This window comes from Heptranchias perlo, unplaced genomic scaffold, assembly GCF_035084215.1.
Source record: "Heptranchias perlo isolate sHepPer1 unplaced genomic scaffold, sHepPer1.hap1 HAP1_SCAFFOLD_55, whole genome shotgun sequence".
Taxonomy (NCBI): domain Eukaryota; kingdom Metazoa; phylum Chordata; class Chondrichthyes; order Hexanchiformes; family Hexanchidae; genus Heptranchias; species Heptranchias perlo.
Window position 1 is genome coordinate 802,208 of NW_027139570.1, and position 72,089 is coordinate 874,296.

General features: G+C 42.6%; 1 protein-coding gene and 3 non-coding genes across 4 annotated transcripts in view; 2 read left to right on the forward strand and 2 right to left on the reverse strand.

Annotated features, from left to right (window-relative positions):
* Window positions 1-32,473: 32,473 nt before the first annotated feature.
* trnav-cac (transfer RNA valine (anticodon CAC)) lies at window positions 32,474-32,546 on the forward strand. The gene has a single exon. It is a non-coding gene; the product is annotated as a tRNA-Val (tRNA).
* A 5,848-nt stretch (window positions 32,547-38,394) lies between these two features.
* Window positions 38,395-38,467, reverse strand: trnav-uac (transfer RNA valine (anticodon UAC)). Its single transcript has one exon. It is a non-coding gene; the product is annotated as a tRNA-Val (tRNA).
* A 2,934-nt stretch (window positions 38,468-41,401) lies between these two features.
* On the forward strand, window positions 41,402-41,474 carry trnak-cuu (transfer RNA lysine (anticodon CUU)). Its single transcript has one exon. It is a non-coding gene; the product is annotated as a tRNA-Lys (tRNA).
* A 10,642-nt stretch (window positions 41,475-52,116) lies between these two features.
* LOC137315465 (NACHT, LRR and PYD domains-containing protein 3-like) overlaps window positions 52,117-72,089 on the reverse strand; it is a 20,221-nt gene continuing 248 nt past the window's right edge. The window contains exons 2-11 of the mRNA XM_067980155.1: window positions 69,823-69,993; window positions 64,774-64,869; window positions 62,208-62,374; window positions 61,730-61,901; window positions 61,559-61,624; window positions 56,622-58,359; window positions 54,988-55,074; window positions 54,674-54,844; window positions 54,185-54,352; window positions 52,117-54,015 (exon numbers count right to left, since the gene is read on the reverse strand). Of these exons, the coding sequence (XP_067836256.1) occupies window positions 53,928-54,015; window positions 54,185-54,352; window positions 54,674-54,844; window positions 54,988-55,074; window positions 56,622-58,359; window positions 61,559-61,624; window positions 61,730-61,901; window positions 62,208-62,374; window positions 64,774-64,837 (2,721 nt within the window). The 5' untranslated portion in view covers window positions 64,838-64,869; window positions 69,823-69,993 and the 3' untranslated portion in view covers window positions 52,117-53,927. The remainder of the gene's footprint in view (window positions 54,016-54,184; window positions 54,353-54,673; window positions 54,845-54,987; window positions 55,075-56,621; window positions 58,360-61,558; window positions 61,625-61,729; window positions 61,902-62,207; window positions 62,375-64,773; window positions 64,870-69,822; window positions 69,994-72,089) is intronic.

The window sequence follows — 72,089 nt, forward strand, 5'->3', positions numbered from 1 at the left end:
TATTACATCCTGTACAATATAAGGTGTGATATACTCAGTACATATCTTATATTATATTCTGTACAATACAAGGTGGGGTGGACTCAGTCCATATCTTATATTACATTCTGTACAATACAAGGTGGGGTGGACTCAGCACATATCTTATATTACATTCTGTACATTTCAAGGTGGGGTGGACTCAGTACATATCTTAAATTACATTCTGTAAAATACAAGGTGGGGTGGAGTCAGTACATATCTTATCTCACATTCTGAACAATACATGGTGGGGTGGACTCAGTACATATCTTATTTTACATTCTGTACAATACAGGTTGGGTTGGATTCAGTAAATATCTTACGTTACATTCTGTATAATACAAGGTGAGATGGACTCAATACATATTTTATATTACATTCTGTACAATACAAGTTGGGGTGGACTCAGAACATGTCTTATATTACATTCTGTATAATACAAGGTGGGGTGGACTCAGTAAATATCTTATATTACATTCTGAACAATACATGGTGGGGGAGACTCAGGACATATCGTAAATTACATTCTGTACACTACAAGGAGAGGTGGACTCAGTGCATATGTTATATTACATTCTGTATAATGCAAGGTGAGGTGGACTCAGTACATATCTTATATTACATTCAGCACATTACAAAGTGGGGTGTACTCAGTACAGATCTCATGTTACATTCTGTACAATACAAGTGGGGGTGGACTCTGTACATATCTTATATTATATCCTTTACAATACAAGGTAGGGTTGACTCAGTACATATCTTCTCTTACATTCTGTACAATACAAGGTGGGGTGGACTCAGTACATATCTCATGTTAAATTCTGTACAATACAAGGTGGGGTGGACTCAGTACATATCTTGAATTATATTTTGTACAATACAAGGTGAGGTGGACTCAGTCCATAAATTATATTTCATTCTGTACAATACAGGGTGGGTGGACTCATTGCACATCTTAAATTACAGTCTGTACAATAGAAGGTGAGGTGGTCTCAGTACATATCTTACATTACATTCTGTACAATACAAGGTGGAGTGGACTCAGTATGTATCTTATATTATATTCTGTACAATACAAGATGGGTTGGAGTCAGTACATATCTGAAATTACATTCTGTATATTACAAGGTGTGGTGGACTCAGTACATATCTTAAATTACATTAATTACAATGCAAGGTGGGGTGGACTCAGTCCATATCTTATATTACGTTCTGTACAATACAAGGTGGTGTGGACTCAGCCTATATCTTATGTTACATTCTGCACAATACATGGTGGGGTGGACTCAGTACATATCTTACATTACATTCTGTATAATACAAGGTGGGGTGGACTCAGGACATATCTTATATTACATTCTGAATAATACAAGGTGTGGTGGACTCAGTACATATCTTATATTACATTCTGTACAATAAAAAGTGGGGTGGACTCAGTACATATGTTATATTACATTCTGTATAATACAAGGTGAGGTGGACTCAGTACATATCTTATATTACATTCTGCACATTACAAGGTGGGGTGTACTCAGGACATATCTCATATTACATTCTGCACAATACAAGTTAGGGTGAACTCTGCATATATCTTCTCTGATATTCTGTACAATACAAGGTGGGGTGGACTCAGTACATACCTTTTGTTACATTCTGCACAATACCAGGTGGGGTGGACACAGTACATATCTTATGTTACATTCTGCACAATACAAGGTGGGGTGGACTCAGTACATATCTTGAATTAAATTCTGTAGAATACAAGGTGAGGTGGACTCAGTCCACAACTTATATTTCATTCTGTACAATACAAGGTGGGGTGGACTCATTGCACATCTTAAATTACATTCTGTACAATAGAAGGTGAGTTGGACTCAGTACATATCTTACATTACATTCTGTACAATACAAGTTAGAGTGGACTCAGTACGCATCTTATATTACATTCTGTACAATATAAGGTGGGGTGGACTCAGTACATATCTTATGTTACATTCTGTACAATACAAGGTGGGGTGGACCCAGTACATATCTTATATTACATTCTGTACAATACAAGGTGGGGTGGACTCAGTACATATCTGAAATTACATTCTGTATAATACAAGGTGGGGTGGACTCAGGATGCATCTTATATTACATCCTGTATAATACAAGGTGGGGTGCACTCAATACATATCTCAAATTACATTCTGCACATCACAAGTTGAGGTGGACTCAGTACATATCTTATATTACACTCTGTATAATACAAGGTAGGGTGTACTCAGTACATATCTTATATTACATTCTGTACAATACAAGGTGAGGTGGACTCAGTCCATATCTTATATTATTTTCTGTACAATACAAGGTGGGGTGGACTCAGAACATATCTTATATTACATTCTGTGCAATACAAGGTGAGGTGGACTCAGTCCATATCTTATATTATTTTCTGCACAATACAAGGTGGTGTGGACTCAGTATATATCTTGAATTACATTCTGCACAATACAAGGTGAGGTGGACTCAGTCCATAACTTATATTTCATTCTGTACATTACAAGGTGCGGTGTGCTCAGTACACATCTCACGTTACATTCTGTACAATACAAGTTAGGGTGGACTCTGTCCATATCTTACATTACATCCTGTAAAATACAAGGTGGGGTGGACTCAGTCCATATCTTATCTTACATTCTGTACAATACAAGGTGGGGTCGACTCAGTCCATATCTTATTTTACATTCTGTACATGACAAGGTGAGGTCGACTCAGTAAATATCTTATATTACATTCTGTACAATACAAGGTGCGGTGGACTCAGTACATATCTTATTTTACATTCTGTACATGACAAGGTGAGGTGGACTCAGTACAGATCTTATGTTACATTCTGTACTTGACAAGGTGGGTTGTACTCAGTACATATCTCATATTAGATTCTGTACAATGCAAGTTGGTGTGGACTCTGTACATATCTGAGATTATATCCTGTGCAATACAAGGTAGGGTGGACTCAGTAAATATCTTCTCTTACATTCTGTACAATACAAGGTGGGGTGGACACAGTACATATCTTATGTTACATTCTGCACAATACAAGGTGGGGTGGACTCAGTACATATCTTAAATTACACTCTGTACAAAGCAAGGTTAGTTGGACTCAGTACATATCTTATATTACATTCTGTACAATACAAGTTAGGGTGAACTCTGCATATATCTTCTCTGATATTCTGTACAATATAAGGTGAGGTGGACTCAGTCCATAACTTCTATTTCATTCTGTACATTACAAGGTGCGGTGTACTCAGTACACATCTCACGTTACATTCTGTACAATACAAGTTAGGGTGGACTCTGTCCATATCTTACATTACATCCTGTAAAATACAAGGTGGGGTGGACTCAGTCCATATCTTATCTTACATTCTGTACAATACAAGGAGGGGTGGACTCAGTCCATATCTTATTTTACATTCTGTACATGACAAGGTGAGGTCGACTCAGTACATATCTTATATTACATTCTGTACAATACAAGGTGAGGTGGACTCAGTACAGATCTTATGTTACATTCTGTACTTGACAAGGTGGGTTGCACTCAGTACATATATTATGTTACATTCTGCACAATACAAGGTGGGGTGGACTCAGTACATATCTTGAATTAAATTCTGTAGAATACAAGGTGAGGTGGACTCAGTACATATCTCATATTACATTCTGTGCAATACAAGTTAGAGTGGACTCAGTACGCATCTTATATTACATTCTGTACAATATAAGGTGGGGTGGACTCAGTACATATCTTTTGTTACATTCTGTACAATACAAGGTGGGGTGGACTCAGTACATATCTTTTGTTATATTCTGTACAATACAGGGTGGGGTGGACTCAGTACATATCTTATATTACATTCTGTACAATACAAGGTGGGGTGGACCCAGTATATATCTTATATTACATTCTGTACAATACAAGGTAGGGTGTACTCAGTACATATCTTATATTACACTCTGTATAATACAAGGTGGGGTGGACTCAGTACATATCTTATATTACACTCTGTATAATACAAGGTAGGGTGTACTCAGTACATATCTTATATTACATTCTGTACAATACAAGGTAGGGTGTACTCAGTGCATATCTTATATTACACTCTGTATAACACAAGGTGGGGTGGACTCAGTACATATCTTATATTACATTCTGTACAATACAAGGTGGGGTGGACTCAGTACATATCTTATATTACATTCTGTACAATACAAGGTGAGGTGGACTCAGTCCATATCTTATATTATTTTCTGTACAATACAAGGTGGGGTGGACTCAGTACATATCTTATATTACATTCTGTACAATACAAGGTGGGGTGCACTCAGTACATATCTTATTTTACATTCTGTATAATACAAGGTGGGGTGGACTCAGTACAAATCTTATATTACATTCTGTATAATACAATGTGAGGTGGACTCAGTACATATCTTATGTAACATTCTGTACATGACAATGTGGGTTGTACTCAGTACGTATCTCATATTAAATTCTGTACAATACAAGTTGGTGTGGACTCTGTACATATCTTATATTATATCCTGTGCAATACAAGGTAGGGTGGACTCAGTACATATCTTCTCTTACATTCTGTACAATACAAGGTGGGGTGGACACAGTACATATCTTGAATTAAATTCTGTAGAATACAAGGTGAGGTGGACTCAGTCCATAACTTATATTTCATTCTGTACAATACCAGGTGGGGTGGACTCATTGCACATCTTAAATTACATTCTCTACAATAGAAGGTGAGGTGGACTCAGTACATATCTTACATTACATTCTGTACAATACAAGGTGGAGTGGACTCAGTACATATCTCATATTACATTCTGTACAATACAAGTTAGAGTGGACTCAGTACGCATCTTATATTACATTCTGTACAATATAAGGTGGGGTGGACTCAGTACATATCTTTTGTTACATTCTGTACAATACAAGGTGGGGTGGACTCAGTACATACCGTTTGTTACATTCTGTACAATACAGGGTGGGGTGGACTCAGTACCTATCTTATATTACATACTGAACAATACAAGGTGGGGTGGACCCAGTATATATCTTATATTACATTCTGTACAATACAAGGTGGGGTGGACTCAGTACATATCTGAAATTACATTCTGTATAATACAAGGTGGGGTGGACTCAGGATGCATCTTATATTACATCCTGTATAATACAAGGTGGGGTGCACTCAGTACATATCTCAAATTACATTCTGTACAACACAAGTTGAGGTGCACTCAGTACATATCTTATATTACACTCTGTATAATACAAGGTAGGGTGTACTCAGTACATATCTTATATTACATTCTGTACAATACAAGGTAGGGTGTACTCAGTACATATCTTATATTACACTCTGTATAATACAAGGTGGGGTGGACTCAGTACATATCTTATATTACATTCTGTACAATACAAGGTGGGGTGGACTCAGTACATATCTTATATTATTTTCTGTACAATACAAGGTGGGGTGGACTCAGTACATATCTTATATTACATTCTGTACAATACAAGGTGGGGTGGACTCAGTACATATCTTATTTTACATTCTGTATAATACAAGGTGGGGTGGACTCAGTCCATATCTTATGTTACATTCTGTACAATACAAGGTGAGGTGGACTCAGTCCATATCTTATATTATTTTCTGTACAATATAAGGTGGGGTGGACTCAGTACATATCTTATATTACATTCTGTACAATACAAGGTGGGGTGGACTCAGTACATATCTTATTTTACATTCTGTATAATACAGGGTGGGGTGGACTCGGTACAAATCTTATATTACATTCTGTATAATACAAAGTGAGGTGGACTCAGTACATATCTGATGTAACATTCTGTACATGACAATGTGGGTTGTACTCAGTACATATCTCATATTAAATTCTGTACAATACAATTTGGTGTGGACTCTGTACATATCTTATATTATATCCTGTGCAATACAGGGTGGGGTGGACTCAGTACATATCTTCTCTTACATTCTGTACAATACAAGGTGGGGTGGACACACTACATATCTTATGTTACATTCTGCACAATACAAGGTGGGGTGGACTCAGTACATATCTTAAATTACACTCTGTACAAAGCAAGGTTAGTTGGACTCAGTACATATCTTATATTACATTATGTACAATACAAGTTAGGGTGAACTCTGCATATATCTTCTCTGATATTCTGTACAATATTAGGTGAGGTGGACTCAGTCCATAACTTCTATTTCATTCTGTACATTACAAGGTGCGGTGTACTCAGTACACATCTCACGTTACATTCTGTACAATACAAGTTAGGGTGGACTCTGTCCATATCTTACATTACATCCTGTAAAATACAAGGTGGGGTGGACTCAGTCCATATCTTATCTTACATTCTGTACAATACAAGGAGGGGTGGACTCAGTCCATATCTTATTTTACATTCTGTACATGACAAGGTGAGGTCGACTCAGTACATATCTTATATTACATTCTGTACAATACAAGGTGAGGTGGACTCAGTACAGATCTTATGTTACATTCTGTACTTGACAAGGTGGGTTGTACTCAGTACATATCTTATGTTACATTCTGCACAATACAAGGTGGGGTGGACTCAGTACATATCTTGAATTAAATTCTGTAGAATACAAGGTGAGGTGGACTCATTGCACATCTTAAATTACATTCTGTACAATAGAAGGTGAGGTGGACTCAGTACATATCTCATATTACATTCTGTACAATACAAGTTAGAGTGGACTCAGTACGCATCTTATATTACATTCTGTACAATATAAGGTGGGGTGGACTCAGTACATATCTTTTGTTACATTCTGTACAATACAAGGTGGGGTGGACTCAGTACATATCTTTTGTTATATTCTGTACAATACAGGATGGGGTGGACTCAGTACATATCTTATATTACATTCTGTACAATACAAGGTGGGGTGGACCCAGTATATATCTTATATTACATTCTGTACAATACAAGGTAGGGTGTACTCAGTACATATCTTATATTACACTCTGTATAATACAAGGTGGGGTGGACTCAGTACATATCTTATATTACACTCTGTATAATACAAGGTAGGGTGTACTCAGTACATATCTTATATTACATTCTGTACAATACAAGGTAGGGTGTACTCAGTGCATATCTTATATTACACTCTGTATAACACAAGGTGGGGTGGACTCAGTACATATCTTATATTACATTCTGTACAATACAAGGTGGGGTGGACTCAGTACATATCTTATATTACATGCTGTACAATACAAGGTGAGGTGGACTCAGTCCATATCTTATATTATTTTCTGTACAATACAAGGTGGGGTGGACTCAGTACATATCTTATATTACATTCTGTACAATACAAGGTGGGGTGCACTCAGTACATATCTTATTTTACATTCTGTATAATACAAGGTGGGGTGGACTCAGTACAAATCTTATATTACATTCTGTATAATACAATGTGAGGTGGACTCAGTACATATCTTATTTAACATTCTGTACATGACAATGTGGGTTGTACTCAGTACATATCTCATATTAAATTCTGTACAATACAAGTTGGTGTGGACTCTGTACATATCTTATATTATATCCTGTGCAATACAAGGTAGGGTGGACTCAGTACATATCTTCTCTTACATTCTGTACAATACAAGGTGGGGTGGACACAGTACATATCTTGAATTAAATTCTGTAGAATACAAGGTGAGGTGGACTCAGTCCATAACTTATATTTCATTCTGTACAATACCAGGTGGGGTGGACTCATTGCACATCTTAAATTACATTCTCTACAATAGAAGGTGAGGTGGACTCAGTACATATCTTACATTACATTCTGTACAATACAAGGTGGAGTGGACTCAGTACATATCTCATATTACATTCTGTACAATACAAGTTAGAGTGGACTCAGTACGCATCTTATATTACATTCTGTACAATATAAGGTGGGGTGGACTCAGTACATATCTTTTGTTACATTCTGTACAATACAAGGTGGGGTGGACTCAGTACATACCTTTTGTTACATTCTGTACAATACAGGGTGGGGTGGACTCAGTACATATCTTATATTACATACTGTACAATACAAGGTGGGGTGGACCCAGTATATATCTTATATTACATTCTGTACAATACAAGGTGGGGTGGACTCAGTACACATCTGAAATTACATTCTGTATAATACAAGGTGGGGTGGACTCAGGATGCATCTTATATTACATCCTGTATAATACAAGGTGGGTTGCACTCAGTACATATCTCAAATTACATTCTGTACAACACAAGTTGAGGTGCACTCAGTACATATCTTATATTACACTCTGTATAATACAAGGTAGGGTGTACTCAGTACATATCTTATATTACATTCTGTACAATACAAGGTAGGGTGTACTCAGTACATATCTTATATTACACTCTGTATAATACAAGGTGGGGTGGACTCAGTACATATCTTATATTACATTCTGTACAATACAAGGTGGGGTGGACTCAGTACATATCTTATGTTACATTCTGTACAATACAAGGTGAGGTGGACTCAGTCCATATCTTATATTATTTTCTGTACAATACAAGGTGGGGTGGACTCAGTACATATCTTATATTGCATTCTGTACAATACAAGGTGGGGTGGACTCAGTACATATCTTATTTTACATTCTGTATAATACAGGGTGGGGTGGACTCAGTACAAATCTTATATTACATTCTGTATAATACAATGTGAGGTGGACTCAGTACATATCTGATGTAACATTCTGTACATGACAATGTGGGTTGTACTCAGTACATATCTCATATTAAATTCTGTACAATACAAGTTGGTGTGGACTCTGTACATATCTTATATTATATCCTGTGCAATACAGGGTGGGGTGGACTCAGTACATATCTTATATTACATTCTGTACAATACAAGGTGGGGTGGACTCAGTCCATATCTTATTTTACATTCTGTACATGACAAGGTGAGGTGGACTCAGTACAGATCTTATGTTACATTCTGTACTTGACAAGGTGGGTTGTACTCAGTACATATCTCATATTAGATTCTGTACAATACAAGTTGGTGTGGACTCTGTACATATCTTATATTATATCCTGTGCAATACAAGGTAGGGTGGACTCAGTACATATCTTCTCTTACATTCTGTACAATACAAGGTGGGGTGGACACAGTACATATATTATGCTACATTCTGCACAATACAAGGTGGGGTGGACTCAGTACATATCTTGAATTAAATTCTGTAGAATACAAGGTGAGGTGGACTCAGTCCATAACTTATATTTCATTCTGTACAATACAAGGTGGGGTAGACTCATTGCACATCTTAAATTACATTCTGTACAATAGAAGGTGAGGTGGACTCAGTACATATCTCATATTACATTCTGTACAATACAAGTTAGAGTGGACTCAGTATGCATCTTATATTACATTCTGTACAATATAAGGTGGGGTGGACTCAGTACATATCTTTTGTTACATTCTGTACAATACAAGGTGGGGTGGACTCAGTACATATATTTTGTTACATTCTGTACAATACAGGGTGGGGTGGACTCAGTACATATCTTATATTACATTCTGTACAATACAAGGTGAGGTGGACCCAGTATATATCTTATATTACATTCTGTACAATACAAGGTGGGGTGGACTCAGTACATATCTGAAATTACATTCTGTATAATACAAGGTGGGGTGGACTCAGGATGCATCTTATATTACATCCTGTATAATACAAGGTGGGGTGCACTCAGTACATATCTCAAATTACATTCTGTACAACACAAGTTGAGGTGCACTCAGTACATATCTTATATTACACTCTGTATAATACAAGGTAGGGTGTACTCAGTACATATCTTATATTACATTCTGTACAATACAAGGTAGGGTGTACTCAGTACATATCTTATATTACACTCTGTATAATACAAGGTGGGGTGGACTCAGTACATATCTTATATTACACTCTTTATAATACAAGGTAGGGTGTACTCAGTACATATCTTATATTACATTCTGTACAATACAAGGTAGGGTGTACTCAGTGCATATCTTATATTACACTCTGTATAACACAAGGTGGGGTGGACTCAGTACATATCTTATATTACATTCTGTACAATACAAGGTGGGGTGGACTCAGTACATATCTTATATTATTTTCTGTACAATACAAGGTGGGGTGGACTCACTACATATCTTATATTACATTCTGTACAATACAAGGTGGGGTGGACTCAGTACATATCTTATATTACATTCTGTACAATACAAGGTGAGGTGAACTCAGTCCATATCTTATATTATTTTCTGTACAATACAAGGTGGGGTGGACTCAGTACATATCTTATATTACATTCTGTACAATACAAGGTGGGGTGCACTCAGTACATATCTTATTTTACATTCTGTATAATACAAGGTGGGGTGGACTCAGTACAAATCTTATATTACATTCTGTATAATACAATGTGAGGTGGACTCAGTACATATCTTATGTAACATTCTGTACATGACAATGTGGGTTGTACTCAGTACATATCTCATATTAAATTCTGTACAATACTAGTTGGTGTGGACTCTGTACATATCTTATATTATATCCTGTGCAATACAAGGTAGGGTGGACTCAGTACATATCTTCTCTTACATTCTGTACAATACAAGGTGGGGTGGACACAGTACATATCTTATGTTACATTCTGCACAATACAAGGTGGGGTGGACTCAGTACATATCTTGAATTAAATTCTGTAGAATACAAGGTGAGGTGGACTCAGTCCATAACTTATATTTCATTCTGTAGAATACCAGGTGGGGTGGACTCATTGCACATCTTAAATTACATTCTCTACAATAGAAGGTGAGGTGGACTCAGTACATATCTTACATTACATTCTGTACAATACAAGGTGGAGTGGACTCAGTACATATCTCATATTACATTCTGTACAATACAAGTTAGAGTGGACTCAGTACGCATCTTATATTACATTCTGTACAATATAAGGTGGAGTGGACTCAGTACATATCTTTTGTTACATTCTGTACAATACAAGGTGGGGTGGACTCAGTACATATCTTTTGTTACATTCTGTACAATACAGGGTGGGGAGGACTCAGTACATATCTTATATTACATTCTGTACAATACAAGGTGGGGTGGACCCAGTATATATCTTATATTACATTCTGTACAATACAAGGTGGGGTGGACTCAGTACATATCTTATATTACATGCTGTACAATACAAGGTGAGGTGGACTCAGTCCATATCTTATATTATTTTCTGTACAATACAAGGTGGGGTGGACTCAGTACATATCTTATATTACATTCTGTACAATACAAGGTGGGGTGCACTCAGTACATATCTTATTTTACATTCTGTATAATACAAGGTGGGGTGGACTCAGTACAAATCTTATATTACATTCTGTATAATACAATGTGAGGTGGACTCAGTACATATCTTATTTAACATTCTGTACATGACAATGTGGGTTGTACTCAGTACATATCTCATATTAAATTCTGTACAATACAAGTTGGTGTGGACTCTGTACATATCTTATATTATATCCTGTGCAATACAAGGTAGGGTGGACTCAGTACATATCTTCTCTTACATTCTGTACAATACAAGGTGGGGTGGACACAGTACATATCTTGAATTAAATTCTGTAGAATACAAGGTGAGGTGGACTCAGTCCATAACTTATATTTCATTCTGTACAATACCAGGTGGGGTGGACTCATTGCACATCTTAAATTACATTCTCTACAATAGAAGGTGAGGTGGACTCAGTACATATCTTACATTACATTCTGTACAATACAAGGTGGAGTGGACTCAGTACATATCTCATATTACATTCTGTACAATACAAGTTAGAGTGGACTCAGTACGCATCTTATATTACATTCTGTACAATATAAGGTGGGGTGGACTCAGTACATATCTTTTGTTACATTCTGTACAATACAAGGTGGGGTGGACTCAGTACATACCTTTTGTTACATTCTGTACAATACAGGGTGGGGTGGACTCAGTACATATCTTATATTACATACTGTACAATACAAGGTGGGGTGGACCCAGTATATATCTTATATTACATTCTGTACAATACAAGGTGGGGTGGACTCAGTACACATCTGAAATTACATTCTGTATAATACAAGGTGGGGTGGACTCAGGATGCATCTTATATTACATCCTGTATAATACAAGGTGGGTTGCACTCAGTACATATCTCAAATTACATTCTGTACAACACAAGTTGAGGTGCACTCAGTACATATCTTATATTACACTCTGTATAATACAAGGTAGGGTGTACTCAGTACATATCTTATATTACATTCTGTACAATACAAGGTAGGGTGTACTCAGTACATATCTTATATTACACTCTGTATAATACAAGGTGGGGTGGACTCAGTACATATCTTATATTACATTCTGTACAATACAAGGTGGGGTGGACTCAGTACATATCTTATGTTACATTCTGTACAATACAAGGTGAGGTGGACTCAGTCCATATCTTATATTATTTTCTGTACAATACAAGGTGGGGTGGACTCAGTACATATCTTATATTGCATTCTGTACAATACAAGGTGGGGTGGACTCAGTACATATCTTATTTTACATTCTGTATAATACAGGGTGGGGTGGACTCAGTACAAATCTTATATTACATTCTGTATAATACAATGTGAGGTGGACTCAGTACATATCTGATGTAACATTCTGTACATGACAATGTGGGTTGTACTCAGTACATATCTCATATTAAATTCTGTACAATACAAGTTGGTGTGGACTCTGTACATATCTTATATTATATCCTGTGCAATACAGGGTGGGGTGGACTCAGTACATATCTTATATTACATTCTGTACAATACAAGGTGGGGTGGACTCAGTCCATATCTTATTTTACATTCTGTACATGACAAGGTGAGGTGGACTCAGTACAGATCTTATGTTACATTCTGTACTTGACAAGGTGGGTTGTACTCAGTACATATCTCATATTAGATTCTGTACAATACAAGTTGGTGTGGACTCTGTACATATCTTATATTATATCCTGTGCAATACAAGGTAGGGTGGACTCAGTACATATCTTCTCTTACATTCTGTACAATACAAGGTGGGGTGGACACAGTACATATATTATGCTACATTCTGCACAATACAAGGTGGGGTGGACTCAGTACATATCTTGAATTAAATTCTGTAGAATACAAGGTGAGGTGGACTCAGTCCATAACTTATATTTCATTCTGTACAATACAAGGTGGGGTAGACTCATTGCACATCTTAAATTACATTCTGTACAATAGAAGGTGAGGTGGACTCAGTACATATCTCATATTACATTCTGTACAATACAAGTTAGAGTGGACTCAGTATGCATCTTATATTACATTCTGTACAATATAAGGTGGGGTGGACTCAGTACATATCTTTTGTTACATTCTGTACAATACAAGGTGGGGTGGACTCAGTACATATATTTTGTTACATTCTGTACAATACAGGGTGGGGTGGACTCAGTACATATCTTATATTACATTCTGTACAATACAAGGTGAGGTGGACCCAGTATATATCTTATATTACATTCTGTACAATACAAGGTGGGGTGGACTCAGTACATATCTGAAATTACATTCTGTATAATACAAGGTGGGGTGGACTCAGGATGCATCTTATATTACATCCTGTATAATACAAGGTGGGGTGCACTCAGTACATATCTCAAATTACATTCTGTACAACACAAGTTGAGGTGCACTCAGTACATATCTTATATTACACTCTGTATAATACAAGGTAGGGTGTACTCAGTACATATCTTATATTACATTCTGTACAATACAAGGTAGGGTGTACTCAGTACATATCTTATATTACACTCTGTATAATACAAGGTGGGGTGGACTCAGTACATATCTTATATTACACTCTTTATAATACAAGGTAGGGTGTACTCAGTACATATCTTATATTACATTCTGTACAATACAAGGTAGGGTGTACTCAGTGCATATCTTATATTACACTCTGTATAACACAAGGTGGGGTGGACTCAGTACATATCTTATATTACATTCTGTACAATACAAGGTGGGGTGGACTCAGTACATATCTTATATTATTTTCTGTACAATACAAGGTGGGGTGGACTCAGTACATATCTTATATTACATTCTGTACAATACAAGGTGGGGTGGACTCAGTACATATCTTATATTACATTCTGTACAATACAAGGTGAGGTGAACTCAGTCCATATCTTATATTATTTTCTGTACAATACAAGGTGGGGTGGACTCAGTACATATCTTATATTACATTCTGTACAATACAAGGTGGGGTGCACTCAGTACATATCTTATTTTACATTCTGTATAATACAAGGTGGGGTGGACTCAGTACAAATCTTATATTACATTCTGTATAATACAATGTGAGGTGGACTCAGTACATATCTTATGTAACATTCTGTACATGACAATGTGGGTTGTACTCAGTACATATCTCATATTAAATTCTGTACAATACTAGTTGGTGTGGACTCTGTACATATCTTATATTATATCCTGTGCAATACAAGGTAGGGTGGACTCAGTACATATCTTCTCTTACATTCTGTACAATACAAGGTGGGGTGGACACAGTACATATCTTATGTTACATTCTGCACAATACAAGGTGGGGTGGACTCAGTACATATCTTGAATTAAATTCTGTAGAATACAAGGTGAGGTGGACTCAGTCCATAACTTATATTTCATTCTGTAGAATACCAGGTGGGGTGGACTCATTGCACATCTTAAATTACATTCTCTACAATAGAAGGTGAGGTGGACTCAGTACATATCTTACATTACATTCTGTACAATACAAGGTGGAGTGGACTCAGTACATATCTCATATTACATTCTGTACAATACAAGTTAGAGTGGACTCAGTACGCATCTTATATTACATTCTGTACAATATAAGGTGGAGTGGACTCAGTACATATCTTTTGTTACATTCTGTACAATACAAGGTGGGGTGGACTCAGTACATATCTTTTGTTACATTCTGTACAATACAGGGTGGGGAGGACTCAGTACATATCTTATATTACATTCTGTACAATACAAGGTGGGGTGGACCCAGTATATATCTTATATTACATTCTGTACAATACAAGGTGGGGTGGACTCAGTACATATCTGAAATTACATTCTGTATAATACAAGGTGGGGTGGACTCAGGATGCATCTTATATTACATCCTGTATAATACAAGGTGGGGTGCACTCAGTACATATCTCAAATTACATTCTGTACAACACAAGTTGAGGTGCACTCAGTACATATCTTATGTTACACTCTGTATAATACAAGGTAGGGTGTACTCAGTACATATCTTATATTACATTCTGTACAATACAAGGTAGGGTGTACTCAGTACATATCTTATATTACACTCTGTATAATACAAGGTGGGGTGGACTCAGTACATATCTTATATTACATTCTGTACAATACAAGGTGGGGTGGACTCAGTACATATCTTATATTACATTCTCTACAATACAAGGTGAGGTGGACTCAGTCCATATCTTATATTATTTTCTGTACAATACAAGGTGGGGTGGACTCAGTACATATCTTATATTACATTCTGTACAATACAAGGTGGGGTGGACACAGTACATATCTTATGTTACATTCTGCACAATACAAGGTGGAGTGGACTCAGTACATATCATGAATTAAATTCTGTAGAATACAAGGTGAGGTGGACTCAGTCCATAACTTATATTTCATTCTGTACAATACCAGGTGGGGTGGACTCATTGCACATCTTAAATTACATTCTCTACAATAGAAGGTGAGTTGGACTCAGTACATATCTCATATTACATTCTGTACAATACAAGTTCGAGTGGACTCAGTACGCATCTTATATTACATTCTGTACAATATAAGGTGGGGTGGACTCAGTACATATCTTTTGTTACATTCTGTACAATACAAGGTGGGGTGGACTCAGTACATATCTTTTGTTACATTCTGTACAATACAGGGTGGGGTGGACTCAGTACATATCTTATATTACATGCTGTACAATCCAAGGTGGGGTGGACTCAGTACATATCTGAAAATACATTCTGTATAATACAAGGTGGGGTGGACTCAGGATGCATCTTATCTTACATCCTGTATAATACAAGGTGGGGTGCACTCAGTACATATCTCAAATTACATTCTGTACAACACAAGTTGAGGTGGACTCAGTACATATCTTATATTACACTCTGTATAATACAAGGTAGGGTGTACTCAGTACATATCTTATATTACATTCTGTACAATACAAGGTAGGGTGTACTCAGTACATATCTTATATTACACTCTGTACAATACAAGGTGGGGTGGACTCAGTACATATCTTATATTACATTCTGTACAATACAAGGTGAGGTGGACTCAGTACATATCTTATGTTACATTCTGCACAATACAAGGTGGGGTGGACTCAGTCCATATCTTGAATTAAATTCTGTAGAATTCAAGGTGAGGTGGACTCAGTCCATAACTTATATTTCATTCTGTACAATACAACGTGGGGTGGACTCATTGCACATCTTAAATTACATTCTCTACAATAGAAGGTGAGGTGGACTCAGTACATATCTTACATTACATTCTGTACAATACAAGGTGGAGTGGACTCAGTACATATCTCATATTACATTCTGTACAATATAAGGTGGGGTGGACTCAGTACATATCTTTTGTTACATTCTGTACAATACAAGGTGGGGTGGACTCAGTACATATCTTTTGTTACATTCTGTACAATACAGGGTGGGGTGGACTCAGTACATATCTTATATTACATGCTGTACAATCCAAGGTGGGGTGGACTCAGTACATATCTGAAAATACATTCTGTATAATACAAGGTGGGGTGGACTCAGGATGCATCTTATCTTACATCCTGTATAATACAAGGTGGGGTGCACTCAGTACATATCTCAAATTACATTCTGTACAACACAAGTTGAGGTGGACTCAGTACATATCTTATATTACACTCTGTATAATACAAGGTAGGGTGTACTCAGTACATATCTTATATTACATTCTGTACAATACAAGGTAGGGTGTACTCAGTACATATCTTATATTACACTCTGTACAATACAAGGTGGGGTGGACTCAGTACATATCTTATATTACATTCTGTACAATACAAGGTGAGGTGGACTCAGTCCATATCTTATGTTACATTCTGCACAATACAAGGTGGGGTGGACTCAGTCCATATCTTGAATTAAATTCTGTAGAATTCAAGGTGAGGTGGACTCAGTCCATAACTTATATTTCATTCTGTACAATACAACGTGGGGTGGACTCATTGCACATCTTAAATTACATTCTCTACAATAGAAGGTGAGGTGGACTCAGTACATATCTTACATTACATTCTGTACAATACAAGGTGGAGTGGACTCAGTACATATCTCATATTACATTCTGTACAATACAAGTTAGAGTGGACTCAGGACGTATCTTATATTGTATTATTTACAATACAAGATGGGGTGGACTCAGTACGTATCTTAAATTACATTCTGTGCAATACAAGATGGGGTGGACTCAGTACATATCTCATATTTACATTCTGTACAATACAAGTTAGATTGGACTCTGCACATATCTTATATTACATTCTGTACAATATAAGGTGGGGTGGACTCAGTACATATCTTATGTTACATTCTGTACAATATAAGGTGGGGTGGACCCAGTACATATCTTATATTACATTCTGTACAATACAAGGTGGGGTGGACTCAGTAGATATCTTACATTACATTCTGTATAATACAAGGTGGGGTCGACTCAGGATGCATCTTATATTACATCCTGTACAATATAAGGTGTGATATACTCAGTAAATATTTTATATTATATTCTGTACAATACAAGGTGGGGTGGACTCAGTCCATATCTTATATTACATTCTGTACAATACAAGGTGGGGTGGACTCAGTACATATCTTATTTTACATTCTGTACATTTCAAGGTGGGGTGCACTCAGTACATATCTTATATCACATTCTGTACAATACATGGTGGGTTGGACTCAGTACATATCTTATATCACAATCTGTATAATACAGGGTTTGTTGGACTCAGAGAGGTGTAATATTACAAGGAGGGTAATATTGCACGAAGATGGAATATTACACAAAGGGGAATATTACACAGAGAGGGAATATTACAGAGAGGGGGACTATTACACTGAGAGGGGGAGAGATTGAACAGGGAGTTGGAGGGATTGAACAGGGTGGGGCGAACTTCTAATTCAAACAAGAGAAAACAGTTGAGGGAAAAGCTGTTGACCTTTCGCTGACAGCAACTGACAGAACAAAAGTTGCAACAATGTCCAGAGCAGCAGTGTGCGGGGCCCAGGGACAGAAGAGAAAATAAACCCAGGGGAGGGTTGGACCCTGCAGCAAACACTGAGCAGTGCGGCACCGTTGAGGGGCATTCAGAGGAAAGGCAGGGGAGAAACAAGCTGCAGACTTGGATTAGGGAGAGATTCTTTGCAACTGGTGGAGTGTGAGAGAGAGGGGGGAGAGGGGGAGAGAGAGGGAGGGAGAGACAGTGAGAGTGAGAGGGAGCGAGGGAGATAGACGGAGAGTGAGGGTGAGAGAGAGAGGGGAGAGAGGGAGGGATGGAGGGAGAGAGAGAGGGAGAGGGAGGAAGAGAGACAGAGAGAGGGAGAGAGAGACAGAGAGATAGGGGGAGAGGGGGATAGAGAGGGAGAGGAATGGAGAGATAGAGTGAGAGGGAGGGAGAGAGAGAGAGAGAGAGGGGGAGAGAGAGAGTGAGAGGGAGAGGGAGGGAGAGAGAGAGAGCGAGCGAGAGGGAGGGAGAGAGAGAGAGGGAGAGAGAGAGGGGGAGAGGGGGAGAGAGAGAGTGAGAGGGAGAGGGGTGAGGGAGAGAGAGAGGGAGAGGGAGGGAGAGAGAGAGGGAGAGTGAGAGAGGGGGGGAGAGGGAGAGAGAGAGTGAGAGGGAGAGAGATTGAGAGGGAGGGAGAGAGAGAGAGGGGGAGAGAGAGGGAGATGGAGGGAGGGAAAGAGGGAGAGGGAGGGAGAGAGAGAGAGGTAGAGGGAGGGAGAGAGAGAGAGATTGAGAGGGAGGGAGAGAGAGGGACTGAGGGATAGAGAGAGAGGGAGAGGGAGAGATTGTGGGGGAGGGAGAGAGAGGGAGAGAGAGAGGGGGAGAGGGAGGGACGGAAAACGAGAGAGTGAGGGAGGGAAAAAGAGAGAGTGAGAGAGGAAGTGGGAGGGAGGGAGTTCTGGGCTCTTGCTGTGCCTTTTTAATCCCTTGCTTTTCTTCTTAATCAATTCCCTCTCTCTGTCTCTCTCCCCTCAGGAATCTTTTTGATGAAATGCTGCAAGGAGATGATCCAGAAAGAGACATTTTGTGAGGAGGAGGAGGAGTGGGAGAAATCCTGGGCCAAGAATCGTTCTCTCCGCTGGGGACGGACTGACTGAGACCTTCACCACAGCCTGGACGCGATGGGGAGCACGTGAGTAATGTCTGGGTTACTCTGGGGTCACTGGGTTCACACTGGGATCACGGGGACATTCAGGGGACACTGGGGGGGTCACTGGAACATTGTTGTGGTAGCTCTTGTTGTTGTGGTTGTGGTCTGAACATCAAGACCGCCACTCTGGCATCACTCTGGGCTGACTGGCTGCAACCAAGCATCATTCTGGGTTCACTGCGGGATCACTGGGGACACTCTGTTGGCTACTTGCCGCCATCTGACCAAGATGGCAGCGGCGCAGCCGCCTTTTGTCCAAAAGGTTGGCCGCGCTGTGCTCCATTTTGTCCAAAGTGTCCGTCCCCTAATATCACACACAGTCATTTCCAGGCTGCAATCCTCAACCTGCCCTTTAACTGTCCTCGTGTCAGAGAATCACAATTCATATTTTAACTGGGAAACTGCAGGAACAGAGTGAAACGGGTCTGCTTGTGTCCCTGGATTCAGTCCACACTGCGGAGACATCTGTCTAAATTATAAATGAAACACCAGGAGTGAACATGGTCAATATAGTTATATAAAAGCTGTAAATGAAGCCGTTTATTATTGTTGGATCAGTCCTGTATGAGAACAGATTTAAACTTTATTCCTGAGAGAGGTCTGATTTAGTAATAACCTGGACTTTGAGATGTTTGTGTTTTATCCACCACATTATTTACATCGGAGTCAAAGCTGCTGATATAATGTGTTTGTTAAACTGACTGTAACTCATAGCAATGATCAGGAGTATAACCGTGTCAGTGGAGACTTATCCCCTGTATAAATCAGGGCTTGTTGGAATGGATCAGCTCAGAGTGCCTGCCGGAGTTGTGGTTTCCAGGTCAACAGAAGTCAGTGCTTCTCACAGAAATGGAATATCCAGTAATATTTCAGATAATACGCATTTATTATCCTGTTCTTGCATCCATTGGAGTTCCGGGTAAGCCGTTATCTCATCTGTTAAAGGTATAAATCGGTGTTAACTCTGCTGCTGTAATTGGCAAAATTTTTTTTGTCCCGACATATTTTACACAGTCACTGTTCTGTTCTATTGGTTGAATGATGGAACGTGTTTAGTCTCTGCTCTTTCGGTATTGAGGAGCTGCATTCTATCTGTCATGAATTTGTCTATCCATTCCTGGCATTGTTACTGCATTATTCTCTGTACTGAATGTATTGGGCTAAGAGTTGGTATCAGACCATCAGGAGATGATAACAGTTTCTTGTTGTGGAACTAACCTGTCCTGGAATATGTTATCATCAATGTGTTTTCAGTGATTGATAATGAGACAGCTCACGGTCTCAGTGTTACAAGGAGGCAGTGCAGTGTCTTCCCTCCCAAATAACATGCTTCAGTTTAACTGGGATTTCAATTTATTGATTGGTGATCACTGTTATGAAATATTATTTCATTATGTGTGTATCTGACGCCGCTACTGATGTCTGGTTACTGAACTGAGTTTTCTGCTGAATCTTTCACATCTCCTTCTCTGCTTCACTGTGGATGAATTCACTGACTGTCACTGGGCTTCACTGTAAAATGAAATGTTTTAATGTTTTGTGGTCTCAATTTGCACTGTCCCTGTTGGAATCAGCAGACCTTCTATGCACCTGTAGGTTATAAGTATGATGTTTGCGTTTTGTATATTGAACAATCCCGCCATCTATCCCTGTACCCTATAATTACTGGAGAAGGAATCTCAAATATTGTGAGATCTGCCTGGAAGGGGCATTCGATTCTGTTTGTTCCATGATTTGAAGATGAAGTGAACAGTGTAGGTGAACAGGTGGAGAACTGAATGATCTGTAGAAACATTAAACTATTCCACAGAGGCTTCACTATTAAACAAAATGACAATGAGAATAGGATCGGTGGAACAAGGGGCTGATGAACAGAATACAGGCACAGGATGATAGGATTTAATCGGATATGAAAATGGACTTGAGAAAGAGAGTAGAGTGAGTGATAGAGAGGGCGACTGAGAGGGAAAGCGAGAGGCTGTGGTGTGAATAATTCATCAGAACGAACTGCTGAAACTTCCAGTACAATTAAACAGAAAAAATGACTTGAATGTGTTATTATGGTATGGTCAGATTGGGTGAGTTTTTATTGTGGGACTCGCTCCTCATGTTTATATGCCTGTCAGGTCCTCAGTCTGTTTTTGTGAATGTTCCTTGTTTTCCAACTTAACACTAAACATAATTAAAATTTGCTGAAAAAAATTGAATCAGAAATGTCTTGATCGTAATGAATTGTTCGGATACAGTACGTTAAAGTTAGATGAATTCAATAAACAACGAGGTTGATTTAATTAATACTTTTAAATTTAATTTCAAGTGAATTACAAAGTAAATTTATTGTACACAATTTATAACGACACAGGTTCCCTGATATCAATAACCACAGAAATGAACTATTGAATGTAATAGTTGGATTGTGTTAGTGGGACCCATAGATTAGATTTCCTCTAACTCTCTGCTGCAGTCTCTCCCTGTGAATCCCAGCCTCTCCTCTCACTGCATTGAATCCTCTGTCTCCTCATTCGTTGCTTCAATTTGTCCCCCTCCCAATCTCACTCACTCGCTCGGTCTCCAGCTGCCTTTCCCGTTTCGTGCCAGCCACTGTCGGCTAACTTAACCCAGAAAAATAAATCAGCTGTACCTCCCCCTGTCCCCTCACATTCCCGACCCTTCCCACTTTTTCCCGTCAGTCTGGAACCCAAACCCGGCTTTAATCCGCTAGATTCCCGGTGTGTCAAACCCCTTCTCCCTTCCCCACCGGCACTGCGCCCTCTCTCTGCCCTTCCAGTGCATCCGGGGCTCACTTTATTCACTTTCTGTATCCATCTCCCAATTCATTATCGATCATTGTGTTTAAAAACATCCCTCTATCCGAAAGCGCTGCCCAGGTCAATGAAACACATTCCTTCGATGCATCAACAAAGCTGGAATTTTCACCCCAGATCCTCTCAAACTGCTGCTTTGACTCCAGGTCTGATCAGTAATTTCTCTGCTTCCTTTTCTCTCTCTTACAGTTAACTCGGTGGCGATTGTGATCCTGTCCCGAGGAAAGTGCGGTCTCTCCAAATGTATCAGTGTCTACCTGGTGGGAATGGCAGTGGCCGATCTCCTGGTCGTTATCATTCGTGTGATACTGGTGTGGATTAATGCGATGTATCGCCCATGGCCATTCCTGCACATTACTCCTGTGTGTCGTTCTATTATCGTCTTGAGTGCTGCAGCCATCATGGTTTCTGTCTGGTTCAAAGTCGCTTTCACCTTTGATCGATTTGTGGCCATTTGTTGTGAGAAGCTGAAAACAAAATATTGCACCGAGAGAACGGCGGCTGTGGTTCTGGGAACAGTGAGTGTGTTGGGCTGTTTGGTGACTGTCCCCTGGTACTTTACATTGAAACCTGAATATATAATTGATAATGTTCTCTGGGGTTGTGCGACTAAACCGAGCTTCCGTGCTTCCCCAGCATGGGCCGCATTTAACATGTTTAACCTCATTTTATCCCCTTGTGTCCCGTTCTGTTTGATTTTGCTGCTCAATGTCCTGACGGTCAGGCGTATTCTAATGTCCAGTCGAGTCCGCAGGGGACTCCGGGGCCGCGGCAATGGAGAGAATCAGAGTGATCCAGAGATGGAGAACCGCAAGAAATCCATCATTTTACTCTTCAGTATATCGGGCAGTTTTATACTGTTGTGGCTGACACAGGTTGTATTTAACATTTATGTGCGAATTGCAGACATTCGGCATTTTTACTCCTTCACTGACCCTGTATATCTCACGCTACAGACATCAGTTATGCTGCAGCTCCTCAGTTCCTGCACAAACACGTGTATTTATGTCCTGACCCAGACTAAATTCAGAGAGGAGCTGAAGAACGCGGTGAAATACCCACTCAATCTAATTGTTAAATTAGTGAAATCATAGAAAGAGCTGAAGGGTTTCAAGCACTAGAACTAAATCCCATTTCATACTCCATCCCCTACACTTCCCGGGGGACGGAGAGTACATTTTATATTAACAGCACAGAGCCCTGAAATGATCTTAAATCAGATTCTGAGATTATATTTTATTGATAATCTGACCTATTGAGGCGGGATTTGCTTTGCAGACAACACGTGAATTGTTGCTCAAAATGGCGGCACTAAAGAGCTCAGCTGGACTTTAATTAACTGACCGCAAGACAAAATGGGCAAAGCTGGAAATCAAAGTCACTTCTGTGGACCTGATCAGGATGTATGTGCTTCACATAAATGGTGAGAGAGAGGGAGATAGGAAGGTAGAGAGGGAGAGAGAGGGGTGAGACAGAGAGAGACAGAGAGAGAGAGGGGAGGGGGAGAACGGGAGACAGAGAGAGAGTGAGAAAGAGGGAGTGAGGGAGCGAGAAAGAGGGAGAGAAAGGGAGATGCAATTAGAGAGAGACAGAGGCAGTGAGAGGGAAACAGAGAGAATGAGAGAGGGAGAGTCAGAGACAAAGAGAGAGTTGGAGAGAGACAGGGAGAGAGAGACAGAGAAAGAGAGACAAAGGGGAAGAGAGAGGGAAAGGGCGAGAGAGAGAGAGAGTGGGAGAGAGAGAGGGAGAGAAAGAAGGAGAGGCAGAGAGACAGAGAGGGAGATATAGAGAGAGGGAAGCGAGGGAAAGAAAGAGACAGAGAGAGAGAGACAGAGAGAGATACCAGGAGAAAGACAAAGAGAGAGGCCGGGAGAGAGAAACAAAGAGAGAGGTGATGCTGGGAGGCTGCACAATAAAGTCACTCAGCCTTGTATACCTGACGCTGACCATTACTGACTGCAGGAGTTTCCCAGCTGCTCTGTGTCGTAAACATTCATCTGATAAACGAAAGCCTGAGACTAAATCGGCTTCAGCATGTCTGAAGGAAAAGGACGATTAAAAGGAGGAAGGGCTGTTAGAAGGATTGTTAATGACACGTTGTGAAAGACCACACAGCAGAGGATAGATCATCACAGCAAAAATAACGATCCCAGAAGGGCTGGAGATGGTTCGAACTCTTGCCGGCTTGACTTGGTTACGTTGTGGACACTGAGAGAAAACAAGTGAAGTGTCAATCAATCATGGGTTGTATTTGTAGGAATCTATTTTTGATAAGGTACTGTCCTAGAGGTGTGGTTCTATGATACAAAGAAGCTGGGCAGAAGTTGAGTGGGGAGAGACGCAGATCCAGCACGGCTGCTCCAAACTCACCTTTCGCTTCCTCGCAGCACCACCTCACCTGGAATCTTCCTGACTGCTCGCTACCTCCCAGATTGGTGCCTCGATGCTGGTTTACAGATTGCCTGTGAAGCAGATGACCTGGATACAAGAGTAAGACAGGCTACACTACAACGGTATCCATCAAAACGCCTGGAATCTTCCAGGCAAGCTTGAGTCAACCATAAGGATATAACTTTCGTTATCAGCTTAGTCGAAGATAGACATTGGATTTCCAAACGGTTATGCATTTTAGGAATTCAGAATGTGTTGTTTTATTGGTGTTAAAGCAATTCTAAATCGGGTATAATCCCAAGATGTTGATTAAATTCTAATGTAAATTTTTCTAGTGTGTTAAGAATAATAAATGATTGTTTTGTTCATAAAGCCATGGTTTATGCCTCAAGTTTCTTTCGGATAAAGAGCCTATCATTTAAATATAAATTTTAACCTTTTGGAGATAAAAAGGCACTGCCCCAAATTAAAGTGTAAAATCACTTCGCACCTTTTTGCTCCTCCATCTGTACCATGTGTAACTTTCCCAGTGAGCTGCTGGATTCTGTAATAAATCACAATGTACTCTTAACCCTTCTGCTATCTTACTAAACTGGGCAGGGTCCCGGAGCACTCTCCTGTTCTGTTACTGTTACAAATACTGTTATTGTTTCAGATTAAAGAAAAATATGAATAATAGACAAATGAACCAAATCCTAGATCAGAACTGCATTCAGATTGACTCCAATTTTACTCTGATTTATTTGATAGAAGCTAGAATTGCAAGCTCTACACAAAATGGCTCATTTGACCTTCCTTCCGAATGTCTGGTCTTTCGTTCTCCAGAAGCATTACATTCAAATAACCAAATGTTAATCCATTTTTTTTGCAGAAGTTCACATTTTGGTCCTTGATTTCCTCACTGCTCTGCTGTCTTTGTGTTAAACACCAGCTAGTGCCAGACTCACTCAGTTTGTATCTTTAACTATAGTTCAACAGTGATTTAACAGGAACAGCAAATGAACCCTCTCCATGTGTCACACCGCAGCGAGCTTCATCTTGCCCCTCACGAAGATGGCTGCCTTCTTGGTGGCCATTAGGTTTCAGGATCATGGCGTCCATTTTGTTTAAGCTTCATGGCGGCCAATTTGTTCAATATGACCATCTTGTCCCCCAGTAATTTGGCAGCCTTGCCCCTCAGTTAAATGGCAGCCTTGCCCCTCAGTTAAATGGCAGCCTTGCCCCTCAGTACGATGTCCAGCTTGCCCCTCAGTTGAATGGCCGCCTTGCCCCTCAGTAAGATGACTGCCTTACTGGTGTCCATTTTGTTTCAGGTTCATGACATTGAAGTTGTTGTTCATAGATTTAAGGTTTCATGGTAACTATGGTACAAGAGGAGGCCTTTCGCCCCACTGTGCCTGTGCCAGCTCTTTGAAAGGGCTGTCGAATTCGTCCCATTTCCCCCTTTGCTCTTTCCCCACATCCTTTATGGAGGCTTTGTAATAGTAGTTGTATTTTACAAATACATATATATGTAATAATGCAGATTGATGTTGTAGTGGTTGCTGTAAGATATACAAGTTGTTGTAGTCGATAAAGATTGTCTCTCAATCTTTTACTCTTTAGATTCTTCTCCTTTATAAACTAGGCTTTGTTTCTGTGTAAATGAATGTTGCTGAGAGATTGTCCCTGTAACGGATGAGGGATCTTGCTTTGTGTTAGGTTTTTTAAAAAAACTTTTTGCTTTGGCTCTTTTTAATGTCATGAATTTGTTTGAACTCTTTGGCCGATTGGAAAAAGCCACAAACTGTAAGTTGACCACAAACTACAGGCTTTCTCTCCACAGGGCACTGACCGAGGCCTTTAACACAGGCTGCACCCAATGAGACTCACGTGAGATTTGTCTGGGTCACTGTGGGATCAATGGGTGCACTGTGGGGTCACTGGTTGCTGTGGGATCACTGGGACACTGCAGGTTCACTGGGATATTTTGGAATCACTGGGATACTGTGGGATCAATGGGTGCACTGTGGGGTCACTGGTTGCTGTGGGATCACTGGGACACTGCAGGTTCACTGGGATATTTTGGAATCACTGGGATACTGTGGGATCAGTGGGACACTGTGGAATCATTGAGTTAATGTGGGAGCACTGGGACACAGGCGACCACTTTATTTAAGAAGACCGCGTTAATGGCCACCATTTTGTTTCAGCTTTATGGCGTTACAGGAGGAATTTCATGACCCATTCTATGTAATATGTAATATACATATATATAAAACACGTTATTTTATATGCACACGTTGTTGTACATAAAGAAAGTCTCTCAAAAGTTTGCACAGATGCAGTTTGGATACTGGTAACTCTGGGTGCACCGTGGAATCACTGGGTGCACGGGGGGACACTGGGGGCACTGTGGGATCACTGGGATCACTTTGAGAGAACTGGGACATTTTGGGATCACTGAGACACTTTGGATCACTGCGGCAATATCACTGGGTGCACTGTAGGGTCACTGGGTCACGCTGCGATCACTGTGGGATCACTGGTTGCACTGTGGATCATTGGGACACTGTGCATGACTGAGGCAATATCACGAATGCACTGTGGTATCAGTGGGTCACTCTGCAATTACTGTGGGATCACTGGGTGCACTTTAGATCACTGGGACACTGTGGATCAATGGGGCACTATCACTGGGTGCACTGTGGGATCACTTGGTCACTGTGGGAACACTGTGGGATATTTAATTACCCAGATGGGCCGAATGGCCTGTTTCTGTGACGTGCTGAATTCTATGTAATATTTATATAAAGATATACTGTATTGTATTTTACATAAAAGAAGTAGCTGTTGTAAAACAGAAAGAGTAGTCGGGCCGAATGGACACTGTACAGTGCTGTACTCTACATTCGATGTTAAATATATATACATATAACATTTGATTATATATTGTATCATATTTTATACTCCAGAAGTTGTTGTCAAATAAGAAATTCAGGGCAACTTCTTTACCCAGATGGGCTGAATGGCCTGTTTCTGTGTCGTGCTGTATTCTATGCAAAATGTATATAATGATATATTCGGGGTTAAATTCGATAACCCCTGAATCCGGGCGCGGGGGTCGATTAACCCCCACGTGATTAACCTGAACCCGGTCATTGAGATGCAGACAGTCCGTGAGATTTGTGCTGCCTGGTGATTTCCCTGATTCCTGCGAGCGGTCAGGCCTGGCTGCGCTGTTGAGCGGCTTCTCACCAGGAGGGGAGCCCCCATATTACGTGAGTGGTTTGCACCTCTTGAAGGCAGCCTGCAAATCTTAAAGGCAGTCTACACCTCGAAAAGGCAGGTTGCACCTCGCAAATTCAAACATTTGATTCAGATACAAACCTCCGGGTTCATTTCTTCTCGTACAGTTTTGATTGGCAGTTTCTTTTCAATTAAACAGACCATTGTTTAAAATGACTGGCTCTCAGTCACTGTTCTGAAGGCATTTATCAGACTGTCTTTTTCAAACTGGTGAGTCTGTTTGGAATCTCTGAGAATGTTCATCAAGTCGACAGCTTCCATAGTTTGTGAGAAAAAGAGAACAAAGAACCAGGATGTTCGAAAGTTCGGTCACAGTTTCGTGTAGTATTTGTGAATTATTTATTATTTTCTTTTCCAATAAGGATCTGGTTGAGCTTCACAGTAAAACTGTTGTCTTACTGCTAATATTCTGTTTATTCTCTCACTGTTTCATCAATTTGTTTGACAGTTAAAGTCTAAAACAAGGCCCAGTGTAGTGTGAATCTGTCACCCTCTGAAGAGCAGGCACTATTAGGCACTGGATAGAACGAGTGGGCTGAGATAATCTGAAGGGGTTTCACTGTTCATTACCTGGAGCCCTTCAAATGTTACACTGATATCAGGACAAGCGGAAACACTGAGACATTGGGAGTGAAGCCTCACCTAACAGAGGAGCTGCTTTTTCAAGCTTAGAAATACAGCTGATTTTAAATCAGCAAAATTTCACTTCATTGAAGTTGACAAAAAGGCAACTATCTCTGAACTGTCTCCACTATCTGAAAAACACGGACATTTTACTGACCGTGGAATAATGATCTTGTTGAAACTGTACAAAATAAAACTCAATTGTAATCTTTTTTACAATAACGATCTGATATGAAGCATTCTCCAAACAAACAAAAGCTCCAAGCATCCCCGGGACATTGAGAGATTATGTGAGTGGGCAAAACTGTGGCAAATGGAGTTTAATGAGGGGAAATGTGAGGCCATCCACTTCGGATCTAAGAAAGATAGATCAGAGAATTTTCTAAATGGTGAGGAGCTCAGAACTGTGGAGGAGCAGAGAGATTTAGGGTCCAAGTACAGAAATCATTAAAAGCTAGTGGACAAAAATAATTCAAAAGGCGAATAGAATGTTGGCCTTTATTTCAAGAGGGCTGGAATATAAAGGGGTGCAAGTTATGTTCCAGCTGTACAGAGCTCTGGTTAGAGCCCATCTGGAGGACTGCATTCAGTTCTGGGCACTGCACCTCAGGAAGGATATATTGCCCTTGGAAGGGCTGCAGCGCAGATTCACCAGAATGATCTCGGGGCTAAAAGGGTTAAATTATGAGGACAGGTTGAATATAGAAGATTAAGGCGTGATTGAATTGAGGTGTTTAAGGTGATGAACGGAGTTGATAGGGTCGATAGAGAGAAATTACTTCCTCTGTTGGGGGAGTCGAGAACAAAGGGGCATAACCTTAAAATTAGAGCTCGGCCGTCCAGTGGTGATGTCAGGAAGCACTTCTTCACACAATGGGTAGTGGAAATCTGGAACTCTCTCCCACAAAAGTCTGTTGAGGCTGGGGGTCGATCCGAAATTTCAAAACGGAGATTGATAGACTTTTGTTCGGCAAGGGTATGAAGGATTCTGGAATCAAGGCGGGTAGATGGAGTTAAGATACAAATCAGCCATGATCGAATTGAATGGCGGAACAGGTTGAGGAGCTGAAATGTCTCCTCCTGTGCCTATGTAACAGGCTCGTGTGGCTGAATGGACTCCTCTTGTTCGTATGTAACATGCGCGAGGGGCTGAATGGCATCCAGATCCTGTATAACAGTCTCGAAGGGATGAATAGCCTCCTCCTGTTCCATTGCAACAAGCTCAAGGGGCTTAATGACCAAGTCCCATTCCAGTGTAATAGGCTCGAGGTGCTGAATTGCCTTCAGTTCCCGTATAACACGCTCGAGGGGCTGAATGACCTGCTGCTGTTCCTATGTAACAGGCTTGCGGGGCTGATTGGCCATCAGATCTGGTGTAAGGGGCTCGAGGGGCTGAATGGCCTTCTCCTGTTGCAAACTGACAGGCTTGAAGGGTTGGTTGGCGTCTAGTTCCTGTATAACAGGGTCGAAGGGCTGAATGGCCTTCAGTTCCCAGATAACAGGCTCGAGGGGCTCAATGGCCTCCTCCTTTTGCTATTTAACAGGCTTGAGGGGTTGATTGGGCTCAAGTTCCTGTATAACAGGCTCGAAGGGCTGAATGGCCTCCTCCTGATTCTATGTAACAGGCTTGAGGAGATGATCGGCCTCCAGTAACGATGAAACAGGCTTGAGGGGCTGAATGGCCTCCTCCTTTTCCTGTGTAACAGCCTTCAGAGGCTGAATGGCCTTCAGTTCCCATATAAGAGGCTTGAGGAGCTCAATGGCCTTCTTCTGTTCCTGTCGATCAGCCGTGAAGGACTTGCCGCCATTTCGTCCAAGATGGCCACCGTGCTTACAGACATTTTGTCCAAGATGGCCACCGTGCTGACAGACATTTTGTCCAAGATGTCCGGCGAACTTGCCACCATTTTGTCTAAAAATTAGAGCCGGACCTTTCAGGAGCGAGATTAGAAAACATTTCAACACACAAAGGGTGGTGCAAGTTTGGAACTCTCTTCCACAAACGGCAATTGATACTCGCTCAATTGCTAAATTGAGATCTGAGATGGATAGCTTTTTGGCAATCAAAGGTATTAAGGGATATGGGCCAAAGGCGGGTATATGGAGTTAGATCACAGATCAGCCATGATCTTATCAAATGGCGGAGCAGGAACGAGGGGCTGAATGGCCTTCTCCTGTTCCTATGTTCCGATGATATTATTTATATGGAATTCCGACAGGCATTTGATAAGGTTCCACACAAGAGACTGTTGGCAAAAATGAAAGCGCATGGAACTTGAGGCAATGTATTGACATGGATAGAGAATTGGTTAGGAGATAGGAGACAGAGAGTAGGGATAATGGGTACATACAACAATTGGCAGCATGGGACTAGTGGTGTCCCCCAGGGATCTGTAACTGGGGTCTCAGCTTGTCTCCATAATTATCAATGACTTAGATGAAGGAACAGAGAGTCGTATATCCAAGTTTGCTGATGACACTAAGTTAGGTGTTACAGTAACTAGTGTGGATGCGAGTGGAAAGTTGCAAAGGGACATTGATAGATTAAGTGAGTGGGCAAAACTATGGCAGATGGAGTTCAATGTGGGGTAATCCACTTTGGACCTATGGTCAGGGTATTTCCCAAATGCTAAGAAGCTGGGAACTGTGGAGAAGCAGAGAGAATTAACGGTTCATTTACATAAATCAGTAAAACCTAACGGACGGGTCCAAAAAATAATTTAAAAGGCTAACGGAGTGTGAGCCTTTATCTCAGGGGTCTGGAATATAAAGAAGTGGAAGTTATGTTACAGTTATATAAAGCTCTGGTTAGACTGCGTCTGGAGTCACTGCGTTCAGTTTTGGACACTGCACCTCAGGAAGGATAGATTCGCCTTGGAGGGGGTGCAGAGCAGATTCACCAGAATGTTACCGGGCTAAAATGGTCAAATTATGAGGACAGGCTGCAGAGACTGGGCTCGTATTCCCTCGAGTATGGAAGATTGAGGGGCGGTCTGAGCGAGGTGTTTAACATGTTTAAATGATTCGATAGAATAGAGAGAGAGAATCAATTTCCTTTGAGGAATCAAGAACGAGGGGGACATAACCTTAAAATTAGAACCATGCCATTCAGGTTCGAAATCAGGAAGCACTTTTTTACACAAAGGGCAGTAGAAGTCTGGAACTCTGTCCTCCAAAAGACTGTGGATGCTGGGGGTCAACTGAAGCTATCAAGACTGAGATCGATAGTTTTTTGTTGGGTGAGGGTATCGAGAGATCGGGAGCAAAGACGGGTAAATGGATTTGCGGTTCAGATTATCTCTGATCTAATTGAAGGGCGGAACAGGTTCAAGGGGCTAAATGGCCTCCTCCTGTTCCCAATGGAAATGTTGAGAATATGTTTTGTTGATGCTGTGATGTCAGGTTCCACACCTGTCCAAACAAGGTAGGTCACATTTGGGAGTTTAATAACTTTGAAATGAACATTTTTCTTTTGTGACTTGTGCAACTTCGATCAATTGAATAGTTATGAAAGAGAATCAATGCCGTCATTCTAATTTCTGGCTACTAACCAAAGCAGAGGTTTCCGTGGTGTAGTGGTTATCACGTTCGCCTCACACGCGAAAGGTCCCCGGTTCGATCCCGGGCGGAAACATTATGTTGGGGCAGATATTTTTTTCATCTGTGAAAGAGCCGGTCCTGTTAAATTTAACACAAATTCTTGGTCTCACGAGCACTGAACATTTTAAACCGAGCCCTTCAAAATACAGTGTGTAAAATGAGAAGGGATAAAAAGTTCATCGCACAAAAGAAATTATTAAAGTTTTCCAACTTCCCTCAGTAGCCTTTCATTCTGCAAAATAACGTTATCAGTTAATTAATGGTGAATAAAACAATGATTGTTTTTATTTCTAAAATGCGATTAATATAAAAAGTGCTCAAAAGTTGCTTTGTTGACCTGGAATCGCAGCCCGGCCGTCGTGGTAAAAGCGCCAAATCCTAACCACTAGACCACCAGCGAGTTTTATTTACAGTGTCATCAGATTTAACATGGATTTCTCTTTCTCTGTGATTCAGCTTTTAATTCTTTTTAGTTCCTGATTGCGGATATTCCCGTGATTAAATAGGAATAAAGTACAATAGGTTCAGGAAAACCCGGGGAGGTGGCATCCCGCTCACTGAGCCTGTCGAGCAGCATTTATCTCACCAAGCACTGGAGTGAGTGAAACTTCCTCCGGGGGGGCGGGGGGTCTCAATGTGGAAAAGGTGGAGAGTGAAAGGGCCCTTTATCAATCAGGATGGCCGCGCAGTTTGAGGTTGTCGTCTTCTTTCGAGGCATGGGTTCGAATCCCACTTCTGATATTGGTTATTTTGACTCCTATTTCATTTGTTGCTTGAGCTGCGGTTGATTTTTCGGCCCAGTTGATTTGCTCTTCCCGCAATAACCAACCCGGTCTCCGTCCACTGCACGTTTTGACGCCCACCAGCTCATCCCTAAACCGAGCTTTGAACGAAAATATGCTGGAAGCACAAGGCGGTCATTCAACAACTGTGGAGAGAACAGACACTTGGGGAAATGCACCATCGGAATAGGAGTAGGCCATTCAGCCCCTCGAGCCTGCTCCGCCATTTGATATGATCATGGCTGATCTGTGATCGAACTCCATATACCTGCCTTTAGCCCATATCCCTTAATACCGACAGTTGGCAAAAAGCTATCTGTCTCAGATTTAAAATTAGCAATTGAGCTAGCATCAATTGCCGTTTGCGGAAGAGTGATCCAAACTTCGACCATCCTTTGTGTTTAGAAGTGTTTTCTAATCTCACTCCTGAAAGGTCTGGCTCTAATTTTTAGACTGTGCCCCCGAGTCCTAGAATCCCCAACCAGCGGAAATAGTTTCTCTCCATCCCGAAAATGTCAATGACACAGTCAATGAAAGGCGCAGTTCACGAAGGCGGCTCACCAGCACCTTCTCAAGAGCAATTATGGATGGGCAATAAATGCTGACCTTGCCATTGACACCCACATCCCATGAATGAAGACAAAAAATGTCGCCTGCATGGCCGATTAATTTCCTGCTGCTAAACGACGGGAAGAATGAAACCATCGGCTTCAGCCCTTTGAACGAACTGTATACACTTGCCGTCGAGCTCAATCCCCACTTGGTCCTCTGCCCCGAATATCCACTGCATCAGAAAATCCTCCATAACATAGAATCACAGCATGGAAACATCACAGAAGGAGGCCATTCGGCCCATCGTGCCTGTGCCAACTCTTTTTTTTATTCATTTATTGGGGTGTTTATATTGTAAATGTGTTTTCTGGAGATTTATTTCTCTATGTCTTATTTTTCATCACACACAAATACATAACACAGATACACAGAGCTGTCATGACAACCACCACACAGTTGCACCCACATGTATTTATAAGTGTCACAGATGCAATTATATGTATTTATAACAAGATATATCATGTTGTAAAAATAATCAAAATAAATTTATAAATGGCACACATAACATAAACACTCACTTTATAAAGAAGCATGTCATCCATTCATACACATCCATAGTTTAAATTTTCACACCGTCCCGTTAGCAGTCCTGAACAAAGTCCAATCACAGAAAGTCTCAGCGTTTTTTCAGATGCTGTCCGTCCAGTTCCTTTCCTGTGATGTGATGATTCTGGGTGCCGGGTGTGTGTAATTGGATTTGCTGCAGTCATGCTGCCGCGGACAGGTGAAGGCTGCTTCTGAGGCTGCCTGACACCTGGTGGGAGTGGGCGGGGATTTGGTAATCTGAAATAAATCAAACGGTGCATGAGAAGCTTTCATAAAGGTCAACATCAAGGTCCCTGCCATTAGACCTCCAGGTGCAATAGCGACGCGTATCATTCAAGGTTGCGTGTTCAAATCACGTCGGGGTCACACTTGTTCTTAACGTTGTTCGGAGTCTGAATAATTCCGGAATTCATATTGCATTCCCTTTTTCACAATAAACATGAACCCTGCTCTGAATTCTGCCTCACTAGTTCCCCATTGTCAGGGAGAGAAGCGTCTGATTCCCTCATTTATTTATTGCAAGAAACACACACAAACACACTTATTAATTCAAAATCAGCCTGCAGCTCCACACGCACAGAGATGAACACAGCGAGAGAGACAGGCAATAGACAAACCGGTTTATCAGAGAATTGCCTGTACCTCCACGGCTTTTGTTGTTCGCTTTCGTTCCACACCTTGGAATTCAGGAGAATCTGGTACATGGTTTATAGGACAAGGCACGGGCGCGATGGCCCGAATGGCCTGCTTCTGAGCTGTATCCTTCGACGATTCTGAACTCAGCCCATGGGGCGGAGCCAGCAGCCGCCTCGCGACAATAACAGTTCAAATGGAGCCACTTCAACAGTCCCGGCTCCCCCAGCAGGTAAATCATGAGACTCTTCATTTCAGCGTTGTGGGTTCGAGCCCCACGTTAGGCGAATTCTCATTATTAAACTTTTCCGCTGCTTTCGCGAGTGAACCCTTCGCTTGCTTGACTGCCAGTGCAAGAGACGAGTCTGTCAGTGCCGCGTAGTGTGCAATGATCAAAACTTTAAAAGGAGCAGAAGGTTATTAGGCGTTCAGATACACAAACCTCTCTGATGAGCCTGAGATTTTATCAGAGGTTGCTGCCTCCCCAACATCTCTTGCTCTCTGACGAGGCACTTGCTCCGGTTTCAATTTACAAACTGGGTGAGATGGTGATCGGGTGTCGGAGAGCTGGTTTGTGATCTGCGTCGGAGACTCAGCGGCCCCGGGTGAGACAGAGAAAAAAAATCAGTCCAGGCCCGGCCACAATCTGCGGATTTGGAAGAAAACACGGGAGGAGGGTGCGGTGTGAGGTCCCTGTCAAACCAACTGCCCGAACAAAGCTGGCCACAGTCACAGAATCAGAATGGCTACTTCCTGAGGGCGGTGGGGGGGTGGAGGCCGGTTCATGTGGAAAAGGATCCGGACGAGAATGATCTGATTCATAAGGTTAGGGGAGGGAAATTAGGGAGCTCCTTCGGAACGTTAATTACTTGAAAATGAAGACTTTTTCCCGTGTAACTTGTGTGGTTTTGATGAATGAAATGTTTGTAAAAAGGCATCCGTGGAGAAGGATTGAGAGCTTTTAGGACTAGAGGGGAAATGAGGAGATTTTTTTTCACACAGAGTGTTGTTCCGATCTGGTAGCCACTCCCTGAAAGGGTGGTGGAAGCAGCTTTCATAGGAACTTTCAAAAGGCAATTGGACAGGTACTTGAAGAGGACTGATTTGCAAGGTTACGGGGAAAAGACTGGGTTTTTTGGACTAAATTGGACAGCTCTTTCAAAGAGTAGGCAGGACAACACGGCCGAATGGCCTCCTTCTGTGCTGTAATATTCTATGATTCAATTCCATGATTTTAGTGTGGGACAGGAGAGATGTTGTTTGAAGAGAAGTAAAACTGTCCCAATCAGAGAAGAGAGAGGTGACTGGTCAGTTCCCCTCTGTCCAGTATAAGTCACCAGCGGTTTTTTGTGGTGTCGTGGTTACCAGTTCGCTTTACAAGCAAACGGCCCTGCTCTCGATCCTGGGCGGACAATTTATTTGCAATTGCTGTTTACATTCTATATTAATGACTTAGATGAGGGGACCGAGTGTAATGTATCCAAATTTGCTGATGATACAAAGGTAAGTGGGAAAGTAAGCCGTGAGGAGGACGCAAAGGGAGGTGGACAGGTTAAGTGATTAGTTAAGAAGGTGGCAGTTGTAATGTAGGGTTGGAAAATGTGAAATTGTCCACTTTGTAGGAAGAATAGAAAAGCAGAATATTTTTTAAAAGGTGAGAGTCCAATCAATGTTGATATTCAGAGTTGGGTGTACTTGGAAACAAATCACAGAAAGTTAACATGCAGGTTACTGCAAGCAATTTGGAAGAAAAATGGTATGTTGGCCTTTTTGCAAGGAGGTTGCAGTATAAGAGTAAGGAGGTTTTGCTGCAATTAAACAGGGCTTTGGTGAGAACACGCCTGGAGTACTTTGATGTAGTCTACATGGATTTAGCAAGGCTTTTGACAAGGTTCCAATTGGCAGACTGGTCAAAAAAGATGTGATTGCACTGGAGAGGGTACAGAGGGGATTTACGAGGAGGCTGCCATGGCTGGAGAATTTTGGCTGTGAGGAAAGATTGGATAGTGTGGGGTTGTTTTCTTTGGAACAGAGGAGGCTGAGGGGTGATTTACTTGAGGTGTACAAAATTATGAAGGGACTAAATAGAGTGGATGGGAAGGACCTATTTACCATAGCAGGGAGGTCAATAACCAGGGGCATAGATTTAAAGTGATTGGTGGAAGGATTAGAGGGGAGCTGAGGAGAAATGTTTTCACCCAGAGGGTGGGAGGGGTCTGGAACTCACTGCCTCATAGGGTGGGAGAGGCAGAATCCCTCGTTACATTAAAAAAATATTTGGATATGCACCTGAAGTGGTGTAACCTACAACGCTACGGACCGAGTGCTGGAAAATGGGATAAAGTTGGGCGGCTCATTTTCGGCAGGCGCAGATGCGATGGGCCGATCGGCCTTCTTCTCTGCCTTAAATTTGCTCTGATTCGAAAAAATTAGCAATTGTTTTTTGTAAGAGGAAGTTCCATGACTAGGAATTGAAACTCGGCCATGGCGTTGAGAACACTGAATTCTAACCACTAGTCCATCACGTAAGATGTCGAAATATTTCTGGGAGAGTTTGTATTAGGTACAAATAATATTTCTGTTTTAGTGACTCTGTTAGTTGCAAATGCATTCAGATGTATCTGTATTATTTATTTATTTATTGGGGTGTATATATTGTAAAGCTACTTTTGGCGCTGATAAGAGTCTGTGTAATTCCGCAATTAATGCATTATTCGCGTTTTCACAATCACAAGTCTGTCTCACTGGTTCCCCAGTGTCAGGGAGTGAAGTGTCTGATACCCTCTATTATTTTATGTTATAAACAGAAGACAAGCACTCGTATTGGTTCAAAATCCACCCTGCAGGTGGACACATAGTGAGAAAATCACAGGGCAGAGATGCAGACAATATCCGGAAACATCGGGAAATAGACAAGAGAAATAGATTGAGCGCTTTGTTATCAGAAAATTATCTGAACCTCCACGGTCAATGAAAGGGCTTTTGTTGGTCGGTTTCCCATTGAACCGGAGAATTCAGGAGAACCTGGTGGGTTCCCTTGTCCCCCACCAGTGGAAAAGGTTTGTCGATCCCACCCGACTAACTCCTTTCAAAAGCCACTCTGTCCAAAGCCAATATATCCTTCCAGATTAAAAGGGAATAAAACTTGAAGTGAGCGTCACTGTGGATCAGTTTTCTCACACGCAAAGTTATCTGTTTAATGAAGTAAAAGATGCAGCTTCCAAAGAATAAGGGAGCAGCCACTGTCTCCCTTTTTGGCCGGAGAAGAAAATCGATCGAGATGTTTATGGAGACCAAGTTCCAACATAATGTTTCCGCCCGGGATCGAACCGGGGACTTTTCGCGTGTAAAGCGAACGTGATAACCGCTACACTACGGAAACCGATATTAGTTTGTTTAACACAATGGGAAACTGAATGGTGTCCTGTCTCTGCTCTTACTTGGAATGTATTGTTTCAAGTACAGCAAGAGATACAGACAGTGGCTGCTCCCACTTTTCTTTAAAAACTCTCAGGGTAGTGGGTTTGAGCCCCACGTTGGGCGAGTACCGTTTTAAACTTTTATGCTGCTTCCACCGGTGAGCCCGAGCTCTGACACTTCCCTGCACCCCCCGCCTCTTCCGTCTCACCGCGCACGATGGGGACGCACCCGGGCTGAATCTCTCCAATTGGGTTTCCGCCCCTGTCGCAGCATGAAATGGTCCTTCTCAATGTCACAAATGATACCCGATCTGACTTCCACCATGATAAACTATCCCTCCTCATCCCTCCTCATCCTTCTCAAATACAGTGTGTGGAGCCGGAAGATGTAGGAGGGGTTCTAAATGAATTTTTTGCATCTGTTTTCACTCTGGAGAAGGACGACGTAGACAGAGAAATACGACAGGGGGACTGTGATATACTCGAACATATTAACTTCGAGCGGGAGGAGGTATTGGCGGTTTTAGCAGGCCTAAAAATGGATAAATCCCCATGCCCGGACGAAATGTATCCCAGGCTACTGTGTGAGGCAAAGGAGGAGATTGCGGGGGCTCTAACACATATATTCAGAACCTCTCTGGCCACAGGGGATGTGCCAGAGGACTGGAGAACCGCTAATGTAGTACCATTATTCAAGAAGGGGAGTAGGGAAAAACCGGGGAACTACAGGCCAGTGAGCCTAACATCAGTGGTGGGAAAATTATTGGAAAAAATTTTGAAGGACAAAATTAGTCTCCACTTGGAGAAGCAAGGATTAATCAGGGATAGTCAACATGGCTTTGTCAAGGGAAGATCATGTCTGACTAAATTGATTGAATTTTTTGAGGGGATGACTAGGCGTGTGGATGAGGGTAACGCAGTGGATGTGGTATAAATGGATTTCAGTAAGACCTTCGATAAAGTCCCGCACAGGAGACTGGTCAAGAAGGTACGAGCCCATGGAGTCCAGGTGCCTTGGCACTTTGGATACAAAACTGGCTTAGTGGCAGAAGGCAGAGGGTGATGTTCGAAGGTTGTTTTTGTGACTGGAAGCCTGTGGCCAGTGGGGTACCACAGGGATCTGTGCTGGGGCCCTTGCTGTTTGTGGTCTACATTAACGACTTGGATATGAATGTAAAAGGTATGATCAGTAAGTTCGCTGATGATACAAAAATTGGTAGCGTGGTAAATAGCGAGGAGGATAGCCTCAGTCTGCAGGACGATATAGATGGGTTGGTCAGATGGGTGGAACAGTGGCAAATGGAAGTTAACCCGGAAAAGTGCGAGGTGATGCACTTTGGAGGGACTAACAAGGCAAAGGAATACACAATGAATGGGAAGACCCTAGGCAAGACAGAGGGTCAGAGGGATCTTGGTGTGCAAGTTCACAGATCCCTGAAGGCGGCGGAACAGGTTGATAAGGTGGTAAAGAAGGAAAATGGGATACTTGCCTTTATTAGCCGAGGCATAGAATATAAGAGCAAGGAGGTTATGATGGAGCTGTATAAAACACTGGTTAGGCCACAGCTGGAGTACTGTGTGCAGTTCTGGTCGCCGCACGACAGGAAGGATGTGATCGCTTTGGAGAGGGTGCAGAGGAGATTCACCAGGATGTTACCAGGGCTGGAGCGCTTCAGCTATGAAGAGAGACTGGGAAGATTGGGTTTGTTTTCTTTGGAGTAGAGGAGGCTGAGGGGGGACATGATTGAGGTATACAAAATTATGAGGGGCATAGATAGGATGGATACTAAGGAGCTTTTTCGATTCGTTGAGGGTTCTATAACAAGGGGGCATAGATTCAAGGTAAAAGGCGGGAGGTTTAGAGGGGATTTGAGAAAGAACTTTTTCACCCAGAGGGTGGTTGGAGTCTGGAACTCACTGCCTGAGAGGGTTGTGGAGGCAGGAACCCTCACAATATTCAAGAAGCATTTGGATGAGCACTTGAAATGCCATAGCATACAAGGCTACGGACCAAATGCTGGAATATGGGATTAGATTAGACTGGGCTTGATGGCCGGCGCGAACACGATGGGCCGAAGGGCCTCTATCCGTGCTGTATAACTCTATGACTCTATGACAATATCTCACCGTGCTGTTCTGCTGTTAGACTCGTTTCCTCCCTCTGCTCTTATTTGGAATGTGTTGCTTTTCCTTCTGACAACACTTAGTATCATCGTATTATGTTAGTCCACAAGAGGAGATCATTCGGCCCATTGTGCATGTTTCGGGTCAAACAAACGTATACGTTCAAAATTCATTCAGAGATAGATTGAGTGCTTTGTTATCAGAAAATTGCCTGAACCCCCACAGTCTACAGCTTTCCTCCTCGCTATCAACCACACGGCCTATTTTTGTGTCATCCGCAAATTTCTTCATCATGCCCCCTACGTTTAATTCCAAATCGTTAATGTATACCACAAAAAGCAAAGGACTAAGTACCGAGCTCTGCGGCACCCCACTGGAAACAGCCTTCCAGCCGCAAAAACACCCATCGACCATTACCCTTTGCTTCCTGCCACTGAGCCAATTTTGGATCCAACAAGCCACATGCCCTTGGATCCCATGGGCCTTTACTTTTTCGACCAATCTGCCATGTGGGAATTTTTCAAAAGCCTTGCTAAAATCCATGCAGACTACATCAATTGCGCTATCGATACTCCTTGTCACCTCCTCGAAAAATTCAATCAGGTTCGTCAGACACGACCTCCCCTGAACAAATCCATGCTGACTGTCCTTGATTCGTCCGTGCCTTTCGAAGTGACAGTTTATCCGAGCCCTCAGAAATGATTCCAATAATTTGAAATGGAGTCTTTCTCCTGCTTGCTGCAATAACAGATAAGGCGGCTAAAGGCAACCAGGCCCGGCTAGCTCAGTCGGTAGAGCATGAGGCTCTTAATCCCATGGTCGTGGGTTCGAGCCCCACGTTGGGCGAGTGCGATTTTAAACTTTTGTGCTGCTTTCACTGACCATCCGTGCAGAAATAATGCAGGATGGCCGAGCGGTCTAAGGCCAGGTCGCAGTCTTTTCTGGCAGGCGTGGGTTCGAATCCCACTTCTGACATTCCTTATTTTTACTAAGACGTGGAAATATTTTATTTGTGGATTGGGCTGCAGCAGATTTTTTTGCCAAGTTGATTTTCTCCTCCCACAAAAGCAACTGGCTTTGTCATGCAGATGTGACTTGAGAAGTTTCGAACGGTGATATGTTTGACATATTAATGACCTGGACAAAGAAATAGAACAGCAGTGGGAAACATTTAAAACGGTGATCAATCGATAGCAGGAGAAATATATCTCACTGAAAAGCAAGAACAATCTCGCCAGAAATGACACACCACGATGAATAAAGAAATAATGGCAAAATTGAAACTAAAGAAAAAGGCCCACACTGGACAATAAAGGAGAGAGGGGAATGTGAAAAGACTGGGAAAGAAGTCGAAAGAACTATTAGAAAGGCAAGAAGGAATATCAAAAAAGCAAAGTATTCCAGACACATCAACAGCCAAAGAAAGTTTAGGATAGGAATAGGGTCACTAAGGGATACACACGACAAACTCACAGACAATGACAGTGAAATGGCAGAAATATTTGCTTCAGTATTTACCAGGGAGACGAGTATTGTGGGCATGGCAGGAGAAGAATAGATCAAAAAAATATGAAAAGACATTTAAGATCGAAAGGGGGGCGATAATTGATAAACTGATCAAACTTAGAGTGGAAATTTCCTGTTAGGAGCCTAACCAGAGTTTCAAACCGCTCAGCCACGCTAATTTCCGTATTACTGTTCAGGAGCTCATTTCACAGGGATACGATTACTGCGCTCCATTTAGAGAGGCTCAGTGAAAGGCGGAAATTGATCTATTAATAGAATCATGGTGCGTAAACATTATGTTGAAACTTGCTCTCCATCAACATCCAGGGAGGAGTTTCTTTCTGCTGCCAAAAAGGGCGACAGTGGCTGCTCCCTTATTCTTGAAAAGCTGCATCTTTTACTTCACTAAACAGCTAACTTTGAGTGAGAGAAAACTGATCCTCAGTGACGCTCATTTCAAGTTTTATTCCCTTTTACTCTAAAAGGGTATATTGGTCTTGCAAGGAGCGCAGCCCAGGTTTACCAGAATGTTAGCAGGGCTCGAAGGGTTAAATTATGAGGAGCGGTTACATACTTGTATTCCCTGGAATATAGAAGGCTTTTTATGATTTTGAAATGTAGACAGACAAACCCTTTCCGCTGGTGAGGGAGTCTAAGACAATATCACAATATCACAATAGCTGTTTTATGAGTGAAAACGGTCCTTCGCATCACTGTGAGTGCAAGAGACGAGTCTCGAGGTGCCGCGTCCTGTACAGTGAATGTCAAAACTTTTAAAAGATGCAGAAAGTGTTAGGGGTTCAGATACACAAACCTCTAATGGGAATGAGATTTTGTCAGAGGTTGCAGCCTTCCCAACTTCTCTTGCCCTTTGTGAGGCACCTGTTCCGGTTTCAATTTACAAACTGGGTGAGTTGGTGATCACGGTACAGCAGACTCAGCGGTCCCCGGTGAGAGAGAGAGAAATCAGCCCGGGCGCGGCCACAATGTGCGCGGTGACACTGCACGGGAGGTCGTGGGGTGGGGGGGAGTCAGAGCTGGGGTTCGCCCCAGAAAGCAACATAAAAAGTTTAAAAGAGAACTCGCCCAACGTACCAATCGAACCCAAGACGCTTAACTGAAGAGTCTCATGTTCCACCGACTGAACGAGCTGGGCCGAGAAGGCCCAGCAACGATTGTCCGTCATTGGAGTAAACTCGCCCCTGGGTGTCCATGTGCAGCAATCCCAAGATAACGTCCATATCATTGGCTGTGTTTATCTCTGTGTGTGAGTCCACCTGAAGGTTGATTTTGAACGAATACGAGTGTTTGTCTTCTGTTTGCAACGTTAAATAAAAGAGGGCATCAGACACTTCCCTCCCTGACACCGGGGAACCAGTGAGACAGACTTGTTATTGTGAAAACGCAAATAAAGCATTAATTGCGGAATTATGCAGACTCTTGTCAGCGCCACAAGTAGCTTTACAATATATACTCGCCAATAAATAATACAGATACATGTAATGCGTTTCCAACTTACAGAGTCACGAAACCAGACATAATATTTGTACCCAATACAAACACTCCCAGATGTATTTAGATACTTTGCATGCTTTCTCTGGTGGTCTAGTGGTTTGGATTCGGCGCTTTCACTGCCGCGGCCCCGGCTCGGTTCCAGGTTAGACAATTCGCTCTTACAAAAAATAATTGCTAATTTTGTGGAATCAGAGCAAATTTGTGGCACAGAAGGAGGCCGTTCGGCCCATCGCGTCCGCGCCAGCTGAAAATGAGCCACCAAGTCAAATCTCACTTTCCAGCCCTCGGTCCGTCGCCTTGCAGGCTCCACCACTTCAGGTGCATATCCAAGTATTATTTAAATGTCACGAAGGTTTCTGCCTCGACCACCCTTTCAGGCAGTGAGTTCCAGACCCCCACCACCCTCTGAATGAAAAAAAATCTCCTCAGCTCCCCTCTAATCCTTCCACCAATCACTTTAAATCTATGCCCCCTGGTTATTGACCTCCCTGCTCAAGTAAATCGGTCCTTCCCATCCACTCTATCTCGGCCCTTCATAATTTTGTACACCTCAATAAAATCGCCCCTCAGCCTCCTCTGTTCCAAAGAAAGCAACCCAAGCCTATCCAATCTTTCCTCAAAGCCAAAATTTTCCAGCCCTGGCAACCTCCTCGTAAATCTCCTCTGTACCCTCTCTAGTGCAATCACATCTTTTTTGACCAGTCTGCCAATTGGGATCTTGTCAAAAACCTTGCTAAAATCCAAGTAGACTACATCAAAGTACTCCAGGTGTGTTCTCACCAACGCCCTATTTAATTGCAGCAAGACTTCCTTACTCTTATACTCCAACCTCCTTGCTAAAAGGCCAACATAACATTTTTCTTGCTAATTGCTTACTGTACCTGCATGTAAACTTTCTGTGAATTGTTTACAAGTACACCCAACTCCCTCTGAATATCAACATTTATTGGACTCTCACCTTTTAAAAATATTCTGCTTTTCTATTCTTCCTACCAAAGTGGACAATTTCACATTTTCCCACCTTATACTCCAATTGCCACTTTCTTACCCAATCACTTAACCTGTCCACCTCCCTTTGCGTCCACCTCACGGCTTACTTTCCCACCTACCTTTGTATCATTAGCAAACTTGGATACATTACACTCGGTCCCCTCATCTAAGTCATTAACATAGAATGTAAACAGCAATTGCAACATAAATTGTCCGCCCAGGATCGAAAGCAGGGCCGTTCGTGTGTAAAACGAACTGGTAACCACTATCCAACAAAAAAACACTGGTGACTTATACTGGACAGTGGGGAACTAACCAGTCACCTCTCTCTGCTGTGATTGGGACAGTTTTACTTCTCTTTAAACAACATCTCTCCTGTCCCACACTAAAATCATGGAATTGAATCATAGACTATTACAGCACAGAAGGAGGCCATTCGGCCGTGTTGCCCTGCCTACTCTTTGAAAGAGCTGTCCAATTTAGTCCAAAAAACCCAGCCTTTTCCCCATAACCTTGCCAATCAGTCCTCTTCAAGTACCTGTCCAATTGCCTTTTGAAAGTTCCTATGAAAGCTGCTTCCACCACCCGTTCAGGGAGTGGCTACCAGATCGGAACAACCCTCTGTGTGAAAAAAAAATCTCCTCATTTCCCCTCTAGTCCTAAAAGCTCCACGGATGACTTTTTACAAACATTTCATTCATCAAAACCACACAAGTTACACAGGAAAAAATCTCCATTTTCAAGTAATTAACGTTCCGAAGGAGCTCCCAAATTTCCCTCCCCCAACTTTATGAATCAGAATATTTTCGTCCGGATCCTTTTCGGCATGAACCGGTCACCCCCGCGTCAGGAAGTAGCCATTCTGATTCTGTGACTGTGGCCAGCTTTGTTGGGGCAGTTGGTTTGACAGGGACCTCACACCGCACCCTCCTCCCGTGTTTTCTTCCACATCCGCAGATTGGGGCCGGGCCTGGACTGTGTATGTTTCTTGCAAAAAATAAATGAGGGAATCAGACGCTTTTCTCCCTGACACTGGGGAACTAGTGAGGCAGAATTCAGAGCATCGTTCTGTTTATTGTGAAAAAGGCAATGCAATATGAATTCCGGAATTATTCAGACTCCTACCAGTGGAAAAAAACAAGTGTGACTCCGACGTGATTTGAACACGCAGCCTTCTGGTTTGGAATCAGATGCGTTGCCGTTTCCTGAGCCTATTGAACTTTATTCCTATTTAATCACGGGAATATCCGCAATAAGGAGCTGAAACAAAGTAAAAGCTGAATCACAGGGAAAGGGAAGATCCATGTTACATCTGATAATAATGCAAATTGAGCTCCCTGGTGGTCTTGTGGCTCGGATTCGGAACTTTCATCGCCGCGCCCCGGTTCGATTCCCGGTCAGAGAAACAGCTTCGTTATATTAATTGCAAGAACTTGCTCGAACTCTGTGGGAAGACAAAAAACAATCGTTCCATTAATTAACTGATAACGTTATTTTGCAGAACGAAAGGCTACTGAGGGAAGCTGGAAAACTTTAATATAATAATATCTTTTGTGCGATGAACTTTTTATCCCTTCTCATTTTACACACTGTATTTTTAGGGGCTCGGTTTAAAATGTTCAGTGCTCGTGAGACCACGAATTTGTGTTAAATTTAACAGGACCGGCTATTTCACAGAGAAAAAAAAATGCCCCAACATAATGTTACCGCCTGGGAGTCGAAGCAGGAACCTTTCACATATGAGGCAACCATGATAACCATGAACACTACAGAAACCTCTGCTATGGTTACTAACCAGAAATTAGAATGACTGCATTGATTCTCTTTCATAACTATTCAATTGATCGAAGTTGCACAAGTCACAAAAGAAAAATGTTCATTTCAAAGTTATTAAACTTCCAAATGTGACCTGCCTTGTTTGGACAGGGTTTGACCCGGACGTCACAGCCTCAACAAAACATATTCTCAACATTTCCATTGGGAATAGGAGGAGGCCATTCAGCCCCTTGAACCTGTTCCGCCCTTCAATTAGATCATAAATGATCTGTAACTCAAATCCATTTACCCGCCTTTGCTCCCTATCCCGCGATACCCTCACCCAACAAAAATCTATCGATCTCAGTCTTGAAAGCTTCAATTGACCCCCAGCATCCACAGCCTTTTGGGGGACAGAGTTCCAGACTTCAACTGCCCTTTGTGTAAAAAAGTGCTTCCTGATTTCGAACCTGAATGGCATGGTTCTAATTTGAAGGTTATGTCCCCGTCGTTCTTGATTCCCCAGAGGAAATTGATTCTCTCTCTCTATTCTATCGAATCATTTAAACATATTAAACACCTCGCTCAGACCGCCCCTCAATCTTCTATACTCGAGGGAATACGAGCCCAGGCTATGCAGCCTGTCCTCATAATTTAACGTTTTTCGCCCCGGTAACATTCTGGTGAATCTGCTCTGCACCCCCTCCAAGGCCAATCTATCCTTCCTGAGGTGCAGGGTCCAAAACTGAACGCAGTTACTCCAGACGCAGTCTCACCAGAGCTTTATAGAATTGGAACATAACTTCCACTTCTTTATATTCCAGCCCCCTGAGATAAAGGTGAACATTCCGTTAGCCTTTTAAATTATTTTTGGACCCGTCCGTTAGGTTTTACTGATTTATGTAAATGAACCGTTAATTCTCTCTGCTTCTCCACAGTTCCGAGCTTCTTACCATTTGGAAAATACCCTGACCATAGGTCCAAAGTGGATTACCCCACATTGAACTACATCTGCCATAGTTTTGCTCACTCACTTAATCTATCAATGTCCCTTTGCAACTTTCCAATCGCATCCACACTACTTAATGTACCACGTAACTTAGTGTCATCAGCAAACTTGGATATACGACTGTCTGTTCCTTCATCTAAAACATTGATAAATATGGTGACAAGCTGAGACCCCAGTTACAGATCCCTGGGGGACACCACTAGTCGCATCCTGCCAATTGGAGTATGTACCCATTATCCCTACTCTCTGTCTCCTATCTCCGAACCAATTCTCTACCCATGTCAATACATTGCCTCAAGTTCCATGCGCTTTCATTTTTGCCAACAGTCTCTTGTCTGGAACCTTACCAAATGCCTACCGGAATTCTATATAAATAATATCATAGGAAGATAGGAACAGGAGTAATCCATTCAGCCCCTCGTGCCTGCTCCGCCATTTGATAAGATGATCATCTGTGATCGAACTCGATATACCCGCCTTTGGCCCATATCCCTTAATACCTTTGGTTGCCAAAAAGCTAACTATCTCAGATTTAAATGTAGCAATTGAGCTAGTATCAATTGCCGTTTGCGGAAGAGAGCTCCAAACTTCTTTTTTAAAAAACCTCTTTACTTTGGCTGTTTTAAACGTCATGAAATTATTTGAACTCTTTGGTTAATTGGAAAAAGCCATAAACTGTAAGATGACCACAAACTACATGCTTTTTGTCCACTGCTAACTAAAAGAAGAGGAGAGAGCAAAGGTAAATTTCGTTCATCTTTGCAAACTGCAACATTAAAGTTGAAGTCGCAAGAAATGCGCGGGCTTTTTGTCCCCTGCTCCAGGAACAGAAGAGAAAATGAGCACAGGGTCAATTTGGAACCTGCAGCAAACACTAACCAGGACAGACAGACAGACCAGCACCTTTTAGGGGATCATTGGGTGCACTGTGGATTACTGGGACACTGTGTATGACTGGAGCACAATAACTGAATGCACTGTGGGATCACTGGGAGGCACTCTGCGATCACTGTGGGATCACTGGGTGCACTGTGGGTCATTGGGACACTGTGGATCAATGGGGCACTATCACTGGGTGCACTGTGGAATCACTGGGTCACAGTGGGAACACTGTGGGATATTGATTTACCCAGTTGGGCCAAAAGGCCCTTGTTTCCCTGCTGTACATTCGATGTAATTCCATGTAGTATACAAATATATATAATGTTGTTGTAGTAAAACAGGGAATCCTGGCGAGACTTCTTTACCCAGATGGGACGAATGGCCTCTTTCTGTGCCATGCTGCATTATATGCATTATGTTTATATATATATATAAGGAGATGTTGCTAAATAGAAATAGCTGTTGTGCCGAATGGCCTCTGTGCTACACTGTGCTGTACTGTCTAGTCAATGTAAAATAGGTATAACTATATAATTATATTTTCTATTATATTGTACTACATATTCAAGAATTTGTTGTTGTTGACAAATAAGGAATTCAGGGGGAAATCTTTACCCAGATGGGCCGAATGGCCTGTTTCTGTGACGTGCTGAATTCTATGTAATATTTTGATAAAGATATATTATATTGTATTATACAAACAAGAAGTAGTTGTTGTAAAATAGGAAGAGCAGTCGGGCCGAATGGCCTCTGTACCGTGTTGTACTGTACATTCGATGTTAAATATATATAAATATATGATTAGATTATATATTGTATTAATTTTCCAGTCCAGAAGTTGTAGTTTTCAAGTAAGAAATTCAGGGGAAGTTCTTTTCCCAGATGGGCTGAATGACCTCTTTCTGTGCCGTGCTGTGACATACATAAAGATATGTTCCGGGTTAAATTCGATAACCCACGAATCCGGGCGCGAGGGTCGATTAACCCCCACGTGATTAACCTGCACCCGGTCATTCAGATGCAGACAGTCCGTGAGATTGGTGCTGCCTGGTGATTTACCTGATCCCTGTGTGGGGAAATGTGAGGTCATCCACTTCGGATCTAAGAAAGATAGATCAGAGAGTTTTCTAAATGGTGAGGAGCTCGGAACTGTGGAGGAGCAGAGAGATTTAGGGGTCCAAGTACAGAAATCATTAAAAGCTAGTGGACAGTTCCAAAAATAATTAAAAAGGCTCATAGAATGTCAGCCTTTATTTCAAGAGGGCTGGAATATAAAGGGGTGGAAGTTATGTTCCAGCTGTACAGAGCTCTGGTTAGACCCCATCTGGAGGACTGCATTCAGTTCTGGGCACTGCACCTCAGGAAGGATATATTGGCCTTGGACGGACTGCAGCACAGATTCACCAGAATGATATCGGGGTTTATAGGGTTAAATTATGAGGACTGGTTGCTCAGGCTCGGCTTGTTTTGCTCCGAATATGGAAGATTAAGGGGTGATCTAATTGAGGTGTTTAAGATGATTAAAGGAGTTGATAGGGTAGATGGAGAGAAACTACTTCCCCTCGTGGGGAATCCAGAACAAGGGGCATTACCTGAAAATTGGAGCGAGGCCGTTCAGGGGTGATGTCAGGAAGAACTTCTTCAAACAAAGCGTAGAGTATATCTGGAACTCTCTCCCCAAAAGTCTGTTGAGGCGGGGGGGTTAATACACATTTCAAAACGGTGATTGATATTTTTTTGTTAGGCAATGGTGTTAATGATTCTGGAACCAAGGCGGGTCGATGGAGTTAATGTACAGATCAGCCATGATCTAATTGAATGGCGCAACAAGGTGGAGGAGCTGCATGGTCTATTCCTGCTCCGATGTAGCAGGCTCGTGGGGCTGAATAACCTCCACCTTTTCCTGTGGAACGGCCTTGAGGGGCTGAATGGCCTCGTCCTTTTCCAGTGTAATAGGCCCGAGCGGCTGACTATCGTCCAGTTCCTGTATAACAGGCTCGAGGTGCTGAATGGCCTCCTTCTGTTCCTACTTAACAGGCTTGAGTGGCTGCATGACCTCCAGTTCCTGTATAACAGGCTCCAAGGGCTGAAAAGCCTCATCCTGTTCTTATCTAACAGGCTTGAGAGGCTGATTGGCCTACTGTGTAACAGGTTCGAAGGGCTCAGTGGCCTCATGCTGTTCCTGTCTCACAGCCTTGAGGTCCTTGCCTCCATTTCATTCAAGATGGCTGCCGTACTCGCTGTCATTGTGTCCAAGATTGCCGCCCTACCTGCCTCCATTTTGTCTTAGATGGCCGCTGTACTTGCTGCCATTTTGTCAAAGATGGCTGCCATACGTACCACCATGCTGACTGTGTATAAATAAACACATACATATATCATGTATATGTGATGCATACCTTTTAAGTACAAGTTGTTGTTGCATGAGTAGATAATGTGGTGGTGGTCTAAATATAAGGACTGCCACTCCGGGGTCACTCTGGGGTGAATGGGAGCACTCTGGGATCACTGGGTGCACATTGGGATGCCTGGTGCAATCCGGGATCAATCTGAGGTGAATGTGTGCCGTCTGGGATCCCTGGGTGCACTCTCGGATCACTGTGGTATCACTGTTGACATTCTGCATTGTAATTTCCGCCATTTTTTCCAAGATGGCCGCTGTACTTTCCGCTATTTGTAGAAGATGCCGCCTTGCTGGCCGTGCGTAGTAGTTATTGTGGTGGTGGTGTAAATATAAAGACTGCCATTCTGGGATCACACTGGGGTGCCAATTGCCTCCCCCAGAGGGCACCGACCGAGGCCTCATCCAGAGGGGACCGACCGAGAACTTCTCCACAGGCTGCACCCAAACAGGGCCCTCATGAGTTCGGTCTGGTTTTTGGGCCTCGGTTTAACATGTTCCTGTTCGATTGTGACCGTTGTGATTTAACCAGGTTAAAGGCTCGGGTTAAAGTAGCCCGGCCTGCAATGTTATACAAACACGTTAACCCAGTGTGAGACAAACAGGGGCCGAGAGGAGATTAACGTCGGAAACATGAACCCCTGTACAAGCTTCGATGGTTTGTTATAATTTCAAAATGATGCTTGTGTTTCGGGGCAGATGCGACAACTTTGAGCGGACAGAGCGGCCATTTGAGGGGTTTTGATGGAGTAAATAAGGAGAAACTGTTTCTCGTTCAGAGGTTCGGTAACCAGAGGACACAGATTCAAAATAATTGTCAAAAGAGCCAGAGGTGACATGAGGAAGAATTATTTTTTATGCAGCAAGTTGTAATAATCTGAAATTCACTGCCTGAAAGGGTCGCGGATGCAGATTCAATAATAACTTTCAAAACAGAATTAGATAATTATGAGAAAAGGAAAAATGTGTTGTTCACGGGGAAATCTCAGGATAATGGGAGCATCTGGTTAGCTTTTTAAAAGAGCCGACACCGGCACGACGGGCCGAATGTCTTCCTTTTGTGAGGTATCATTCTGTGATTTTGCGGCTGGTTCACGTTGGCCATTTTGAGACAAGTGCATGGTGGCCATTTTGCGTTGCATGTCGGGAGGCCATTTTGTGGGGTCCCAGCTGAGCTCTTTTGCTCACAGCCCGTCTCACCATTTTGTTTAAACTGCACATCCAGCCTCCCGATTAAGACCTCTCACCGCCACCCACTACCCCGCCCCACCCCACCCCACACACACGCACACATGGCTAACTCGATCAAACAGACATGTCTGCGATGCCGCTTGGAGGAATAGGGATGGAATTTCCAGGGTCCTTCACTCAATATTTTAAAACACTAACCTCATTTAAAAAAAACTAACGAGACCAGGCCTGAGCTGAAGTAAGCGGTGGAGTTTTATTAACACAGCACAAAGACAACAACTTACATTTATATTACACCTTTATCGTAGTAAAGCGTCACAGGGCGCTTCACAAGAGCGATTCATGTGACACCGAGCCACACAAGGAGGTATTGGGACAAGTGACCAAAAGCTTGGGAAAAGAGGAAGGTTTTAAGGAACTTCTCAAAGGAGGAGAGAGAGGCGGAGAGGTTCAGAGAGGGAATTCCAGAGTTTTGGGCGCAGGCAGCAAAGGCACGGCCGCCAATGATGGAGCAAAAGGGAGTGGGGGATGTGCAAGAGGCCAGAATTGGAGGAGTGCAGAGATTTTGGATGGTTTCAGGGACACTTGTTACAGAGTTCGACAACTCATTGGGAGGGACTCACACTGTACATTGGGACAATTGTCACCATGGTCACTACCTGGCTGTACTTCGAACCAGCGTCAAACTGCAGCCGAGACTGAGCCCCACACTGGGCCCTTCCTGTCTGTACTTTGACCCAGTGTCCCACTGCAGCCCAGACTGAGCCCCACCCTGGGCCCTTCCTGTCTGTACATTGACCCAGTGTCCCACTGCAGCCCAGACTGAGCCCCACCCTGGGCCCTTCCTGTCTGTACATTGACCCAGTGTCCCACTGCAGCCCAGACTGAGCCCCACCCTGGGCCCTTCCTGTCTGTTCATTGACCCAGTGTCCCACTGCAGCCCAGACTGAGACCCACCCTGGGTCCTTCCTGTCTGTGCATTGACCCAGTGTCCCACTGCAGCCCAGATTCAGCCCCCACTCTGTGCCCTTCCTGTCTGTTCATTGACCCAGTGTCCCACTGCAGCCCAGACTGAGCCCCACCCTGGGCCCTTCCTGTCTGTACATTGACCCAGTGTCCCACTGCAGCCCAGACTGAGCCCCACCCTGGGCCCTTCCTGTCTGTACATTGACCCAGTGTCCCACTGCAGCCCAGACTGAGCCCCACACTGGGCCCTTCCTCTCTGTACATTGACCCAGTGTTCCACTGCAGCCCAGACTGAGCCCCACCCTGGGCCCTTCCTGTCTGTACATTGACCCAGTGTCCCACTGCAGCCCAGACTGAGGCCCACCCTGGGCCCTTCCTGTCTGTACATTGACCCAGTGTCCCACTGCAGCCCAGACTGAGCCCCACCCTGGGCCCTTCCTGTCTGTACATTGACCCAGTGTCCCACTGCAGCCCAGACTGAGCCCCACCCTGTGCCCTTCCTGTCTGTACATTGACCCAGTGTCCCACTGCAGCCCAGACTAAGCCCCACCCTGGGCCCTTCCTGTCTGTACATTGACCAATGTCGCACTGCAGCCCAGACTAAGCCCCACCCTGGGCCCTTCCTCTCTGTACATTGACCCAGTGTCCCACTGCAGCCCAGACTGAGCCCCACCCTGGGCCCTTCCTGTCTGTACATTGACCCAGTGCCCCACTCCAGCCCAGACTGAGCCCCACCCTGGGCCCTTCCTGTCTGTACATTGACCCAGTGTCCCACTGCAGCCCAGACTGATCCACACCCTGGGCCCTTCCTGTCTGTACATTGACCCAGTGCCCCATTGGGGACCATCCAGCCCCGGATATCCGGCAGAATCAGCGCTGTGGGACCGGGTGACTGAGTCTCGTGACCCTGTCGCTGGGCCTCTGACGTCACAATGGGAGACGACGCTCGCTCAGCTCGAGCTGGAAACCGTTAAAGGGGCCGTTCGGATTTAAACCTGGAGCGCGGCCGGTTAAAGGGGAGGGACAGAGAATCGGCCAAAAATGTTCAAAAAATGAGACCAGGAATGTTTATAAATTAAAATGTTCACACTGCCACATTCAGTCCGGGTTTGGATTCCCGCAGTGACTCCAGGTGTCTCTTTCCGTTTGGACTGAACAGATTCCCCCTCAACCTGAAACAAATTAAAGATTAAACAGGAAGTAAACAGATTGAACAGTGTAAATAACAGGGAGATTGTGGTTAATTTTTCAATAATAATTACAGACAAATATTACCCATAAAAGGGACCGAATCAAATTGATATTTTATTTCTTACTTTAAACATTAACACAAACACTCACCAGATACGCTCCAGACTCCTGCGGGTCAGTATGAGGGAGCGGAGAGCGGGGACAGATCGGTCTGTGAAGGAGTTTGATCCAAGGTTCAGATCCGTCAGTGACCGGTTTGTACTGAGAGTGGAGACGAGATCCTCGGTACAAGAATCTGTGAGACCGACATCATCCAGACTGTGGATCAGAGAGAGGGAGAAATATCAGGAATCAAGGTAATTCCCCAGTGTTTATTAATAACTCGATTACTGATACTAATTATAATGTGCAGTGTTTATTAATAACACTATTACTGATACTAATAATAATGTACAGTGTTTATTAATAACACTATTACTGATACTAATAATAATGTACAGTGTTTATTAATAACACTATTACTGATACTAATAATAATGTACAGTGTTTATTAATAACACTATTACTGATACTAATAATAATGTGCAGTGTCAGACATCCAGATATTATAAACGCAATCTCACGCAGTCTGATATTTACCGCAGTTTCTGTATTTTACAGTCCGGGTTCCTCAGAGCCGCAGACAGTAGTGTCACTCCTGAATCTCCCAGTTTATTATTACTCAGGTCCAGAACCGTCAGAGACCGGTTTATACTGAGAGCGGAGGAGAGATCCTCGCTGCAAGAACCTGTGAGATCGTTATACCGTAACCTGGAGATCAGGGAGAGAGAAATAACAGGAATCAGGGTAAATTTCCATTATTTATTTGTATTATTATTACTTATACTGTTATTAATGTACCGTATTCGGCATCCAGTTATTATAAACACAATCTCACACAATCTGATACTTACTGCAGTTCCTGTATTTTACAGTCCGGGTTCCTCAGAGGGGCTGACAGTAGTTTCACTCCTGAATCTCCCAGTTTATTGCTCCCCAGTCTAAACACAAACAGACAGAGAGTGAGAGACAAACTAAATCCAATCCCCGATCTGATACAATTTCTCTCTGATGTTGGAGGAAACACTGAAAAATCTTCAGGAAATTAATAACCAGATTTCCCTGTCACTGACAATGAATCTCTCTCTGACCAATGCCCCATAGACTCAGGGACAATCAGTAAATGTATTTATCAAATAAAGTGCTGTCTGTGTGAAGCCTTTAAATTTCCCTCAGTCCGGTCTTATTCCCTGATGATCAGAATTACCCTCCTGGAGATCAGTGACCTCTCCCGTCATGTTTGCGGAAACTTGTCTCATTTGTGCTGCTTCTTCAATCCCAGATTTTATATGAATGGGGCGATTTTCCCTGGATTAAATGATAAAGCGGTGATTTCCTGTACTTTATGCAGTGCTTTATTAATCTGTCTAATATCTCAGGGTGAGTTATATTGTGAAACGGCTGCTGTGAAATCCGTCCCACATGATTTTATGTGATAAGGAGAGTTTATTCTGTCCTGTTACAAGTTTCAAATGTCCCTGTACTCCTAGTCTATAGGGAGGGGAATCTCTCACTTTATTCCCATTAAACTGGCACTACATTTATTTCAGGTGCAACGGGCTCGACAGTTTATGGGGAATTTTCTAAAGTTCCCACCCCGAGCGGGGCCTCACACAACGGGCAGATTATCGGAAATTCCCGGGTTCACTGTCCCTGGTTAACCCAGGACCCTCCCGCTGTGTGTGAGGCCCCACTGCTGGACGGTGTGTGTCTGTACCCCTGGGCTGAAACCCCACATCCAGTTAGATTGGAATGTTTTTACAGGCAGATTTCAGCTCTCAAATCCCACTGAAGTGTCGGCCTGGATTAATGAGCGAGGGGCCTGAATCCACGACCTTCTCACTCAGAGGCACGAGTGCTGCCAGCTGGGTGAAGAGATGGTGGATGTGTTGGAGAGTGTGAAGGGCTGTGTCATTGATGAGTTAAGATAACGGACCGACGTCCTGTGGGAAAAGCTCAGCTCGCCCACTGGCGGTTAACTGCCCGAAAGCTGTGTTTTGTTCTTTGTTACTGAATGTTTGGTGTTTCTGCTTCCCTCTCCGACACACGTTGACAGTCCGGTGACTGTCACTTGCCCCCACACCTCGTTAAGAGGGTGTGATGCTCTAACACACGGACTGCTGCAGTTCGTGTCGGTCTACGTGTAAGTAATAGTGAGCAGGAGCTTCTGCAATGGACGTATCTTAGGAAGTGAGAAAAACAGCAATAAATGTAATTTAGAATATTTAAATCATCAGACTCTTTCAGTGACCTGTATTTACTGATCCGATAAAGACTGTAAAATCCCCACTAGTTCACAAGGATCCATTTTAGATTTTCCAGTCCTTAGGGAATTACGAACCGATCCTCTTATCATTTGCCATATTTGTGTTGAATCTGCTTCTCTCTGGTTTAACTGAACTGTTTGTTTCCCTTCATTACGGAGCAACAACACAATCCGTGACTGTTCTACAATTGGTCGAACAGTGAGAGACAAATAAACAGTTACCTCAACACCTGGCATTTGTGCAGTGCGGGTCCCAGCCGCTGGAGTTCTTCACACTGAATGGAGCAGTTCTCCAGATTGAGGTGTTTTATTGAATCACAGAGTCCAATGACATGAGACAGCACAGCACAGTCAATCGGGGTCAGTCGTAATCTACTAAATGTAAGTATTTCAACAGATCCCACTGTGACCCGAGCCAGTATTTTATTCTGAGACTCAAACAGGTAGTGGAATGTGTTCAGGAGGTTCCTTTTACCAGTTTCACTCGCTATGTTTCCAATCTCTACGACAACCTTCTCCTTCACCCAGTCAATCACTCCGCAGATTGTTTGATGAAGAAATGGACCCAGAAACTCCTCCAGGGGCCGAGCTGACTGTGAGGAGGAGAGACCAACAACAAAACGGAGAAATATCTCAAATCGCCCATCATCCTTGCTGTGGGCTTCACTGAGGAGTTTCCCGATGTCCCCAGGATCTGGAGTCAGGAATTGTGCGAGTGCGGCTACAAACTCTTGGATGGTGAGGTGCGGGAATGTGTAAACCACACTCTGGGCAGAATCATCTCTCTCCAAAAGTTCCATCATGAACCCAGACAGGAACTGGGAAGGTTGCAGATTGTACTTGATCAAATCTCCACTTCTAAACACAATCTTCTTCTCGGACACTCCTGTGAAGGCCATCTCACCGACATTCAGTAACACATCACGGGGGGATTCAATCTCTCTGCCATGGTTTTTCAGAATGTTATAAATATAGTAGGAATATAGTTGGGTGATGGTCTTGGGAACTCGCTGCTGTTTCCTGCCTCTTTGTTTGAAGAAGGGACCCAGTGACAGACCGAGGATCCAGCAGTAGGAAGGGTTGTAACACATGGTGTACAGGATCTCGTTCTCCTCCACATGTTTGAATACAGCTGCTGCCACCACCTGATCTTCAAAAAACTTGTTGAAATATTCCTTCCGTTCCTGACCAACAAATCCCATGATTTCAGCCCAGACACTGATCTCAGCCTTTTCCAATAAATGTAATGCAGTGGGGCGGCTGGTCACGAGCACTGAACATCCTGGGAGCAGCTTGTGCTGTATTAAACTGTACACAATGTCAGACACTTTACAACGGTCTTCAGGATCTGTGCACATGCACTGAGGTTCTGTATTTCTCTGAATTTTCGTAAAATCGATACTGTCCTTGAATTCATCTAAACCATCGAATATAAACAGTAATCCCTCTGGGTTCTTCCAGAGCTCTCCCAGAATATTCCCAAAGTAAGGATACAGATCCAGTATCAGATTCCTCAGGTTTATTCTACAGTTAATAGCGTTTAACTCACGGAATTTAAAACTGAAAACAAATTGAAAGTGTGGGTATATTTTCCCAGTAGCCCAGTCATAAACAATCTTTTGTACCATTGTTGTTTTTCCAATCCCTGCGACTCCGCTCACTGCTGCTGAACTCCCAGATTTGGATTTTCTCCGCGAAAAACTGCTCTGAAACAATTGATCAGTTCGGATTTTTTCGAGTTCTCTCCGGAGATGTTTCTTTCTCCACTCTTCATGGTCTCGGCCTCTTGCCACCAGTTCATGTTCTACAAGTGTCCGATCTCGAATAGTAGAAATGACCGTTAGCTCAGTGTATAGACTGACCAGCTTGAAAATCTTTACCTTCTGCTTTATTAGGATCGTGTTCACTCTCAGTGTTTCAGTTTGGACCCGGAGTGTCTCCTTGTGTTTCTGTTGAACATCTTCAATTCGAACAGACAGAAAGTGGTTCTCAATGATAGTTGTATTGAGATAAAAACAAATTCTCAATATCACTTTACTATTCATTAAAATGTTGCGAGATTGAATTCACAGCTTCAATAGAGCTGCGAGCAGGGAATTAAACTCAGTTACTGAAAACCTCGCTTGAAAGTGAACAAGGGCTGATAAAAGTTTTAAATCCTCACTTGATTCTAATATTTACTGAACATGGAGAAGTCTGTGAACGTGATATTTTCCCTCTGATGGTTAATCCTGTCAGCCCCGCCCTGTACCATGGACATATCATTACTAATCCAAACGTGGTTCTGGTATACGAAACTTGAGGTTCTAGTGGAATAATTTATGAAACCGTCAGTGGTGCTGACCCTCTGCGGAAATGGGAAATAGGTTATTGTTTGCACTGGGAGAGGGACAGACTGTGAATGAACAGAAGTTCCACTGTTATTGTGTCAGACCTCGGGCAGGTTATCTGGGATATTGTGTGCACTGGGAGTGGGACACACTGTGAATGGACAGAAGTTCCACTGTTATTGTGTCAGACCTCGGGCAGGTTATCTGGGATATTGTGGGCACTGGGAGAGGGACAGACTGTGAATGGACAGAAGTTCCACTGTTATTGTATCAGACCTCGGGCAGGTTATCTGGGATATTGTGGGCACTGGGAGAGGGACAGACTGAATAGACAGGAGTTAAATTGCTATTGTTTCAGTGCTCGGTTATGTTATCTGAGGTATTACCTGCACTTCTTTGGTCACCTGTTCACAGATAAAGTTTACTGCCATTCTGAAGGTATCGAGGGGCATCAGAAAGACGATTTAAGGTATTTGAGTTTCGCTTAAGGGAATGGTGAGAGGGTTTGATGTATTTTGTTCGGGCAACAGACTTCGGCATTGAAATGTTTTAATGGAATTCAGAACATTAGTGCAGGAAACAGGATCACATTCTTCAAAATAATGAATAACGGAGTAAATTGAAAGTCAGAAATATGAAGGGAAATCAGGCTAATTTTCTCACCCAAAGGATAAGAGAGCGTGGACCAGTTACCAGGGAAGGTCACGAAAGAGGGAGTGGAAGTTGGGTCAAGAGGTAATTGAACGTCTTGCTGTAGATACATTGAGAGGAGGGGTGGTTGGGGTTATCTCTCTAACAGGGACAGGCTTAATTGGGCCAAATGGCCTTTTCCTGTCTCTTATCATTCTCCCGTTATATTGTGATTCAGAAATTGTGAACAATTTTGCAGCAGTTTTACACCGACATTGAACGTGTTTTTCGAACAGTCCTGTCATATCACCGATTACAATTAGAATTAGAACTACTGCCCACATCACTCAGTGTAATGTTAGAGCAGAAAACATTCACAGTTCATTTCAACCGTTCGCGCAATAATTATACTCCGTTGTTTCATTTTGGTCTGAATTTCCTATAATGCAGGTTTGGGAAATTTTCGAACTGTTTCCATTAGTCATTGTATTGGGTCTAAAAGCCCCCTGAGTTAAAGGACTATTCTTTGAGTTGAATAAGGTTCTCTCTTTCACTGCCATTAGAAGCCAGCCCATAACTTGCTAATTACCCTGAACATTGTCTTTCCCTAACATTTCTCCACGGATTAATGATCTAATTTGTGAACATCTGCACATCTTCTCAGATCAGATCGAACACTTTGGCATCTTTTTCGGTGTTGTGAAATGAGAACATTTGAATGTTTGGCATTTCTCCACCCCTTTCCCTCTTGCTAATGGTGGGTCAGATTTCGAGGGGAGGAGATCACCCAGAGCATCCAGCGCAAGGCACTGACCTTTACTCGTGAGCCCAGAACGTCAGGGCGGCATATAGGAGGTGTGCATTCGGATTCACACCTTCGGGATCCTGACAATTGTGTATGGGGATTCACAGTCTATCAGGATCCTGACAGGTGTGTATGGGGATTCACAATGTATCAGGATCCTGCCAAGTGTGTATGTGGATTCACAGTCTATCAGGATCCTGCCAGGTGTGTATGGGGATTCACAGTGTATCAGGATCCTGCCAGTTGTGTATGGGAATTCACAATGTATCAGGATCCTGCCAGTTGTGTATGGGGATTCACAGTGTATCAGGATCCTGCCAGTTGTGTATGGGGATTCACAGTGTCTCTGGATCGTGCCAGGTGTGCATGGGGATTCACAGTGTATCAGGATCCTGACAGGTGTGTGGGGGATTCACAGTGTATCAGGATCCTGCCAGGTATGTATGGGGATTCACAGTGTATCAGGATCGTGCCAGGTGTGTATGGGGATTCACAGTGTATCAGGATCCTGCCAGGTATGTATGGGGATTCACAGTGTATCAGGATCCTGCCAGGTGTGTATGGGGATTCACAGTGTATCAGGATCCTGCCAGGTATGTATGGGGATTCACAGTGTCTCAGGATCCTGCCAGGTGTGCATGGGAATTCACAATGTATCAGGATCCTGCCAGTTGTGTATGGGGATTCACAGTGTATCAGGATCCTGCCAGTTGTGTATGGGGATTCACAGTGTCTCTGGATCGTGCCAGGTGTGCATGGGGATTCACAGTGTATCAGGATCCTGACAGGTGTGTGGGGGATTCACAGTGTATCAGGATCCTGCCAGGTATGTATGGGGATTCACAGTGTATCAGGATCGTGCCAGGTGTGTATGGGGATTCACAGTGTATCAGGATCCTGCCAGGTATGTATGGGGATTCACAGTGTATCAGGATCCTGCCAGGTGTGTATGGGGATTCACAGTGTATCAGGATCCTGCCAGGTATGTATGGGGATTCACAGTGTCTCAGGATCCTGCCAGGTGTGTGGGGGGATTCACAGTGTCTCAGGATCCTGCCAGGTGTGTATGGGGATTCACAGTGTATCAGGATCCTGCCAGGTATGTATGGGGATTCACAGTGTATCAGGCTCCTGCCAGGTGTGTATAAGACTTCACAAGTGATAGCGATCAGTAGCTGGATTAAGTGAAATAATGCAACGTCCGCATTTTTACAGAATAATTCAGAAATCGTGTGAATTCTAAGTTGAATCCGAACTACGTTTATTTCTGTTCCCTCCACCCTTTGAACTTCTGATTCCCAGATTGTGACAATCTCTGAACAAAAGACTACAGTCAAACATTCTGATCATCAGAAGTGAAATCAAGGGTTTAAAATCTCCATTTCATCACTTACCTTTCAGGTGACTGGGTATTTCAGATAAACCTCGTCCGATGTTCATATAATCAAATGGATCAGGACCTGTTTAAATCATTGAGTGTTCATGAAATCAGATCTGTGTAATATTATAGTAAATTCTGCAGTGTTTCAATCTGAAATTGAATTCAGTGTGTGATTTTACCGTACCAAGTTCCTGTATTTCCTGCAGTATTTTGTCCAACTTTGGTACCACATGGTGCATTTTCACAAAGGATTCCCACATCACCCTTCGGGCCCGAGAACCTTTCTCCATCACCAGATTTAGGAGAAGTTTGGAACTGTCCGCCCTGTTTCCCTTCTCCACGAGATCAACGACTTTCTGTAAAGAATAATAATGAATATATTGGTCCCTCCTTTTCCCAGTCGCATAAAAAACTGTTTCCCTTTTGTTTTCAATCCTACACTAGAGTTATACCCGAACCTTTGTAAAGACACTGACCGATGCAATGGCCTTTTCCATCTCTTCGTATCATTGTTTCAGACTCACTGTATTTTCAGATTAATCAATTTCTTTCCTATTTGGCCTGTTTCTCTTCTGTCACATTCTATGATTCCAAAATCTGATATCCTGTTAGTTCTGTGATGTTTAAATAATCCAAACTCATTCTATGTCCCTCGCACTTACCCGATGTTCCTGTCCACTGAAATGCCTCTCATATGTTAACAACGAGCTGACTCCGTCCACCCCTTCTTCAATCGCCTGTTCGAGTCTGTCCCGGTAGAATTTCGTCAACTGGAACAGCTGGTAATCGTCACAATTTGTCAGGAACTCGGTGATTGCAGTGTTCGGATCTGTGAACAAAAATGGAGAAAAATAAACACATTATCGACTTTCTATCCGGGCTTCTACGTTTCCTCTGATATCAAACGGCTGAAGCCTCCTGTGAGCCACATTATCAAACACCTTCTGAAAACCCAGATACACTGCGTGTGCTACATTCCATCGTTCTGTATCGTCACCTCTCAACAAAGCTCTATCACATTTGTCAAATACGGCTTGTCTGCAGCGAATCCATTCCAGCCTCCCCTGATCATCGCCTGTATCTCTAAATGTTCACTCATTCGACCTGGAATTGCAGATTCGAGGAGTTTTCACACTACTGACTCAGACTAATTGGTCTCCAGTTACTCGTTGGCCCTGTCTCCCGATTTTACCAGAGACATTACTTGGGCTCCTTCAGTCCACCTGCATATATTTTTATATCAAATGAGCTTTGAGAAATTGTGGTCAGAGTCCCTCCTATCACCTCTCTGACTTCCTTTAACAGCCTCGGGTGTGTTATCTCTGGGCCCAGTGATTTATCCACCTCGGCGATGTTTCTCAGATACAAATCCTTCTCTACAGTTATCTCTAACTATGGCCGCACATCCTCCTCTTGGACACCAACATTTTCACTTCCACCACCATTTTTAGAAACTAAAGGAAATATTCTGTATCTCCCCAAACCTTCATCCACAACTAGTTTCCCCCAGTTCCCCCTCTATCTCTCCTCCATTGATTGCTGGCCTCCAAAACCCACTGAAAATTATGCGACTTCTCTTCCGATTGCTTAACTGCGTGCATATGGATTCTATCTTAATACAGCTTCCTGGAACATCATTATTTTCTAAACCTTTCCTTCTCTCTCCTTAAAACCTACCTCTTTGAACAATCTTTTGGTCACCCGTCCGAATATCTCCTTATTTGACTCGGTGTCAAATTGTGTTTGATAATCGCTCCTGTGAAGCGCCCTGGGTCGTTTTACAACATTCAATTTGCTTTATAAATGCAAGTTGTAATTGTCCTAGCTCTATCATAGAACTTTTATTGATACTGGCGTCCAGAACTATTTTTCTCTCCCCTCAAAATGTTATAACCAGGAACATTTCGCTCTGACTCCTGTGAAAACTCAGGCCCTGTCTTGAAGATATTAGATCATATCTCTTATGCTTCTGACGTTCCAAATGTGTTTGGAATGATTTGTATATTCACAGATATAAAACTCAACCATAACACCGATTTTTTGGCATGTTGACACGTTTTCGTTTATTCGCTTTTTTCTAAATATCAAGTGACTTTATCTCTCAATACTTCAAAACCACCTTCCTTTTACCTGCTAATAACTATTCACCATTTCATAAATCTTCTGTTCCTCCTCCAACAGTTCTATTAATTCCACTCTCCAGTCTCATATCCGGATGTTACCACCCACCCCCCAGTCATATCAGCTGACACCCTCCCACTGCTCCATTAACCTGTCTGTAAAACCATTGGTCGGTTCAGATCGTGACCGTCCCTTCCCTTCTCCCTGAACTCACGGTAGTCCATACGACCATGAAACCTTCCCTCCTGCTCCATTCACCCAGTCTGTAAAACCATTGTTGTCGGTTCACACCGTGACCGTCCCTTCCCTTCTCCCTGAACTCGCTCCAGACCCCAAGACCGTGAACCATTCCCTCCTGCTCCATTCACCCAGTCTGTAAAACCATTGTTGGTCGGTTCAGACCGTGACCGTCCCTTCCCTTCTCCATGAACTCACTCTCGTGTCCCAAGACCGTGAACCTTTACGTCCTGTTCCAGCCCTGCAGCCACACATTGACCTGTCTCATATTTCGCCCCTTAAGCGGCCCAGTGAAAATCAATCCGGAGACTACCTGGAGGCTTTGTTTTTTTAATCTATTGCCACTATTAATGCATTTCTTTCCGTGTTATTGGTTCCGACCTTGGCTGTTCTCTGCTCTCCTTTCTTTCCCAGAGATGGCCCCTCCCTTTCCTGGAAATTCGTTCTTCTGGCACCAGGAAGGCAACTTAACATTTGGAACCTGCTCAGGGCTGCAGAAGCGTCTGTCTATTCCTCTGACTATAGAATCTCCCACCACTATCGCTCTGCAATTCCTGTGCCCCACCTGCCTCGAACCACCACCCCACTCCGGGTCCTCGGTCTCACACTGTTACTCAGGAAGACAATCCTCTGAGTCACTGTCTCTATCCCCCTTGCAGTCCTCAACACCAGGTATCTGTTAGACAGTTCGAGTTCTCGGGAGATCCCTCCTCCTGTGACTCTACTCTCCCTCTAGATGGTCACTCACTTCCCTCTATCGCCAGAGTATCTGTGCTGTTACCTGTTCCTGTGTGAGCTGCAGGTTCCTGCTCGTGATTTGGTCCCATTGTCAGGACAGCAATTCAATTTTGATGATTTTTGTGAACCTACCTGTGTCTATTCTCATTCTTGTTGAAGATGTTGGATTTTCTCCCCTGTTTGGACCTTCAGCCATGGTGGTGACAGACGTTCCCAGATTCTGATGCTCTGCAATAAATGTAACATTAATGGGAGAGTTAAAGAGAAATATTAAAATGAGCAGGTGAGCGTTGCCTTGTTAAACATTATACAAGCCCCACCTCTCCCATCAGTACAACGAGCATTTCTCGAGTGTTATGATCAACACTCCACATCAGGTGTGACACATACAGCTGACAAGTGAACTCCAGTGAGTCCCGCTGATCTCCTCAACCCAGTTCCAGACGTAATCCCGTCGGCCGAGACTCTGCACTGTGATTGCCCATTGGTAAGATTTACTCACACATTGCAGGCCAGAACCAGCCTCATTCCGAAGGTAGTGAATATTCTGGAGGATATATGGAGCGGGGTGATCATTGGTGAATTAAATGATCCTTCACTCGGTTTCACAGAGTATAGGACACTTGGATTATTTTTATTCACAGATTTGTGTTGAATATTTTTGATTTGTTGGATGTCATTATTAAATTCAGATACTTTATGAATATGATGTCTTTCGACAAACACAATATATAGCTGGGTGGGATTCCTGTGGTATCTTTGAGCAGTGACAGTGTCCGTGTGTTCATGGAGATATAACCTGGTAGGTGCTTCTTTTAGAATATATTTATCACATCACTCATGGTGTCAGCACCTGAATAATTTACCACAGCTCCAATATTAACATTAATGAGCACTGTCGGAGGTGAGGAGATTTAGCACTATTCTAATATTAAGACTAATGAGCACTGTAGGTGGTGTGGAGATTTAACACTGTTCTAATATTAACACTAATAAGCACTGTCGGAGGTGAGGAGATTTATAACTGTTCCAATATTAACATTAATGAGCACTGTAGGAGGTGAGGAGATTTACCACTGTTCTAATATTAAGACTAATGAGCACCGTAGGAGGTGAGGAGATTTACCACTGTTCCAATATTAACAGCAATGAGCACTGTCGGAGGTGAGGAGATTTACCACTGCTCCAATATTAACACTAATGAGCACTGTAGGAGGTGAGGAGATTTACTACTGTTCTAATATTAACGCTAATGAGCACTGTAGGAGGTGAGGAAATTTACCACTGTTTTAATATTAACGCTAATGAGCACTGTAGGAGTTGAGGAGATTTACCACTGTTCCAATATTAACAGAAATGAGCACTGTCGGAGGTGAGGAGATTTACCACTGTTCTAATATTAACACTAATGAGCACTGTAGGAGGTGAGGAGATTTACAACTGTTGTAATATTAACACTAATAAGCACTGTCGGAGGTGAGGAGATTTATAACTGTTCCAATATTAACATTAATGAGCACTGTAGGAGGTGAGGAGATTTACCACTGTTCTAATATTAAGACTAATGAGCACCGTAGGAGGTGAGGAGATTTACCACTGTTCCAATATTAACAGCAATGAGCACTGTCGGAGGTGAGGAGATTTACCACTGCTCCAATATTAACACTAATGAGCACTGTAGGAGGTGAGGAGATTTACTACTGTTCTAATATTAACGCTAATGAGCACTGTAGGAGGTGAGGAAATTTACCACTGTTTTAATATTAACGCTAATGAGCACTGTAGGAGTTGAGGAGATTTACCACTGTTCCAATATTAACAGAAATGAGCACTGTCGGAGGTGAGGAGATTTACCACTGTTCTAATATTAACACTAATGAGCACTGTAGGAGGTGAGGAGATTTACAACTGTTGTAATATTAACACTAATAAGCACTGTCGGAGGTGAGGAGATTTACCACTGTTCTAATATTAACACTAATGAGCACTATTGGAGGTGACGAGATTTACCAATGTTCTAATATTAACACTAATGAGCACTGTAGGAGGTGAGGAGATTTACCGCTGTTCTAATATTAACGCTAATGAGCACTGTAGGAGGTGAGGAGATTTACCACTGTTCTCATCTTAACACGAATGAGCACTGTAGAAGGTGAGGAGATTCACCACTGTTCTAATATTAACACTAATGAGCACTGTCGGAGGTGAGGAGATTTACCACTGTTCTAATATTATCACTAATGAGCACTATTGGAGGTGAGGAGATTTACCACTGTTCTAATATTAACACTAATGAGCACTGTAGGAAGTGAGGAGATTTACCACTGTTCTAATATTAACACTAATGAGCACTGTCGGAGGTGAGGAGATGTACCACTGTTCTAATATTAACACTAATGAGCACTGTAGGAGGTGAGGAGATTTACCACTGTTCTAATATTAACACTAATGAGCACTGTCGGAGGTGAGGAGATTTACCACTGTTCTAATATTAACACTAATGAGCACTGTAGGAGGTGAGGAGATTTACCACTGTTCTAATATTAACGCTAATGAGCACCGTAGGAGGTGAGGAAATTTACCACTGTTCTAATATTAACACTAATAAGCACTGTAGGAGGTGAGGAAATTTACCACTGTTTTAATATTAATGCTAATGAGCACTGTAGGAGGTGAGGAGATTTACCACTGTTCGAATATTAACACCAATGAGCACTGTTGGAGGTGAGGATATTTACCACTGTTCTAATATTAACACTAATGAGCACTGTAGGAGGTGAGGAAATTTACCACTGTTCAAATATTAACGCTAAAGAGCACTGTAGGAGGTGAGGAGATTTACCACTGTTGTAATATTAACACGAATAAGCACTGTCGGAGGTGAGGAGATTTACCACTGTTCTATTATTAACACTAATGAGCACTATTGGAGGTGAGGAGATTTACCACTGTTCTAATATTAACACTGATGAGCACTGTAGGAGGTGAGGAGATTTACCGCTGTTCTAATATTAACGCTAATGAGCACTGTAGGAGGTGAGGAAATTTACCACTGTTCTAATATTAACGCTAATGAGCACTGTAGGAGGTGAGGAGATTTACCACTGTTCTAATATTAACACTTATGAGCACTGTAGGAGGTGAGGAGATTTACCGCTGTTCTAATATTAACGCTAATGAGCACTGTAGGAGGTGAGGAAATTTACCACTCTTCTAATATTAACGCAAATGAGCACTGAACGAGGTGAGGAGATTTACCACTGTTCGAATATTAACACTAATGAGCACTGTAGGAGGTGAGGAGATTTACCACTGTTCTAATATTGACACTGTTGAGCACTGTAGGAGGTGAGAAAACTTACCACTGTTCCAATGTTAACACTAATGAACACTGTTGGAGGTGAGGAGATTTACCACTGTTCTAATATTAACACTAATGAACACTGTCGGAGGTGACGAGATTTACCACTGTTCTAATATTAACGCTAATGAGCACTGTAGGAGGTGAGGAGATTTACCACTGTTCTAATATTAACATTAATTAGCACTGTAGGAGGTGAGGAGATTTACCACTGTTCTAATATTAACGCTAATGAGCACTGAACGTGGTGAGGAGATTTACCACTGTTCTCATATTAACACTAATGAGCACTGTAGGAGGTGAGGAGATTTACCACTATTCTAATATTAACACTGATGAACACAGTAGCATGTGAAGAGATTTACCACTGTTCTAATATTAACACTAATGAGCACTGTAGGAGGTGAGGAGATTTACCACTGTTCTAATATTAACACCAATGAGCACTGTAGGAGGTGAGGAGATTTACCACTGTTCTAATATTAACACCAATGAGCACTGTAGGAGGTGAGGTGATTTATCTCTATTCTAATATTAACACGAATGAGAATTGTACCTCTTCTCATTAGTTTTCTAAATTTGTCCTCACCTGTCTCCTCCCCCCTTTTTAGTTTAAAACCCTATTCGGGAGAACAGTTCAAGAAAATACTGAATTTTAAAGTACAAATTAATCTGCTGCTTCCAATGTTTAATAACATATAAATCGTTGAAATGTAGCTGATTCTAAGCCTGTCATCTCCCTAAGGAAACAAACCACTGATGCAGTCGCATATCGAAACCCCAGTGACCCAAACCTATACCCCACTGATCCGGTCCGACAACAACACCCACTGCCCCAGTCCCACACCTGCACCCCACTTACCCAGTCCCACACGGACACCCCACTGACCCAGTCCCACACCGACACCACACTGACCCAGTCCCACACACACACCCACTGACCCAGTCCTACACCGACACCCCACTGACCCAGTCACACACCGACATCCCACTGACCCAGTCCAACACCCACACCCCACTGACCCAGTCCCACACGGACACCCCACTGAGCCAGTCCTACACCGACACCCCAATGACTCAGCCCTACACCTACACCGCACAGACCCAATCCTACACCGACATCCCACTGACCCAGTTGCACACCGACACCCCACTGACCAAGTCCCACACCGACACCCCACTGACCCAATCCTACACCGACACCCCACTGACCCAATCCTACACCGACACCCCACTGACCCAGTCCCACACCGACATCCCCCTGACCAAGTCCCATACCGACACCCCACTGACCCAGTCCCACACCCAAAGCCCACTGACCCAGGCCCACACGGACATCCCCCTGACACAGTCCCACACCGACAGCCCACTGACCCAGGCCCACACCGACAGCCCACTGAAATGTTGCGTTGCGAAATGTAGTAAACTCCTCCTTACTATTTAAAAGTGCGAATAAACCTCGTCCGTGAGACATGATCCGCCCCCAGGAGGGTATAAACCTCAGTAATTCTCCGGGGTGTTCGTTGTTATATTTTTTACAACATGGGGCTGTGTGAACATCAACAGTTTAATGCACACAAACTACACTGAAGCCAACAGGAACTTTAGTTAACACTCACTTTCCCATCTTTTTTGAGAGAGGTCATTGGGGAATAAATAATAGATTTCTAAATTTTACACTGAAGAAAAATATTTTTCATTGTCGTCCTGTTGATTTTATTTTACCACATGATCTATTTCACAAAAAGAAATGACAATATCGAACATCGTTCAGCAATAATATTAAAAAATATCAAAATCATTATCTTGTTTCAATTTACCCGATATCCCTGAGCACTGAAAGGTTTCTTGTATGTTAAAACAATGCTGCCTCCCTCCACATATTCATCAATTGCCTGTTCTCTTCTATTCTATCCCTGGTGGGCACCTTCATATTTTACAGTCGGCAATCGTCGGAATTTGCAGGGTCTCGGAAATTGTGGAGCTTCGATCTGTGAAGAGAAGGCAGTGTACTTTACCCATTTGTTGTAACGTTATTAACCCTGGATGGGTATAATATCAGCAGATTAGAGTTGGACCTTCCAACGTGTTGGTCATTTGTGTGGATACCTTTCATATAAAGATTAGTGATGGACCTTCCTACCTGTTGGTAATTTGTGTAGTTACTTTTTATATTAGGATTAGCGATGGACCCACCTACCTGTTGGGAATTTGTGTGGTTACTTTTTATATAAAGATTAGTGATGGACCCTCCTACCTGTTTGTAATTTGTGTGGAGACGTTTTATATAAAGATTAGTCATGGACTCTACTACCTGTTGGGAATTTGTGTAGTTACTTTTTATATAAGGATTAGCGATGGACCCGCCTACCTGTTGGTAACTTGCGTGGTTACTTTTTATATAAAGATTAGTGATGGACCCGCCTACCTGTTGGTAATTTGTGTGGTTACTTTTTATATAAGGATGAGTGATGGACCCTCCTCCCTGTTGGTAATTTGTGTGGTTACTTTTTATATAAGGATGAGTGATGGACCTCCTACCCGTTGGTACTTTGTGTTATTACTTTTTTACTGAAATAACAGTGATGGACCCTCCTACCTGTTGATAATTTATGCACATACTTTTTATATAAAGATTAGTGATGGACCCTTCTGCCTGTTGGTAATTTGTGTAGTTACTTTTTATATAAAGATTAGCGATGGACCTCCTAGCTGTTGGTAATTTGTGTAGTTACATTTTATATAAAGATTAGTGATGGACCCTCCTACCTGTTGGTAATTTGTGTAGTTACTTTTTATATAAAGATTAGCGATAGACCTCCTAGCTGTTGGTAATTTGTGTAGTTACATTTTATATAAAGATTAGTGATGGGTCCTCCTAGCTGTTGGTAATTTGTGTAGTTACATTTTATATAAAGATTAGTGATGGACCGTCCTACCTGTTGGTAATTTGTGTCGTTACTTTTTATATAAAGATTAGTGATGGACCGTCCTACCTGTTGGTAATTTGTGTAGTTACTTTTTATATAAAGATTAGCGATAGACCTCCTAGCTGTTGGTAATTTGTGTAGTTACATTTTATATAAAGATTAGTGATGGGTCCTCCTACCTGTTGGTAATTTGTGTCGTTACTTTTTATATAAAGATTAGTGATGGACCCTCCTACCTGTTGATATTTTATGTCGTTACTTTTAAGATAGATTAGTGACGGACCCTCCGACCTGTTGGTAATTTATGTAGAAACTTTTTATATAAAGATTAGTGATGGAACCTTCTGCCTGTTGGTAATTTGAATAGTTACTTTTTGTATAGATATTAGTGATGGATCCTCCTACCTGTTGATATAAAAAGTAACTTCTCAATTTATCTAGATTAACGATCATAAACCTCATATCTGTGTGAAAGATCGTTTCAGCCCTGAACCGGTTTCCATCTAAAACATTCCTGAAATGTTTTTCTCTCTAAAGGGAGCGGTCTCTCTTTATTTTTCAGCTGCGGCAGTTTTGCAAATAACTTCCTCATTAATATGAACTTAATTTAGCAAAGCGAAAGTCTCTGCTCTCTTTTCCCACCGAATGTTTCTAACTGACACTGTGGCATTAAACAGTTTTTAATTATTGTAATTAATGGTGGGTAATTTTTATCTCCGAAATTGCTCCTATCCTGTGAGTGGATCGCGCTCAGTCCGGCCTCAGGTAACCAGAGGCTGATTTTCCAGGTGCCGAGCAGAGATCGATAATCGGACAGTGCGAATGTGTGAACCCTTCACTGAGCTGAACTGTGTGTTCGGTCTGAACAGCTGGTCCCGCCTTTGGTCAGTTAAATAAAAGTGTATCGGGCACCAAAGGGTCCAGTGAGTAAAAAGAGCCAGTGTTACAGGAAAAATCCGTCCGGAGTTCGACGGACCCAGGTTCAACTTCTGTTTACTGAACTGCAAATTCTGAAATGGGGAGGATGGTAAATCCACCGTGTTCATGTTCCTGATTTCTGTCCTGTAACCGCTCTTATAATATTGTGTCTGTGGGGAGACAAGTGGAGACCAGGAGAGGGTTTCGTCCTGAAATCCCCGTTGTAAAATATCCCGGCT